The sequence below is a fragment of the Aristolochia californica genome, unplaced genomic scaffold (assembly GCF_029961685.1).
Source record: "Aristolochia californica isolate CCGP_79_NKW_82.1479 unplaced genomic scaffold, dmAriCali1.0.hap1 SCAF_10, whole genome shotgun sequence".
In the NCBI taxonomy this organism is placed as follows: domain Eukaryota; kingdom Viridiplantae; phylum Streptophyta; class Magnoliopsida; order Piperales; family Aristolochiaceae; genus Aristolochia; species Aristolochia californica.
This window is the reverse complement of record NW_027181771.1, coordinates 24,240,726-24,312,814: the sequence shown is the minus strand read 5'-3', so window position 1 is coordinate 24,312,814 and position 72,089 is coordinate 24,240,726. Positions and strand designations below refer to the sequence as shown.

Genomic DNA, 72,089 nt, shown 5'->3' with positions numbered 1-72,089 from the left:
AAAGTCAACATAGTTGAACTGGCACTGGAATGATCGAACAACCTCTACCAATGATCGATCATCTAGAAGTATGCAGGCCAGAAATATAAAGCATGATTAATCAACCATAGTAGATTGATCCATCATCCAGAACATGGCCATTCCATGCTATAATGCATGATCGATCATCCCATTTGGATTGATCAATCAATTCTACCTTGGCAAGCAAATTTTAGATGGAATAATCGAGCATCCCACCTAATTGATCTATCAAACAGAATCTTGCTAGTCAGGGACCTAAAGCATGATCGATCATGAGAAATGCACTGATTGATTGTACTTGTTTTGCACAGCCCGAGGGAATTCTAATTGATCGATCATCTTCTAGTCAATGATCGGTAAACTTAAATTTTTTACACCAACGATAACATATTCATCAATCAGTCCATCAATGAATAAGTCACTGTCTAAAAGAAAAATAGTTGTTATGATCGATTGATCGATCAATCAAAGTATCAATTTTTGTATATAGGCAAAAAATAACTAGTTTGAGTTGTAGAAGTTATAAATACCCCACCAAACCATGTATTGAGAAGTTAATGAACATTTAGTGGCAAATATATTAAGCCTTTACTCTCAATCTTGTAAAATCTCTAAAAAGTGTTTTAGAGTGAAAGAGTGAGCCATATTTTTTGAAATTTCACATCTCTTTCCATCCCATCTTCGCATTCATATATAGTCAAGCTCCTTCAATCACTTAACATAGTATTGCCAAGGAAGAGGAAGTTTGGATCTCTCAAGGAGAAGGATCTCACCTACTAAGGCTGTACATTTTTCTTTTTATTTTTTGTTAAATTTTTGAAATGTTCATCTAGAACCTATAGAATCTAGAAAGAAAGGGCCAGTTAGAGCTAGAATCTAACAGCAATCTCTTGAGGAGATCGGTGTTTTAAAAGCGTGTATTGAGCTTCACATGGCTTAAAGAGAGACAAAAATATCTTTACATAATTCTGGCTATTAGAGATTTTGAATAATGGAATATCCCAAGAAAGGGTTCTTGGGAGGTGAATACTGATAGGGGAACATAGATAACAAAAATTATTTTAGCTCCTATGGTGTGTGCATGTTTGATTTACATTGAATTGCTTTTATGCATGATTTTTTATTACACGCACAACTTAATTTTAATTCTCAATTCCCAATTCACCCCCTCTTGAGAAGCCACTTGGGCCAACACTAAGATGATTTTTAAAGCTAGAGAAGGCTTGTGCATTTATAGAATTGAAATTCTATTAAAAAAAGTAGTTGTTACTTGTTTACTGGCTTGTTTCTAGATTTTGCCAAAAACTTAGTAAATAAAATTTTAAAAATATGAAAAAACAATTAAAATAACACTTACAAATTTTTGAGGTCTACAACCAAAGATATTGCATGTTGATATGCTTGAAATTCCATTTATGGAACATGGGGTCGAGTCCTTTGTTTTGGGATCGAACCCGTTTGATCCAATGACCCTTTTCAGGTTTAGTCATGTTATGTTTTCCTACAAGAGGTTGACTCCTTGGAGTGGAGATAAAATCCTATACCTTGGTTCCTCCTATAGCGGTCAACTCTTTAATTAAATCAAAACCTTTTTTAAGTAAGATTTGACTGATTTTAGCTTATTATTGAGTGCATGGGTTTGACTCCCTAATTATGCAGTCAACTCCATATTTCTAAATTGATATTTTTTGGATTTTGATTTTTTTGAGTTTGTGTATGGCTGTTTGTGCATGTGCTCGACTCTTCTTTTCAACCATTGTTTATAACAACTTTTGAACTCCTTTCTTAACAATTGCGGATTATATTCAGCTCCAGAGACATGTGCTCGACTCCATCTATCATGTGCTCAAATCCATCAACTTTTAAATCATTGCTTGTAACGTATGTTTAAACTTTTTTGTTGACAGTAGTCAGCTCCATGGATATTATAACCTTCTACTCATTCATGTTCTTGACTCCTTTCTTGTGGAGTTGACTCTTTTTGAGAAATTCATACTTTGTTCACACTTAACATAAAAAAATCAATAGCCTATATTTTTTATCATCAAAACATGGATTTATGGAGAAGACTTTGAGCTTACTCTTCCTCAAACTTCTAAGTTGATGATTGGTTCAATATAAAATTACAACCTTATTAGGAACCTTTGTTTTCATCTAAGACAATCAAAATCTCTTATCAAGTGTATTAGAACTCAAATAGGTATGATGAAGAACAAATCTAAAGTGGGTGGGTTGGAGGGTTGGTTCAATTTCAAGTACTAAACCAATATTCAAGCAAAGTGATCAGGTACATTTGGAAGCAATACAAACAAAGTACACATGACTTTTAGAGGGTTCATAGTCCGTTGTAGAATGCTAGTCCACAATCCAAAATGATTTCCACCTTAAGGCTCTGCTAACCTTGGGTTGTCCTATGACATCTATAGCAAATCACCTCTAAGGCTAATTGAAATATACCACTCTCTCACTTAGATTTGCAACAATTAATTAGGTACACTGGCCTAGACCCACAAAAGGATTTTTCAGTAGCTAATTTAGGCTAAACAAGCCTAGATTTAAGGGATTTTCAGGACCACCTACTTACACAAGGTCTTATTCTCACACAACAGAAAATACAACTTCTTACCCTCTACTCAACCACAGTAGGTTCTCCAAAACACTTTGGGGTGAACAAGGTCTTGCTACATAAGGCTTGACCCAAATTGCTATGATTGCTTATAATATAGTTCATTGTGAATTACCTCTCAATAATTAGATTTTAATAATCAAAACACAAACAAACAGGTACTCTAATCCTATATACCTACTCAATGTAATCAACAATCAAAATAGTATTTGACTTGATTTGACAATATACTTAATAATGATGATTTAAAAATATAAGTTCAATATAAATTTGGGATTGGCTTTCTAAATGAACAACGAGTTACCTTGGGTTGTCCTGCATTTATCAAAATGTTAGAGGATCTCAACGAGTTGTAGAGACAAGCAGAGATGGTAAAGCATCAACTAGATCAGGTTAAGATTGGTTGGCGGAGTTACATTTTTGAAAGCTTTGATGAGCTTAACAGTTGTGAACCCCTTTTACTTTTTCCAGGTCACAGGTTCTTCCGCTGAGACGCTACAACCTGTATAATCACAGAAGCAGTCGCCCCACTTTCCTCTCCATTTCTGCATGGCTTTCGGCTCCAGTCTAGGTTAGTCACTCTTCACCAGGTTCTCCAGGTTAGTCTCATTCTCAACCATGTTGTACATTGTTCATGTTCAATAGTCTTCTCCTTCCTTTGGTTAATTATCATCCTATTGTCGGATTAAACCTCTTCTTATCATGCTAATGGTCATGGACATAAAGCTACTTCATGCCCTCATGGTGAGACCTTCAACAGCTATTAGGTATTAGTATTTATATCTAATTATGGGATTTTCAGTAGTTACCGATTAGTTTATTCAAGTCTTGATTAATGATTTACAAATGCAAGGGTTGTTTGTCTAAGTTAAAGCACAATTGAGCCTCTTGATAAACAAATATTATAATGAAACTCAAAACAAGATTACACTCAATCATAAGGTGAATCTACCAAAAATTTAGGAGCTCTAATGAATATCTATTAAACTAAAAGACATTAAAAATACAGCTGCAAAGCTGGTAATGCTAGGAAGTCTACTAATCAATCACTCAATACAAAGATGTTGAGCCTTCTATGATATGAAAATCAAATGAAAAAATTCCATAAATCAAGTAATGAAGTATTTGAATCATATTTTAAAATCCAAGCACTAAAATATTTAGCTTTAACTGAAAAACTTTATAAAATGTTAAAAGACACCCATGTGTGTAGGGGTGGCATGGCTAGTAAATAATTATGCAAGTTGGTGTATGTCCTCTTATGTCCTTTTCTTTTTGAAGCATGTAGCCCTAAGGGCATTTTAGTTATTATAAACACCCCCACAACTATAAATATAACATCAAGGTACGGAGTAGAGCATTCAAGCATCTTCCTCATGGCTCAAATTCGTTCATACACATCTATCTTTTTTCCTCTTTTTTCTCTTCCTTGGTTTCTTTTCTCCTCTCGTTTCTTCTCTCCTTTGTTCCTTGGTTTCTTCTCTCCTCTCCTTTCTTCTCTCCTCTCTTCCTTGGTTTCTTCTCTCCTCTCCTTTCTCTTCTCTTCCTTGGTTTCTTCTCTCCTCTCTTCCTTGGTTTCTTCTCTCCTCTCTTCTCTCCTTCCTTTGAGATCTCTTGTGTTAGTGTTTTGTCCTTTGAAATCAACATGGTATTAAAGTGGGCAAAGATTTGACATGGAAAAGGAGAAGAAGATGGACAATAAAAGGAGGAAGAAGAAGAAAAAGAAAAAGGAAAGGAAAAAAAGAGTAGTTTCTCATTTTTACCTTTAGTCTTCTTTCCCATTTTTTTTTCATTGGATTTCTCACTTCTTACGATGAATTTCATATAGAAAATTATATACTTTTGGAAATATCTTTGAGTCTAGATTCCAATTCAAAAATAATTATTGCAATTAGATTTTTATAGAAAGAGAAATCGACATTTGAAGCAGAAATGGTCAAGTAGCAACAAAAAGCCTCAACTTTATGAACGGTTTATACAAACATGACTGAAAATTTATGTTGAGAATTATATTTAAAACCGACATAGTGTTGAGACAAAGTTTTCATTGATCTTTCCATGGCAGCCCAACGACATTATTTTCAAAATAGTTTGGGTGGATGAATTCTCCTCCTTTCTCCAATCCAAGTAGTTCAATTATATCAACACCGGTAAGGGAGATGGTCCTATGGGGTAGGAAAGAGAAAATTGTGTAAAATGACAGCCACATGTGTAGGGGTGGCATGACTAGTAAATAAGGAGAACTTCCATAGAGATGAGAGAGAATTGTAAATATACAAGCTGGTGTATGACCTCTTATGTTTCTTTCTTTTTAAACATGTAGCCCTAAGGGGATTATAGTCATTGTACACTCACAACTATACATATAGCCTCAAGGTATAGGGTAGAGCATTCAAGTCACTTCCTCTTTGCTCAAATTCGCCATAACTCTCTCTCTTTTTGTCTTTTGTCTCCCTTAGTTTCTTCTCTCCTCTCTTCCTCGAGCAAGAGTCTCTTTTCTCCTCTCCTTGAAATCTCTCGTGTTAATGTATTAGCACTAGAAATCAACATGGTATCATAGCAGACAAAGATATGAGATGGAAAAGGAGAAGAAGATGGAGAGGAAAGGGAAGAGGAAGAAGAAAAAAAAGAAAAGGAAAATAAGGGGAATTTCTCACTTTTCCCTTTAGTCTTCTTTCCCAATTGTACTTTCTAATTGGTGGAATTGTAATTTCTATGGCGTGAGTGTCAGACATAAGAAAGTGGTATTGACAATCCCTTTGTCTATTCTTGTATAGCCTATTTAGTTGCTGGAAGATCCTTTTGTGGGTCTAGGCTAGTGTGCTTAATTAACTATTGTAAATCTTAGTGAGAGTGTGGTATGCGAGTTGGTTGGCGAGTCACTGTGGATAACATTATAATTGTTCTTAGAGATTATTTGTTGTAGATGTTGTAGGACTACCCAAGCTTAGAAGTGTTAAGTTATGGAGCCTAATCAGTGCCTTACGTTGAGTCGGTACACAGATCCATGATATATTGACTGTTGTTTCATTAAGGGCAGTTTGGGAATTTTACTCTTGTATCGTGGTTGCCTAATTTTCTCTTTATAATTGAGAGACGTTGTTGTTAGGGTTTTATCATCACCAAGAATGAGCTGGAGTTGTAGCCAGAGAGAGGTTAGAGAGAACACTTGTAAGTGTGTGTAATTTCTCTTGTAAACTACTTCATCTTGTTAGTGGATTACTGCAGTAGTGGAAGGCAGGACGTAGTCTCACCTTGAAGCGAACCTGTATAAATCTTGTTATTTTTCGTGTTTTCTTTTCCTTTGTTCTATATTTATTATTATTGCTCTCATTGGTTTGGAATTATGGTGTCTAATTCCTAACAAGAATAGCTTCAAGGTGTAAAAACATTTATGGGGTGGACAAGCGATCCACATAAGGATTGTGAAGCCTCTAAAAATCCATTGTGTACTCTTTATATAATTTCTTCCATGTGTACCTTCATTACTGTGCATGAATGTAAACTATACAATTGGCATTATAATATACATAATCACCCCCCCCCCCCCCCCCCCCACCATGCATGTATGTGACCATGCATACATGTGAAGGTTCTAATACACTGGTAGGAGAGATTTTAGTTCTCATGGATAAAGTCAAAGCTCCCTAATAAGGTTGTAATTTGAGATTGAACCAGTCATCAACCTAGATCCCTTCACAAGAGTCTTACACATGCCTGCATCATTTGGACAGTTCACAATCACCTTCATTATCTATCCTATATGCGAAATTTAATGGGATGTCTTTGTAATCGCTCCCCTCAAATACTTATAACATCATTTGGAATTTCATTCCTTTAGTTCTCTTACCAAGGGATACCATTGTCACTTATATCATGTGAGTAATATGTGTTGGAATTTAGGGGTGTTGATATTATCTTTGAGAGATGAAATATTCCCAATCGAATCCAACACATGGTGCACATTAGAAGTAACCATACGGGCATTACTTGTTATGGTGATTCTTGAGGTTGATACGTGCCACATTACTAACTCACCTTGTCAACTTTTAAGTGGTTCCTAATTGTAGAAAATTAAACTAAAAAACCACCTTTCCCATAATAAAGCTATCCTTTAACATTAATTAGAAGTGACAATTATTATCTTGTAGGTGTTTTTCCAATTTTATCAAAATTACACCTTAGGTAAAAAAATTTAGTCTAAAGGCAATAGAAGTGAAAATGATTCATAAAGCTGAATACAAGTATCTTATACAATGTTTCTACGTTATTTATTTCAATTTTTAATATTTTTTATATCTTGAATATTTTTGGATATTCTAAATCATAAGAGTTGCCAATGTAGAAATTCTTTATATTCCTTTACATTTCTTTTGGTTTCAAACTTGGGTAGTTTTGTGATCGTAAGAAAGTCACATAGAGATGTTTTCATCTTGAAAATCATCTCTTTTAAATTACAAAGGTGATATTAGAAATGCCAGCCCTTGCTTCTCCTGCCTTAAGTGTCACCAAATAGTGATTTTATCTTTTCAATGAAACTCATTTAAGGGACAAAAGATAGTGTCCGATTTAATCTCCTCAATCCCATTATATTTCATGTAGTAAACGGAAATTGAACATGCCTCTATAAAAAATTAGGCATAATTGAATAAGATATACCTTTTTTATATTTTCTTGGTTATTTCTAGCCTTTTTTTCATTCGATCTTTTAGAGTGGACGGAGTTTGTATGCCTCGATAAAAGAAATCAAGGAGGTTGATCTTAATCAGAATGGAAGCATAAGGCACTCCAAATTGATCGGTTATGATATTCGTTGGATGGAAAAATTTTGAATGTCAAATTGTTTGTTTTCTTGTCATTGATATCTTCTTTGAACTTGACTTGTTGAAAAATGGAGTTTCCTTCAATTTTCAAGGGTCTCGATGTCGGCCTAACATAACCTTTGAGATCATTTTGATGATCAATGTACACCAACATTACTAATGATATGCATTAAGTATCTTGTGCAGTTAAAAAAACATTGAAAAGAAATTTCTGGCAATATATCCATTCGACTGGCCATGGTCCACCCAATGGTCCTTACAAAAAGAAAAGTAAGTAGGTCATTCTAGAGAGTACATCATCTAGACAACTCAGCAATAATGTCTAACCAAACAAGAAAAAAGGAGATTTATTTTGCACAAACAGTGAAACCAAAAGAGACAAGAAGAGTAAAATAGGCAAGAAGAGTCGATCACATAGCAAGACATCAGCTACTTCTGCTAGAAAATTGAAGAAATTGAAGTGCCAAGAGTTGAAAGAGTCAAACTCATGCATTGAAGTCAAGCACATTAGTAAGAAATATAAAGCCCTCAACTGAAAGAGAAAAAACATGAATTAAGAATTTGGTTAAAATGAGCAAAAAGAGTTTACCCTTGTGGAAGGAGCCGACCCCATATCATGGCAAACATATAAAGAGAGTCGAGTGCAAAGAAATAGAGAATTTTGAAGGTGAAACAGAGTGAACCCCATCAAATGAATCAACCCCTCGGTAAAGGAGTTGACTCCATCAAGAGGGAGGAGGAAAAGGATTCAATTATGAAAAATAGAATGTTTTGAAAGAAAAAAGAGTTGACCTTCATTATCCAAAGTCAGCCCTTTAGCATAGGAGTTGACCCCTATAGAAGCAAAATGAAGGAAAAGATAGAAAAGAGTCAGGCACAAGGAGAGACACTCTAAAACAAAATAGATTCCAAACTAGAGATGCTCTACATGGAAAGACTCACTCTCAATTGAGGTCCACATGCTAGTGAGGAGCGATCTTGCTTGGTATTAATAGTCTTTGGTGCATCACCCTCAATAATGCAGTATTGTGTTTGTCATACTAGTAAGGTATTTAAACAATATTTTGAATAAAGTGATCAATTGTTCATTGTCACTCTAAATGGCAGGGCCACTTAGACTATAGCATTACCTTCACTATCTCAAATACCACTCCCACCAAAGACTCAATGGAGGTGACCTAGAATCAATCTATAGAAATTTTAGTTTAAATGCCCAATAAAATTTTGGCTCCATTTGGCAACACAAAGTTGATTCAAAGGCAGATTCATCGCCACAAGCCTCAATTCTAAAAAGTTAGATCTCATGTAAAGAATAGTAGTTGAACTAATAATGGAAGGATGAAATTTCAATAAGTCAACATCTCGAGAAACAAGGAAATAAGGTGATATGTGTTGTTTTAAATCTTTGTCGTTCCTCTATTTCCATATGGATCACATCTTTGTGTGAAGACACAAGATCACAAAAGTTACTCAAACATCTCTCTCCATGCAAAGAAGAACGCCTGAATTCATGCAAAATAATAATCAACCTCCTCTATCTCCCATGAAAGATAAAGTACAAGACATGCCACCTACAAGAACTCACTCAAGGGACCCATGTTCTCTCTCTTCCATGCAAGACAAATTACAAAACATGCCAGCTACAAGATCTCACTCAAACGACCCATGTCCAGCTGTATCAAAAATACATGTGGTTCAGAAAAATTCTTTCATGCACGTTCCTCGTATCAAGAAGAAGAGATATTCACCAACTAGGCACTTACCTAAAAATACTCAATCTAGATCACATAAACAAGGGTCAAGAATAATTAAAATTTAAATTCTTTCATAAATTCTCTAGACTCTGATGGAAAGAAACCTAGACCTTATCCAAAGATTTTGAAATGCTTCCTTATTTCATTGTAGAACATAGGAAATAAATTTGTGTGTATCTTGTATGTTTCTCTCATTAATAAATCATGTTTGATAGTTACAAGTTTAATTTGAGGTGTTTTAAATTTGAAAGGTTTTCACATGGTATCAAAGTCGACAGTCTTATCCAAGGAAAAGTCACTGAAAAAGAAGGAAACCTCACATCCATCTTGCATACATACGTCCTCTCCTTCTTCCTCTCATTCATCATCATACTCTTTGTTCACTATTTTCTCATCTCGAACACCATAAACAATTCCATCTTTTCTTCTAATTCATCTGGATCTCCCATTTCTGTAAATCCATTACAACACTCATTTTTGTTAAACTATCTTCCAAAAATTATTATTGTGGAGAAGTCAATGGATTCAAGTCTTATGGTCACAACCAGACACTTACCTAAAAACTCTCACTCGAGATCACACAATTTAGATTCTATAAGCAAGTGTCAAGAATAATTCAAATTCAATGTCTTACCTATCTTGCCTAGACTCAAGAGGAAAGACATCTAAACCTTATAAAAAACTTTTTAAAAGCTTCCTTATTTCACTATAGAACATTGGAAAGAGAGTTGTATATATCTTGTATGTTTATCTCAATCAATCAAGCTTGATAATTACATTTTTAATTTGAGAAGGTGTTTTCATTTTGAAAAAAAATTCATACTTCACCAAAAAAAGGCCGTATCAAAGATGCCACATTCAATTATTAGAAAAGGATTGACAAAACATTCAAAAGCTAGTTTTCAAAAAAACATAATACAAACCTACTATCCCTGACATTCAAAAATCTTGTCGCATGCTAACAAAGAAAAATCCAAGCAATTCAAGAGAGCTCAAATATGCTTTGTGGACTCTATAGCTTAATGTCATTACACACAAGCTTCTGATAACTTTAAGCTACATCCATTTGTGATATGGTACAAGAGGCAATTTATCCTTCAAAGTTACCCATAAAAGCTACTAAATCCCAGAGTAACATTTATTTTTTTAAGTCACTCACAAATAGTCCAAGGTGCCTTACAACTCTGTGCATGAGTAAATCATATTTTTTTATCAAATTAACAAAAAATGGCCTATCAATTCAAATCTACAAATTCATCTATCAGGGTTGGGATATTTAGTCATCTCCACATTCTAAATTATTTCAACAATATATGACACCCGAATGCAAATTTTATAAACCGTGTAGACAGATCAAGAAGAAAATTAATGTATTAAGTATATGGTGGTTGAGACTCATTTGGTAGGTGATAGCAAATAACAATACTATTTCAATTTTCAATCTTATGAAAGAATCCTAAAAGCAAGCAAATAACAATATTGGTTACTTTTCTATAGATGTTGTTGAAAGCTTTAGTGGAGCAAACATGCAAAGTTCATACCTAGAGGCATATACATGTTTCTCATAACAACTGGCAAGAGCTCTTCCGGCTGAATTAGTATGTACTCTCCATTCACAGTTGAAATCAAACAAATTGTGCCACCTCCACACATTTTCCCAAATGATCTAAATGAATGCCTAGCAGATCCTTTTACCAAAAATCTATTGTGACAAACCCTTCATCCTATTCATAACCTATTTTAATGGAAAATAAAAACATACTAAGCTACCTAAAATATTCCCCTTTAGATCTAATAAACTTGGTATATGCTAAAGCTAGTTGTGAACACATTCATATCTTAAGAACAACTAAGAAGAGGATTTAATGGCTTAAGTTTCCTGTTATCATTAAAAGGAAATAGAAAATAGATCATAACGTGATTATCAAAACAATAATTCACTTAAAATTAAAGTTTGTCATGATCATGTAGGCCAAATTCAAGCTAAACCCTTCTTAGCTTATAATTGGCTATGAACTTAAAGTTTCTTTCTTTTCTCAATGACAAGATTTATTCCAAATTTTATCGTCAAATTATGATATCAATCATGTTCCACCCATCTTGCCCCAAGTAAGGAGGTATAATGCTTATAATTTTGAACCAATTTAGCATTTTTATTTTTATTTTTGCATAATAAAATTTACAATTGCAGGAGCCTGTTAGTATAGATTTTTGCATAATAAAATTTACAATTGCAGGAGCCTGTTAGATCCTATACTAGATCTTATCTACCACAAATTGGTTTACTTCCTCTTGCCAATAGACTATGGTGGCCTTTTTATCTTTTAAAATTTTCTTTTATGACAACTTTATCTTCTCTCTCGTAAAATATTTGAGGCATGTTTATGGGATTGATTTGGTCCCTTTGCCTAGAGGTGGTACCTATTAAGAGAGACATATCATGTATCATGTCATACATGTCTGGTTTCAAGGGTGTTGCTCCAACCTTGAGAAATGATATATGTTGAATACAATTCCAAACATGGTCATCAAATGTAATGACATTGGATAGTATCATATATGATACTTGGAGACTGTACATGTCACAGTGATCTTACAAATTAAGTTAACTTTTTATTTTATTTCTACTTTTAGCATCAAAACTGTGCTAAAAGGCACTTTTTGCATAATGATGATGTTCATATATGGTATTACTCTTACGAAAGGTTTACTCATAAATTAGAAATGCCAAGCTACTTTAGATTATATACAAAATTTTAAATTTACAAAGGGGATATAAATGAAAACTAAGCAAAGAAGAGAAAAAATACCAATCTACATTTTTTATTTTAGAACCTCTAGCCTGAATATGATTCTATTGATGTAAGTAGAAAATGAACGTGTTTTTAAAATTCTTCTCTAAGGAAAATGATTATGACTAGCATAATGTTAAGACCAAATAAAAAATAGTAGTGTGTAGCAAAAACATAAAAAGGTTAGGAATAAAAATACTATAAAATGTCACTCAATGCAGTTTCAACAAATGAAAATCTTATTCATCATGTTTCTCTATTATTCCTTTGATATTTTCAATGTGGACATCATTTTTTATCAATAAATGGATAAACATGTGTAAAACCTCATAGATTTATGACACCAATGTGGACTTTGAAGATCGGTTTACTGTTGGATTAAGAACAACAAATGTGTGCAAGTTGTACACCAACTTTGTTATAGCTCTATTGAGAACAACGAATGTGTGTAAGTTTTACACCAGTTTCATTATAGCTCTATGTTCTCGAGAAAGGAGACAATATAGCTCCGTGTTGAGAACTCGACAATATATAGTTTCATGTTCCCCATATCTCCTACTGTCTACAAAATGTAGTGGAATCAACCCTAGTATTTTGCATAAGTATGATGGTACTAATAGGAAGTAAACAATCACTCTCAACAGTTGTGCCAATAAGAATTTTATTTTCAAGTGAATTTTTTTGTGAATGTTCTATGGCCAATTTTGAGTTATAAGTCTTTGTACCTTGTTTCAATATGAAGATTTTTCAAAATCTATTATTACATTAACACACAGAAGTTACAATTTTCCTCATCTTTTCAAACTTATGCCTTAGCTTGCATTATTTTGCATTGATTTGTCTGACTAATGATTTTTAAACTTATCCTTTTCTTTTTCTCACTAAGAGATGGTTTCACTTAAATATATGTTTTACAAAACTTTCCCTTATCCGTTGGCATGAGGAGCTTTTCTTGTAGACCATTTACTAGCTTTGAACTATTAAATATGTCATAATAGATTTCATTTTACAGGAATCCTTATTTCATATTGACCTCTTTCACATAATAGAATACTAAGTTGTAAGCTTCTTATTTATTTTAATGAACTAAAATGCCAAAATACTTTTATTAACAATCAGGATGAAGAAATTATATATGAAATTTTTCAAATTGTTTCTAATTTTTATATATTAAATGTTACAAGGAAAGGATCATTGAATACCATTTATTTATTTTTAAAGGGCCTTAAAGTTTCATTAAAGTGTCATTATTGCATAAATATGTTTATCTTACCTTTTAAAAATAAAATAAAAATACAACTAAAATCTAAATTTTTAATTTTAATGCCAATCTAAGATTTTAAGAACATGTTTCCTTCTCTCTTTATAAATATGAGGAATTCATGCAAACCAGATATAAAGGTGATGGCATATGTCACTCTTCTTGGCCACATGGATTTATCTTAGTTCATATCTATTAACTAGACATAAGTTTAAGGAACAATTCAACTATATTGATAGTTATAACCTCCCTTTTATCAAGTTGAAATCCAAGTATTGTCATAAACACCATAGATAGTTAAGAACATCTCTTAAGCATTCGAAAGAATGCTTTGGTTTCTATGCTTTTAGGCATGTGACAAAGATAACTTTAGACCTTCTCACATTGTAAGAGAAGTTACAAAGTTATTCGTGGCTTATGTATTACCTTGGTTCCACAAATAAATAATAATTCATCATGATGATTATGCTATTTATAAGACACAAATTTTCAGCCAAAGTTCTCCTTGAATATCTTTTAGCTAAATTTTGTGATACCTCTTCCCTACCACTTTTATAATTTTCAGAAAATGTAATCGTGATCATGATTTCCTCAAATCAACAACACCAATGGGCTTGCAAGATGATGGTTCCAGGTACAAATGACAAACTAAAAACAATAACCATCATTTCGTAATATACTGAGCCATTTTTTTATGTGAATGAGTTACCTAAGTTTGTTACTCTATCTTGCAGGCAAGAACATCCAAATGAAGAAGACCTTATGAGCCAACTTACCAAAGCTGCAACATTTCAACGAGAAAAGATAAAACTTATAGAAAAACACTTTCAAAGAATGAAGGAACAGCAAAGGAAGCAATGTGAAGAAGAATTGGAATCCGAGATTCAACATAATGAACATCTAGATGAACTCATGGCCAAGTTCAAGCGAAATGTTCTTTAATCAGTTGCACCTTCTAGTAGTTCTTAAAGGTGAGTCATACAACTTGCAACTTTTGCTATGGTTGTCATGAAATGCTTGCACCTTCTAGTAGTTCTAAAAGTTGACTCATGCTTTCAACTTTTGACAAGGTTATAAGAAAGTACCTACCCTAGGGTCATGTTATGTTAATAAGATTGTTGTTAAGATCATTTAACAATCTAAATAGAGTTTCAAGAATTTAGCATAAGCGAATGGTTTATTATATAAAGAGTTTTTTTCTCATTTTGAGTCCATTTAACCATGAAATTGCTATGAAATAAAAGAAAAACTCTTATAAAAGGATAAAATGTATGTAAAAATAATTTCCTATGAGTTTTATGGTCTACATAAGCAATTTTTATAAAGAATTCACCATACTACCTAATACTTTTACTTAAAAAATATGAAGTATTAAATTAACCTCTATTTCTTCATTATGGAGATCCAACAAATCATAAGTACTCTCTATATCATACACCTAAAAAGAATCTTAATATTGCTCACACATTTGTTGGTGGTTGATTTTGAACAAGAGTCTAATTCTTAAGCCTTTGTTTTCTCCCATGTCTTGGCAGGTGAGGTCTTATCTAATGTAGCATGTTAATAATGAGTGTACTAATGAATTTGTATTATCTTAAGTATAATTTTCATAATATCAAGGGAGTGGGTTGGCTAATGGCCTAGGCTCCTCAAGGCAAAGGAGTCTCTAGCAACTTAATTTAACATTGGTCGTGATGTTCAGGGATTGGGTAGAAGAGAATGTTACACCCTTGTTTTCTCTCCCCAACCTTGGACAATTTTACCTCCTTTAGGTGGTGTATTCATAGGCCTACTATAGAATTTGTGTTGCCTCAAGTACATGTTCTCATAAATCTCCTTTGTGGACTAGTCATGTATGTGTCATGTTGACTCGCTTTTCACCATTAAGGGAGTTGGCAAGCTTGTGGCCTTGACTCCTCAAGCCACGTATAGGCACTAAATGGTGGTCTTTGCTATCTTTGTGGTTGTATCCTAGAATGAGATTCAATATAGTCTATAGAATATAAATAAAGTTAAAAATCAAGAGAGATGACACTTAAAGGGCTACTAATATTAATCTATTGGTGTGATATGGAAGTCGAACAATACTTTATCTATATGTGTATCAATTTTGTCAATAGATGCCAGATGAAGAGCCCCACAATTTCAAATGGACAGGAATAGGGACAAAGGAGTTATTGTTGTATTTCGACTTTTTTATTGTATTTGTATTATATAATATCAAAATTATTTTCTAGGCTCTCTACATTTCATTAAATCATAAATTTACTTATTAGAGGTAAAGTATCCATATATATCATCAATCGATAATAATTAATTTATATTTTTACATTAGCGTGAGACAAGGGATGAGCATGGGTAGAGGAAATAAATCGTTGGGTTTCAGGTCGAGGATGGGGCAAGGATTAGAAAACTAGGTAGAGACAAGATGGGGATGGGTTGGAGATATGGTGATGGAGCGGAACAAGGAGAGAAATGGGGTTTCGAGACGGGGTTTGGTTAGGAGTCGAGGTTTCGGAGATGGGATTTTTTCAAGTTTTTTTTTTTTTTTTTGGGTCATGTTTTGGGTTCATGGTTTGGGTTTAAAAAAACTAGACCTTGACTCAACCCGTGCCCACCCCTACATGACGCCTAGAAAATAGTGAAGTTACCCCATTACTATTCTCAACCCTAAATGTTGTTGAAATAAAACCATATTAACATACCTTGTAATCTTCAACCACCATTTATACTCTACAATGGAGTGACGACAATCTATGCCAAAAGTTATGCTTTCTAACTCATCCTTAGACTTTTTTGGTCTTATCAACTTACAATCTTCTACCAAGTTATGATTGGTATGTGCAAATCTAGTACTAAATAGTAGATTATAAAGCGTTCTAAATTTATATTAATTTTATGCAAGTGGAAAGACTTCCATGGTAAAAAATTGAGCATACTATTATTGTTGCCATGCATATATAGCTTATAACAAGCATCCAAACCAAATTATTAACTCCTATTATTCCACAGTCAGATCCAGAGCCTTCCATTCCTACAGCTACAGTTCACACATAAGTAAGGACAATTTGTCCTCCACAGCGTTTCTCACCTACTTTGAATTATATTTTGTTGACATATGGTGGAGAACTACAGAGTTACGAAGAAATCTTGAAAGATGAATATTCTAGCAAGTGGGAGCTGGGCATGAAGGATGAGATGGATTCTCTGTTAGGGGATCAGACATGGGAGTTGACAAAACTTCCACAAGGGAAGAACCATATTGATATGTTGACAAAGGGTGTTACTCTTGAGAAACCGAAGTTGTGCGCAACTTCAGTTGGTCTTCTAGTATGATGACAAGGGCAGTGAGTTACAGAGGTGGAGGATATCATGTTTGAGGAAGAGGGCGATGCAGTTGGTGTACCAGTCTCCTAGTGGGAGAATTGTTGAGGATTGTGGAGCCTAGTCCACTGCACATGACTCAATTGCCGAAACAGAGACAATGTGCGAACAGAGTCCCTCGACAGGAAGACTTCGTCTATGTTGCCAAAACAGAGACATTGCGCGTGAAAAAGGTTGGTCGGTTAGGCATTTGGGTGGTCGACCGGGAATAAGGAGTGTGCTCTTCCGTGGTGACTTGTGAGTGGACGTGGAAATCGGAAACTGGAAAACAACTGGCACTCACTCTCTTACTTCAATGCTCCTATCACAGTTTTCCCAAATTTCTTCTCGATTTCGCATAGTTGCCATGGTGAGATCTAAACTCGAGATGAAGTTCATCGGTGATGAAAGGGCTCGCTGCAAGGTTTTCAAGAACCGAGTCGAAGGGGTGAAGAATAAGTGCCATCGATTGTCTCTGCTCTACGGCATTGACGTCTTCTTCTTGTGTTCTCCTCCCCAAAGCGAGAAAAAATTCTCTCCTCATTCCTGGCCTCCAAATAAGCTTGAAGTTCTTCGCATTCTCACAAAGTACAGTAATCGAAGCAATGAAAAAATACGTAAGCATCCAACCACTTTAAGCGCCAACTCGTCGAAAGAATCTCTGCGGAATTTGTCTTACAAAATTTCTGGCAAACAGGAAGAAGCGAAACAGAGATTGGAATTTCCCAAGGGAATGGGACTGGTGTGCGAAGGAGCATCAGACAGAAAAATTGAGACGCAACCCACAGTTGATCACTCGCATAATTTGTAGCTCGTCTGTGAGATGGAATCTCAGGGAAACAACATCGCTTATCTTCCAATTTCTTACATGAATCCATTTCAGCAGTCTCAGACGGAGCTTCGTCTTCCTTTTGATCAATTGTTTTGGGGTAAGACTCAAAGCTCCTCCAGCACAGATCTCGGATTCAAATTTTATCGAACAGTAACATGAATGGGTTCGGGTTCAATGGAAGTGGATGAGAGCAGGGGTTATCCCCAAATTTTTCACACATACGACAGGTTTTATAGAAATTTTGTGAAGTAAAGGTTTTATAGAAGAATTCTATGTTCTGTAAGTAAATCATATTGGTTCATGTTGTATTTTTTACTCTTCAAGTATTTTGTTTGTTCCGATTCGCTTCTCATTGTTTTCTCTATAAAAGGTGAGTCTGCCATTGGTAACTGTCGTGACTTTCTTGGAAATCTTCTTTCACGTAGCGTGCTAATCAGATGGAACCCAACACTGCTCTTTCCTCCAAAAACCCGAGACCCCCTCCTAAGCGTTTGTTTCTTCAGAAATCAAGTCCCTGATTCGACTCTTAACAATCCTTCCCTCAATATTGCAGTTTCCCTGCTCCCCACAAATTATAACTTCGAAATTCATAAATCAATATGGCGAATTGTAAGTGTCGCCCTTCAATTCCCCGAAGGTCTCCTCAATATGGTATTGATATCATTGTTCCACAGTCTAAACCTACAATTAGGGCATTTCGATATGATCCATATCTCAAAGTTTTCTACTTGGAAGAATATGATCTCAATGGGATGAAACAAGCTCAGGGGAAGTGCATCTCCTACAATTCTTATTAGTGTTGTAGTTGATGCTATTGAATTTGTTGCAGATTGTAGATTCCATCTAGAGGCATTTCGATATGATCCATATCTTAAAGTTTTTTTCTTGGAAGAATATGATCTCAATGGGATTCAACAAGCTTAGAAAAAAGAAATATTGAATGCAAGGAAAGCTAACTCCAGGGGTATAGTGCATGGGACGCTCGGGCAACAGTCCATATATACCTCATGCTTCCAAACCCTGTTGGGCAACTTGCTCCCTATATTGACCTGCTCAACCAAAAGATCGAGCATTTTGTTGTCTTTTTTGAAGATCCACATGCTATAATATCGAGCAATTGTGGTCTTCTTACAACCATTTATAATCTAAATCCGAGATGGTCCTCATCAAACCACAAAAAAATAAAATACCATGTGGTGGATATTTATAACACCTGAATCGCCTCTCCACATGGCAAAGTCATTCTACAGCACTTCAATAATTTTCAACAATATTCTAAAACATTTCAAAATTAACCAAACTATTTCCATTGTAGATACACTAAACACTGCAAGAACACACATATCAAGTCCAAATTCACCGAACATCCCTGGTAGAGCCCCGTATGATTTCGCAGTCACTACAAACTGTACCTCGTCAGTGATGGGGGTCGGGTTTCGTCAGCTAATGGACGCCTGTGTAGGTTACTCAGCATTGTTTGAACTGGACTCAACACCCAAAGCCCTAAACCCTATTAACCCTAAACCCTAATTCTTGAACATGAACCTAAACCCTAAACCCTAACCTTAAAACCCCTAAAAGCCCTAAAACCCAAAAACTGAAAAACTGAGAACCCTAAAAAAATAAAAAATAAAAACTAAACCCTAAAATACCAAGCATCAAACCCTAAATACACTAAGCCCTAACCCTAATCCCGAAATTAAACCATATGAAGACAAAATTGAATCATAAACCCCAACCCTAAATCCCACAATTAAGAAACAATTAATACACATTATGCACAAAAAATAAAATTAGATCAAATATAACACTAAAATAATAAAAAAGTCAGGGTTTAAGCATACCTTCTTAAATTTGGGGAAAATTGTAGTTGAAGGGTGAAATCGAAGTCGAATCGAAGTAGAATTGAAGAAATCGACGCCGAAATGTCAAAAATCAAAGAAAATCGAAATTGAAATGGGGGAAATCAAACGAAATCAGGAGGTATTTTGGGCGAAGAGAGAATAGCTATAGGGACAAGGGAGTGGGAGGCCGAGAAAACAATCGCAACGAGAGGGAGAAGGGAGAAGGGAGACAAAGGACGAAAGGAGTAAAAAAATTTCGGAAGAAGAAGAGACGAGAGAAGAATTAGACCGAGAGAGGGAAGAGTGTAGAAGAGAGACTGAAAAGAAAAAATTCGACAAGGGTTTGAGGCATCCCGCCCGCTTCATCTAGATGATTCTCAATATACTACAGAATCTGGATTCCTGAAATTAAACTATAGAGATGATTTTTGGGTTCTTTTGATTCATCAACATGAATCATGCACTGGTGCTCCACTAACGATGTCAGGAGATGAACCGAGTAATGCGGCTGAAGTTCATCTCCTGCGTGAGTTGACTAACCCCTCCTATTAGAACTGAAGTCAATTACTTTGTGTGTTATTTTCCTAGAGTGAGCACAAAGGTGATCTGAAATCTGTCAGCATTAGCATCATTAACTAAAATTGAAACTGAGCTGATGGGTTAGTTCATTGGAGAAAGAGAATAGAGCCTGATTCTTATTACATAACTGAAATTGCAAAAGTGTTTTAGCTTGCCTATCTTACTCAAAATTTTTTCTTTCTACCACATTTATCAAAATGCAAAATTTTATTGATCGTAGCCGTTTGTGTTACCCTCTCCATCCTACCAATCCCTTTCCTGGCTTCCTTCTTCCCTCGTGTTCTGTCGGTCTTTTCCACATTCTTTCCATAAAATAAAATAAAAAATTCAAATCTTAAGAAAAAATTGAGATATAAAAAAATAAGAAGGAGCGCTATGTCATTGGATTAAAGAAATAAAACATTCTTCGACCGTGTCAAAACTTAACCGCACTACATTAATAATGGAAAACAAAACAAAATCGTAGTTTTTCCCTCTTCACTTCTACCTGAACATTTCAAACCGTTAAAAAAGAAAACAAACTATATATACAAATACATTTTGCTGCCCCTACCAATGAGAGCACGGAACACCGGCGCACACAACACCAATCTCTACTCTATTCCCTCGTGCCGCTCTCGGCTGCTAACAGCCAGCCGTCTCGTCCATTTGGGACTCTACTCACATCCCCTCACCGCCGTCTCCTTCCTCAGGTGCCATTGTCGCCGGTGTGCGTCAGACGAGCGCAGCACGTCGGTGTACATAGGCTTCCATTACAACATCTCTCTCTCTCTCTCTCGGTGCTCTATGACTGCTCCTCTAGGCTGCACTTCGACGCATTGTCTAGTGTTCATTGCCACACACCGAAGCAACGTCTCTCGAATGAGAATCAGTTATGCGCAATGATAGTCTCTAGGCAACTGGAAGTGAGGAACAAGACCAACTGGGAGTCGGGAAGAAAATGAGCACAAAACATCGATGGTTCGAAGCCAGAGCACACAACGAGCCCCGTCATTCGACTCCCGTCGTCGACGATCCCCTCTGCAGACCCGAACGACGGCTGATGGCTGGTTGTAATCCTTTTCTTCCCATGGGCACATCCGTTCCCACTAACATGATGTCACCTTCAACACACTTAGCAACCTACTCTGGCGCACCAGTGCAGTCATCCTGTCTGGTCGGGGACGCTATTCGGAAGCATCACTACCTCTCTTGGACACTATCTTGTTGGGGAGCACCAGCGTGATTGAGATCCTCTAGGCACACAACGTATTGACAGTCGCATGTGCCACCACTGGCAATTGAAGAAACGCGGGGCTCATAAGGCCTCATCGTAAGTCTACATCCTCCTCTACTAAAAAATGACACATAATTTTTATTTTTATTTACGGCATAATAAAAATATAGACTCATTTTACAAAAAAAATAATGGAATTTTAATCAAGTCGAGAGATTCCAAATGAAAATCAGAAATTCTAAGGCAATATAATATTCATAAAAAGAAATCTGAAACCCAAGATTCATACCTTCAGTCATGGTAGACAAAATTCCAGGAATTTTGGAAAGTAACCTGTTGATGGAGAAAACTCAGGCTTATTTCTAGACCAAATCCCATTTAACGTATAATCCAAACTCAGGCTCACTATCCTTACATCTATGGGAAACTACCTAGTAATGGGTTTGTTGGAAGATGGGCTCAAGCCCATGAGCTCAAGACAAGAAGCCCACACGTCAAAGGAGTGGCATATGTGTAAAATATGGTACTTTCCATAAATACGGCATAGAAGTGTATATATGTGTTCCTTTTATGTATTTTGTTTTATCAAGTTGTAGCCCTAAGGGCGTTGTAAAACTATAAATAAAGGCATTGGCTAAGAGGTAGAGCATTGAAGCACTCTCCTCTCTTTCCACAAATTTGTCTAGCCCTCATTTTTGTTTTTGACGCAACCCTCCTCTCCCTTAATCCAAACTCTCTCCATCCTACCAATCCCTTTCCTGGCTTCCTTCTTCCCTCGTGTTCTGTCGGTCTTTTTCACATTCTTTCCATAAAATAAAATAAAAATTCAAATATTAAGAAAAAATCGAGATATAAAAAATTAAAAAGGAGCGCTATGTCATTGGATTAAAGAAATAAAACATTCTCCGACCGAGTCAAAACTTAACCGCACTACATTAATAATGGAAAACAAAACAAAATCGTAGTTTTTTCCCTCTTCACTTCTACCCGAACATTTCAAACCGTTAAAAAAGAAAATAAACTATATATACAAATACGTTTTGCTGCCCCTACCAATGAGAGCACGGAACACCGGCGCACACAATACCGGTCTCTACTCTGTTCCCTCGTGCCGCTCTCGACTGCTAACAGCTAGGTGTCTCGTCCGTCTGGGACTGTACTCACTTCCCCGCACTGCCGTCTCCTTCCTTGGGTGCCATTGTCGCCAGTGTGAGTCCGAAGAGTGCAGCACGTCGGTGTACACAGGCTTCCTTTACAACATCTCTCTCTCTCTCTCTCTCTCTCTCTCTCTCTCTCTCTCTCTCTCTCTCTCTCTCTCTCTCTCTCTCTCTCTCTCTCTCTCTCTCTCTCTCTCTCTCTCTCTCTCTCTCTCTCTCTCTCTCTCTCTCTCTCTCGGTGCTCTGTGACTGCTCCTCTCGGCTGCACTTCGATGCATTGTCTAGTGTTCATTGCCACCCACCGAAGCAACATCTCTCGAACGAGAATCAGTTATGTGCAACGACAGTCTCTAGGCAACTGGAAGTGAGGAACAAGACCAACCGGGAGTCAGGAAGAAAATGCACACTAAACATCGATGGTTCGAAGCCAGAGCACACAACGAGCCCCGTCGTCGATGACCCCCTCTGCAGACCCGAACGACGGCTGATGGCTGGCTGTAATCCTTTTCTTCCCACGGGCGCATCTGATCCCACTAACATGATGTCACCTCCAACACACTTAGCAACCTACTCTGGCACACCAATGCAGTCATCCTGTCTGGTCGGGGAGGCTATTCAGAAGCATCACTACCTCTCTTGGACACCGTCTTGCTGGGGAGCACTAGCAGGATTGAGATCCTCTAGGCACACAACGTATTGACAGTCGCACGTGCCACCACTGGCAATCGAAGAAACGCGGGGTTCATAAGGCCTCATCGTAAGTCTACCTCCTCCTCTACTAAAAAATGACACATAATTTTTATTTTTATTTACGGTATAATAAAAATATAGACAACATTTTACAAAAAAATTAATGGAATTGTAATCAAGACGAGAGATTCCAAATGAAAATCAGAAATTCTAAGGCAATATAATATTCATAAAAAGAAATCTGAAACCCAAGATGCATACCTTCAATCATGGTAGACAAAATTCCAGGAATTTTGGAGAGTAACCTGTTGATGGAGAAAACTCAGGCTTATTTCTAGACCAAATCCCATTTAACGTATAATCCAAACTCAGGCTCAGTATTCTTACATCTATGGGAAACTACCTAGTAATGGGTTTGTTGGAAGATGGGCTCAAGTCCACAAGCTCAAGACAAGAAGCCCACACATCAAAGGAGTAGCATATGTGTAAAATATGGTACTTTCCATAAATATGGCATAGAAGTGTATATATGTGTTCCTTTTATATATTTTGTTTTATCAAGTTGTAGCCCTAAGGGCGTTGTAAAACTATGAATAAAGGCATTGGCTAAGAGGTAGCGCATTGAAGCACTCTCCTCTCTTTCCACAAATTCGTCTAGCCCTCATTTTTGTTTTTGACGCAACCCTCTTCTCCCTTAATCCAAACTCTCTCCTTCCTCGTTAATCTTCTTCTTTGTTCCTTCTCTCTTCTTCTTCTTCTTCTTTCTTGTTGATCTAAAGTTCCTTTCAAGAGATCCTAAATTCTACATGGTATCAGAGTAAGGAGTTTTGGATCTCTCTTCATGGAGTTATTATGAAATTTGTTCAAGAAGTTGTGAAAGGAGTTCAATCATGAAGAGATAAGTTCATGCTCTTCTTGTTTACGTTTTTTTTTGGTTTCCTTTTCTTATTTACATACTCCTTTTTACTGTTTTTCTATACTTCTTGAATTTGAGTCACATCAAGTCAAGATAAATCTTTATATGTTGTAAAGATTTATTTCTATAACTAAATTGATGTTATAATTTTGACTCCTTGTAAATCAATTACAAGAATGATCAAGATCATTTGCTGTTTGCATCTTATTAAGATTGATGGGTGAAATTCAATTACCTTTATGTAATTTGGATCCATCTCATTTGAGGTAGAATTCCAGCACATGTTGTTGTATCTTCTCCTACTTAAGGTTACTCATGGGTTTGTGTTATGTTGTTGGATGCCCATTATATGTTTGATGAAATTCCAGCAGTCATTTACCCTTTGTAGTTCCTTTTTTTTTTAACTTCAACAATTGAAATTTTTTTTACGTTGAAGTTTCCCATGAGCTGAAGAAAAATCTCTTCCAAGTGTCTTGGTTTGCTGTTAAATCTTCTCTAAATTTTTGTCTATTGTTCATTTGTGTTGGAGTTTGGATTAAAGCCTAATCGGTTGCATCTACATTCTTCTCTTTGTTCTTATGAATACAAGAGAAGTTGAGTGATGGCTGGATGTTATTATCACTTTCTAAAGGTATAAATTTGTTGATAATTTGGTGCTTGCCCTCGTGAAAGAAATTGGTTCTTGTTCTCTTTTGTTGGTGACTGATTTGGTCTACAGGTTCTTCAAATTACATTGAGTCGTTGTTCTTTGAAGAAGACTTTTTCCCTTGACCTCCATATTTTACGTACCTCATCATGGAAATTGGATACAATAGTAATAAGAGTGATATACTCCGTCTTACTACAATTCCACTTAGATGTCTTTCCAATTACATGAGCTGGTCACAATCGGTTCGGATGGTTCTTATTACTAGTGACCTCTTGAGCCACGTTGCTCACTTTCCTCCTCCGATTGATGAAGAAGATGCGTCCTACCACAAGTGGGTTAAGGACGATAACATGGTGATAAGTTGGCTCATTAATAGGATGGAAGAGCAGGTGGCCAACAATGTGGTCCACTTGGAAACCGCCAAGAACATATGGGACACTTGTGCCAAGCTTTACTCAAGCACTACTTCATTACAAAAAATATATGATGTCTTACAAAACATGCTGCATACGAAACATGGAGATAATATTCATGAATTTTTGGTACAGTTTTGAGGTCTTCTTCAAGAATGGAAACTAGCTCAGCCATATTCCACTGATATTGTCATTCAAGAATGACAAAGAGAAGCTTTGGCAGCAGCCATTTGCTTATTGAATATTAAACCATACCTTGAGGTGGCCAAAACTCAGCTTCTAAGTTCTTCTGCTCTTCCATCCTTCGATGATATTAGTGCCACATTACTTCAGATACCGGATCCATCCCCTCCTTCTCCTATTGATGCTCCATCGGCGATGCTCTCTAGCAATCGGGGAACATCTTCCCCATCCTGAGGACGGGGCAGAACTATGAGAGGGGCTGAAAATAGAGGTGGTAGAACGGATCAGAATTCTTTCCGTACTAAGCCTCAACTTTGCACTTATTGTGGCTGTCAAAACCACCTAGTGGCATCATGCTGGAAACGTCATGGCAAGCCTAATTGGACCACAACTAACCCAGTCTCGGTTAACGTTGAGAAAAATGAAGATAAGGCTGAATCATCATCCGGAAAAGGGGGGCTTGTACTACTTCACTCTTCCACCATTATTTGCATTATCGTCCACTACATCTGAGGCCCAAATTTGGCACAATCGACTTGGTCATCCATCTATCCCTTCACTTCATTCTTTGGTTCCATCTTTAAAAGGACTTTCTAATTTCAGTTTTGAGGTTTGTCAATTAAGTGAACATGTCAGGAGTACATATTCTCCTCGTCTTACAACTACAAGTACTGCTCCATTTGAGCTAATACATTCTGATGTATGGGGCCCTTTATGTGTCTCAAATATTACCCAAGTTAAATATTTTGTCATTTTTTTTGATGATTTTACTCGAGTGACTTGGTTATATTTATTTAAAGAGCGTTCCGAAATTTTTCCTTTGTTTAAAAATTTTCATGCTATGGTCTTAACACAATTTGGGAAGAAAATTCAAACCCTTAGAACTGATAATGCTAAGGAATACATGTCTCATGACTTCAAATCATTTTGTGAGAGTAATGGGCTTATTCATCAAACATCATGTGCCTATACTCCTCAAAAAAATGGTGTTGCTGAAAGGAAGAATCGTTATCTTCTTGAAGTTGCTCGGGGCCTCCTCTACTCCATGAAGGTACCCTATTTCTATTGGCCTCATGCTATACTTACAACATGCTTTCTCATTAATAGGTTACCTTCATCAGTCCTTCATCATAAAACTTCTTACTCTGTGTTATTTAATGGTGAAGATCCTCTTTCTCTTCCTTTGAAAGTGTTTGGATGTACGTGTTTTGTTCATGTTGCATCCCCACATAAAAATAAACTCGATCCTCGGTCTATGAGGTGCATTTTTTTGGGGTACTCTCGCACCCAAAAAGGTTATGTCTGTTACAATCCTACCCTTAGGAGGATGTTTATCTCTAGGGATGTGACTTTCTTTGAGGACACCCCCTTCTACTCCTCCCATGATGCTCCTCTAGGATGGACTTGTCCTTCTACTACTCCTTGTCCGCTTATGTCGTTCAATCTTGAAGTGGATCCATTCTCTGATGCATTGGCCGTATCTTCACCTATGGAGTTGTCGGATCCACCCGAGGTAAGTCCTTCTCCTCCTATGTATGGGCCTGAAGGTACAGCTCGGCCTATTGCTTTAAGAAAAAAATGTCACTCCTATACTACTTCGCATCCTATCTCAAATTTTATGTCTCACCATCACTTGTCTTCCGAGTGTTTTCAGTTTCTTTTGTCCCTTTCTTCTACTTCCATTCCACAGTCGTATCAGGAGGCTCTGAGACATCCAGTATGGAAGGCGGCTATGGATAAAGAAATGCACGCCTTATACGAAAACCAAACCTGGTACTTAACATCACTCCCGAAAGGTAAAAGATAGGTTGGTTGTCGATGGGTTTTTTTGGTGAAACATAATCCAGATGAATCGGTTGCTTGTTTTAAAGCTTGACTGGTGGCTAAGGGCTATACGCAGTACTATGGGATAGATTATGAGGAGACCTTCTCTCATGTTGCAAAATTGAATTCGGTACGCATCATCTTATCTATTGCTGCTAACTCCTCATGGCCCGTCTATTAGTTGGATGTTAAAATGCTTTTTTAAATGGTGATATCAGTGAGGAAATTTATATGGTTCAACCACCGGGTTATGTGGTTGAGGGGGAGTCAGTATGCCAGTTTAAAAAGTCTTTATATGGGCTTAAGTAGTCCCCTCGGGCTTGGTTTGATAAATTTAGTCAAACACTCCTTCGGTTTGGTTTTCATCGGTGCTCAGTTGATCATTCTGTATATTATAAAGATATGGTCAAAGGAAAAATATTATTGGCCGTATACGTGGATGATATTATCTTAACCGATGACGATGCTTTGAGCATGCAAGAGGTGAAGCAGATGATATGTCAGGAATTCAAGACTAAAGACCTTGGTAAGCTTAAATATTTTTTGGGTATAGAAGTTCTTCAATCCAGACATGGGATAATATTGTCTCAAAGGAAATATGTCTTGGATCTCCTTGAAGAAATAAGAATGAAGGGTTGTAGACCAGTTGACACACCTATGGATACAAATTTAAAATTATGTGCCACAAACGAAGAAGATATTGATATTGGCAAATATCAAAGACTCAAGGGAAAACTGATTTATCTCATGGTAACTAGGCTAGACATATCATATGATGTAAGTGTGGTGAGTCAATTCATGCACAAACCACAAATTACCCATTGACAGGCTTTAGAGAGAATATTACGTTATCTAAAAGGAGCTCCAGGAAGAGGATTGCTGTATAAAAAACATGGGCACTTCAACATAGAAGGCTTCTCAGATGCAGATTGGGCCAGATCTCCTGATGATAGAAAATCAACATCAGGATATTGTACTCTGGTTGGGGGAAACTTGGTTACATGGAAAAGTAAGAAGCAAAATGTGGTTGCAAGATCTAGCGCCGAAGCAGAATACAAAGCTATGGCCCATACCATTAGTGAAATTTTATGGGTCAGGATTCTTCTTACGGAACTAGATTTTTATAAAATGGGGTCCTTGAATCTGCATTTTGATAATCAAGCAGCCATTTATATCACTTCAAATCCAGTTTTTCATGAAATAAATAAACATATTGAGGTGGATTGTCATTTTATATGGGAGAGGTTTCAAGCAGGAATAATCTCTCTCAAACATGTGTCATCTCAAGAGCAAGTAGCTAATATTCTCACTAAACCATTACATCTAAAATCCAATCATTTATATGTGGCAAGTTGGGTATTTATGATGTCTTTTCTCCTCCAGCTTGAGGAAGAGTGTTGGAAGATGGGCTCAAGCCCACGAGCTCAAGACAAGAAGCCCACACGTCAAAGGAGTGGCATATGTGTAAAATATGGTACTTTCCATAAAGATGGCATAGAAGTGTAAATATGTGTTCCTTTTATGTCTTTTGTTTTATCAAGTTGTAGCCCTAAGGGCATTGTAAAACTATAAATAAAGACATTGGCTAAGAGGTAGGGCATTGAAGCACTCTCCTCTCTTTCCAAAAATTTGTCCCGCCCTCATTTTTCTTTTTGACGCAACCCTCTTCTCCCTTAATCCAAACTCTCTCCTTCCTCGTTCTTCTTCTTCTCTTCTCCTTCTCTCTTCTTCTTCTTCTTCTTCTTTCTTGTTGATCTAAAGTTCCGTTCATGATATCCTAAATTTTACAGGGTTAAACCTAAAAAAGGGAAACAACTATCAAAGGGGTCATGGGCCATTCTGAAAGGAGGGAGTGGAGGAAGAGTCATGAGATGCTTGGTAATGGGATTATAGAGATAGTAACTAAGTTTGAGATTAGTATGGATTTTCTTGCACTAGAAGATGACCCCATTGCATGAACCCATATTCTTAATGTTGTAATGTGAAGGGAAGACGAGGGACTCATGGAGCGTGAGTGCCCCTTTGTCGTCAAATCGACAAAACATACATTCACGTATGAAGCCATAGTCGTTGTATTTGAGATAGGCAAAACCGAAGTCAATTGATTTGGCAGTGAAAGAAACTAACTTTCTTGATCATATTTTGTCATTTCTTTAAAATAGCCTCACACTTGAGTTGTCATTTCTTGGGCTGACATGAAAGAATTTCAAGTGAGATGTCTTTGTTGAGGACTGTGGAGCCTGGTCCTCTGCACATGACTTTGTTGCTGAAATAGAGATGGTTTGCAAATAGAGTCCCTCGTTAGGAAGACTTTGTCTCTATTGCCAAAATAGGGACGCTGCGTGTTGAGAGTCTTGCATTTCATTGTTTGTTCACAATTGAGAATAATCATAATTTGTTGCATTTTTTTGTGATCTCTCGTTTGCTTAGACAAAGAGGGGGTGAGGGTACATAGAATACATTTTGAAAATATTTTTGGCAGGAAAAAGGTAGGTCTATTACGCACTATGGGCAGTCGACCGGGAATGGCAGGTCACCTCATTGTTGGCAAACCGCGTGTGCTCTTTCTTGAATTGCGTGGCAACTTGAGAGTGGGGGTGGAAGCCGGAAAATGGCAAAAAAGATTTGACTGGCACTCTGTTGGATCGACAACGTTGCCATCGTCACAGTCAGAGCCGCTGTACGATGCCACTGCCGTCGCCGTTGTCGGTGCTGTAGGGCGGGACTTCGACTCTGTTTCTGAAACAGAAACAGAGTGTGAAATAGTCTCCTGGCAAAAAGAGAGACTCGAGAAGAACGACGACGTTGTCATCGCCGTTGCCGGAGTTACTGTTCGTTGCCATTGCTGTTGCCGTTACCCGTGCTACTATTCGACACTTTTGTGGGAAGAGCAGAGTCTAGGACTTACCGGAACATAGATGTTTACGGCGCTCCCTAGGGATTTCGTATTGGTACCTATGTGTCCACCAGCAAGATGAAGCATGGAGAAGTTTCGGTCTCGTCGAAACTCATTGGGACGAAATAGAGAGAAGTCTCTTTTGGGTTGTATTTCTGGTGTGAGAAACAGACTGTATTGTGATTCTTCAACTGATCAATAAAATTCTCTACAGCTCCCATGGACGTAGGCAATTTGCCAAACCATGTAAAATATTGTATCGTGCATGATTACTTGTTGCTTGTCTTATTGTCATCGACGATTTTTCCGTAACAATTGGTATCAGAGCCGAAAGATTATAAGAAGATTGTGTACAAGGATAGGTTCAGTATAGTTCCTGAAGCAGCTCCTATGGAGTGCGACTTTATTAGACAGGATGACCTACCAGAGGCCATAGTGTAGTGCAGAGATACGAGTGACAGGGAGAGTGGGTCCAGTGCACCACCTCCTATTATTCCACAGTCAGATCTAGAGACGTCCACTCCTACAGCTGCAGTTCGCATGTCAGTAAGGACTATTCATCCTCCACAGCGTTTCTCACCTACTTTGATTTATATTTTTTTGACAGATGGTAGAGAACCGCAAAGTTACGAAGAAACCTCTAAAGATGACTATTCTATCAACTGGGAGCTAGCCATGAAGGATGAGATGGATACCCTATTAGGGAATCAGACATGGGAGTTAACAAAACTTCCACAAGGGAAGAACCCTATTAATATGTTGACAAAGGGTGTTATTCTTGAGAAACTGAAGTTGTACGTAGCTTCAGTGGGTCTTCTAGTAAGAAGACAGGGGTAGTGAGTTGCAAAAATGGAGGATATCATGTTTGAGGAAGAGGGCGATGCAGTTGGTGTACCAGTCTCCAAGTGGGAGAAATGTTGAGGACTGTGGAGTCTTGTCCACTGCACACGACTCTGTTGCCGAAACAAAGATGGTGTGCAAACAGAGTCCCTCAGCATGAAGCCTTCGTCTATGTTGCCGAAACAGAGACGTTGCGTGTAGAGAGTCTCTCAAGAGGAAACTGCGACTCTGTTTGTGAAATAAAATGTTACGGTCCCGGATCTGACACGTGGATTCTTTGGGAGGATCTGGGGTCTGCCACGGGTTACGGGTCTTCCAAGCATTACCATATGGGTAGTAGGAAGACATGGGGAAGACGTAAACGAAGATCAAGCCAAAGGGAAGCTTGATACCCTAGAGCTCGTTGAGGAGAACTCTAAGCCTCTTTACGTTAGATTAAACCTAATTCTTAATACTTCAATGCTTTTCTTTTCTCATTACTCTTACCCCTTAAATAGGGTTCACCCGGTTAGGGTTTAAGATAAAATATTACAAAAATACCCCTATAAATAAAATATTCCAAAAATACCCCTATGGCCTAAAACTGAAATAAATAAAGTAAATAAAAGAAAACACTAAAATAATAATGTTATTGCGTGCATAACATTACACCCCCTCTAGAAGACGAGCTTGTCCTCAAGATTGGAAGTAGTGTCTGCGCTCGTGTCAACCGCGGTATCGGATTGCCTCAAGCCAGCGAAAGATTTTTTTTTTTTTTTCCCGAGTTGACCCGGTCCGAGTTGGCCTGGGTTGACTCGGTATTGGACCCCTGGTCCCGCGCGCGACTCAGTTTCCTGCACTCATCAAATTTTCCTAACTTAGGAAAAATTGAATCGGGAGTCATCTTCCTCCTTCGACGGAAATTTCACTGACGGCTCTTCTGGGGAAATCGGAAATCTTCCTCCTCATGTCGATCCTGAAATGAGCGGCCGTCGGACATTGCGGGAACCTCGGCTCCTCCCCTCATGGCACCGACTAAGGCGGGCGACGGTCATATGCCGTCCTCACGGCACCGCATAGTGCGGAAATTTCGCCGACGGAGTCTCCTGCTGCTCCGGCGGTGAATCGCAGCCCGTTGGCCCCCCCGGAACAGAGACCCCTTGCAGAATTGTCACCTATTTCGCCGACGGGATCTCCTACTTCTCCGGTGACGAAGAGAAGTCCTCTGAGGCGTCGGAGCTTGGAATTTTTCCAAGACAGAGTGCTCTCCGAAACACATCCCGATCGGAAGAAGCACCGGAAATATTACCTTCTCCTGTTCGGCAAGGTGTTTTGCTTGTCGTGAGCCTTGTTGGTGTGAATTCGGATTTGAGGTCTCACCCAATTTGTCCAACGCCGACGAGGTATTAGCAGAAAACCCCTCCGATTTTGGGTTTCTTGAGTCCCGACCGTCAGATTTTGGAAATTTGGAGTCCAATTTTTGATTTGTGTCCCCAATTTCGGATTTCGCCGCCGCTGGAGAGACAGGGGGCGCTCTGATTTCTTGCGTCTCCTGCCCTTCCGATACATCTTGAGCGACTTCTGCAGTGAGTTTCTCTCTCGCAGCAAACTCTCCCCCTGCGTTTTGTGCCGGCGTTGTGGTCCTTCCCCTCGTTAAACTTGTTACGTTGTTAATCCGCCCATTCAACCTCTCTATATCGAGATTAAATTTAGAGAACCTCTCTAGGGCAATATCAAATTTTCTTTCAAGCAATTCAAAGTATTCATTGGTGCTTCTCTCTGTCGGGTTACCCTGCTCTGATACCAAGTTGTTACGGTCCCTGATCTGGCACAAGGATTCTTTGGGTGGATCTGCAATTTGCCACAGATTACCGTACGGATAGTAAGGATTGAAGGAAGACATGGAGAACTAAAACGAAAGATCAAGCCAAAGGGAAGCTTGATACCCTAGAGCTCGTTGAGGAGAACTCTAAGCCTCTTTACGTTAGATTAAACCTAATTCTTAATACTTCAATGCTTCCTTTTCTCATTACTCTTACCCCTTAAATAGGGTTCACCCTGTTAGGGTTTAATAAAATATTACAGACATATCCCTATGAATAAAATATTCCAAAAATATCCCTATTAATAAATAATTCCAAAAATACCCCTATGACCTAAAACTAAAATAAAATAAAGTAAATTAAAGAAAACACTAAAATAATAATGTTATTGCGTGCATAACATTACACCCCCCTTGGAAAACGAGCTTGTCCTCAAGCTCGGAAGTAGTGTTTGTATGCCGACGTCTTCACCCGTGCTGAAGTAGCATCCGCGAAAGCTATGACGCCCCCTCTCTTTGCCCGCTTCCTTTTTTTTTTTGGGCCCGTCCGAGTTAACCTGGGTTGACCCGGTTTGGCTTGCGACTCAGCGGACCGGGCCGATTAAATTTTCCTAACTTAGGAAAATTTAATCGGGAGTCGTCTTCTTCCTTCGGCCGCTCCTGAACTCTACGGCCGGCAGTTCCATTCCTCACAGCACCGACGAAGTCCGGCGACCGGCGTCTCCTTCTTCTCTCCCGGCATCGACGGAATAGCATGATTTTCTGGTGGCGAATCACAGCCCGTCGGGGCTTCGCTGCCTGGATAGTTTCCGAGATAGAGGGGTCTCGAAAACTTGTGAATCGTCGTTCCTCAGCCTCCCGGAACCAAGATCCCTTGCGGAAAAGTTTCTTACGGCGCCGACGAACTATCCTGCTTCGCCGGTGGCGACGAGAAGCCCATTGGGGCTTCGCCGCTGGGAGCATTGCCGAGACAGAGAACCTCTGTTTCTCAGCCCCCCGGAACAGAGCCCAGTGGAAATTCCGTCGGAAATTTTGCCTATGGCGCCGACGGAATTTTCTATTCCCCTCCGATTTCAGATTTTCGGTCATCCCAAAATCCTCCGGTGCCGACGATTTCAGGATTTCCTCTGTTAGGAAATCCCCACCCCGCTGCAGCTTCGGTGTGGAGATACGCACGGCATCCATTGGGAAAGGGTGATCCTTTGCCATTTTTGAAATTCCGGTGTATCTGTCGTCGGATTTTGGATTTTTGGAGAGCTTTCTCGAGACAGTCTTCTGTCCGTCCGAGATAGCTTCTGTGTCTTCTGTGCGGCTGTCATGCTCAGCAAATTCAGGTCATGTGACCTATTTTGCGGCAGCGCGTGGCTCTCTTGTCCAGCATTCCATGAAAATTTCATATAATGCTCGTGCTTCTCCAAATTCTTTGCAAAGTTTGTCCGCGGAATTGTATACCTTCTCCATGCGAGCTTGTGTTCCATAATTCATTGTGTTCCCGCTCTGATACCAGTTGTTACGGTCCCGGATCTGACACGTGGATTCTTTGGGAGGATTTGGGGTCTACCACGGGTTACGGGTCTTCCAAGCATTACCATATGGGTAGTAGGAAGACATGGGGAAGACGTAAACGAAGATCAAGCCAAAGGGAAGCTTGATACCCTAGAGCTCGTTGAGGAGAACTCTAAGCCTCTTTATGTTAGATTAAACCTAATTCTTAATACTTCAATGCTTTTCTTTTCTCATTACTCTTACCCCTTAAATAGGGTTCACCCGGTTAGGGTTTAAGATAAAATATTACAAAAATACCCATATAAATAAAATATTCCAAAAATACCCCTATGGCCTAAAACTGAAATAAATAAAGTAAATAAAAGAAAACACTAAAATAATAATGTTATTGCGTGCATAACATAAAAACCCTTAGGTTTCCAAACAGGGTCAGGGCAAAAAGCAGAGAGCGACAGAGGAGCTCTCAAAAAATAGTAGAGGTTTTTTGAGAGACCTTCAGGCGATGCCGTGGTTAGGAGAAATAGTGCTTCGAGGCTCGACGCCGTTGCCGAAGCTGCAGTACGACGTCACTACCATCGCCGTTGCCGATGGTGTACGGCAGGACTTCGACTCTATTTCTGAAACAAAAATAGAGTACGAAATAGAGTCTCTCGGCAAAAAGAGAGACTCGAGAAGAACGATGACGTTGTCGTTGTTGTTTTTGGAGTTACAGTTCGTTGCCGTTGCCATCGCTATTACTGGTGCTGCTGTTTGACACTGCTGTCGGAATAACAATGTCTAGGACTTACTGAAACAAAGAGGTTTATAGAACTCCCTCGAGATTTCATATTAGTGCCTGTGTGTGCACCAGGAAGACGAAGCAGGGAGAAGTTTTGGTCTCGCCGAAAGTTGTTGACACGAAATAGAGAGAAGACTCTTGCGAGTTGTATATCTTGTGTGAGAAACAGACTGTATTGTGATTCTTCAATTTTTCTATAAAATCATCTACATCTCCCATGGCCGTAGGCAATTTGAAAAACCACGTAAAATATTGTGTCGTGTATGATTACTTGTTACTTGTCTTGTTGTCATCGAAGATTTTTCCCTAACAGTCTTCGGGCAAGCTGACCTCCATTAAAACAATATAAGAGTAGTAGGTCGATCCCCAAGATGCAAGAATAGAGCAAGATCTGACAACAAAGATGGAAAACGTGGACTAAAGGAAGATGGTATGATCCGACAATGCTACTAGGCAAAAGAGAGCAAGTCCTATCTCAGTTATATATAAATCGAAGAGGCTACCTTTTCTAGTCTGATTAGGAATCCTTGTTTCCCTAGAGTTTCCTTTTATGTAATACTTGCTAAACATGGAGCTCTACTTTCCTTGATATTTCGCTGACTGGAGATTTCACAGTTGATAGTTTTTATGTCATGATGTAGGACTAGCGCCAATATTTTGAATTTTTGTCATCTATAGATGCACCTTGTTGTGCTACGTAGAAAAAGTTAAAGGATCGATTGAAAAAAGTTTAGAATTATGCAATTGAACCATAATTCTCAATAAATAAAATTATATTTTAATCTACAACATTCAAAAGAAGAAATTCATTAAATATTACTTTGAATTGTTGTAGCTTTAAATTTTTTATGTAATTATTAGATAGATTAATTAAATATTACTTTATAGGTAGGGTACCATTGCACAAAAGTAAAATTTTCTCACAAAAATTAAAGAAAATGAATTGATCAAAATTTGAAATTTTAGTGGTTTTAAGAAATTCTCACTCAATATGCCCTACATGAAGGTTGTTGTTGTCCAATCTAATTACACCCAATTAGCAACTCATGTAATAAGAAGGATTTTGTGGAAATTTATTATTATTTTTATTATATTTCAAGGAATTGTACTCGAATATTGGATTTAAAATTTTAATTTACCTGAATAATGACTTTATAAACTTTTTCCCAAATTATCTGATTTCAACCTTTGGAATCCTCATACGATCCGTCAACTTCCCACGTAGTAAAGCTTGTCCATATAGCACCATGCCAGCCCATCCTTTAAAACCTAAAATTCCTCCTTTCCCCATTCTCTTTCCTCTTTCCTCTTTCCTTAATAGACATGCTGATGTGGCGCCATTTGGACAAGCTCTATTGACATGGGCAAATATAAAAAGCCTAAAGAAGAAAAGATTAAAGGAAAAATAAAAAAATAATAAAATTTAAAATACAAAAGGGAAAATAAGGAATTATAAAAAAAGTAAAAAATGAAATAATAATAAAAAGTGAACATAGAAAAAAAATAATGGTAAGAAAAGTAATTAGTCATTAAAATAAAAAATAACTAATAAAACTAAAAAAATTATTTGAATCAATTAATAATGAAATAATTATTTAATTATATAAAAAGAAAAGGTTATATTAATTAGTTAATTAAGTAAGTCCTGCATGTGATTAAATAGTTGATTAGTTATATAATTAATTATATCAATTGGCTAGTTAATTACCACATATCATCATGTAATTGATTATTTTCTTACCAAATCAGTAATTATTAATCAGTAAATATATTAAATATAAATTAATCAACTAGTATTAGTTGCAGTCAAATAGTAAATTATTCTAGTTCTTCATACCAACTCCATTGGAATGTGTTCCATTAATTAAATAATTATGTAATTACTTCCTATTCAATTAAATAATTGATTATTTATTACATTAAATAGCTCAATTGGCCAATTTACTACCACAAATCATGGGTTTTTAATTATTTTCTTACCTAATCAATACTTATTTAATTAGTAAATATATTATTCTAATTAGCTAGTATTAGCAATTATCAAATAGTATGTCATTGTGGTTCTTACAGACTCCATTAATCCTACAAAACAAATTAATTAGTTAATTATATAATAAGAATGTGTTCACTTAATTAAATAATTAAGTAATTACTACCTATTTGATTAAATAATTGATTAGTTATTACATTAAATAAGAAATCTTTCATAAGAAATCTTTTGATTCTATCAGTTCTCTGTAATAGTGATTTACTTTGTTTCGTATTAGGAGTTCTATTCAAGTTTTAAGTGGATAGGTTTAATTTTATTTTGATTTTGTGAGTTTTCTCTATTATAAATAGAGAAACAATGTACTCATTATACAATCAATTAATTTTTTTCTCTCTTAATATTTTAAGAATCAATTCCTATGCCGAATATTTTTAATGACTCAAATAAAACAAATAGCAAATAAAACATAGTATAAAACTAAGATATCCAATGATAACTTCATAACATGAACTAAAAGCATGGTTCTCCTCATTTGTGCTAATGTAACTCATGACATTACCAGAGGATTTCATGAAGAACAACAAATACAATAACCAGAAACGTGTCAGTACTTTATCATCTTGAGTCTAATAAGTTAATCTTATAAAAAAGAAATATAACATGAGATGAAAAGCAGATATGAAAGAGTCATATATGACCAACCAAGAGAAAATGTTATGACTTTGCTAATGAAAGAGTCATATATGTCAGTGCTATGTCATAGAAGAAGATGACCAACAAAGAGTTGATAAGGAGAGTGACAATGGGTAGAACCAAGTGAGATTGCCAAGTAGTTTATGAATAGGCTTGTTGAAAATCAATAAAAATTGGGATCAGGCGATTTTTGTAGATGTAGGCAATATACTACTATCTTACTTTGAAGCAAAGTAGTCACTACAAAAAAAAAACATAATTTGTTGCTGTTTTTGTGATCTCTTTGACAATGAGGGGGTGAGGGACATTATACATGCATAGAGAATCCATTTTTAAAAGATTTTTGGCGTGAAAAAATGTAGGTCGGTTAGGCATTTGGGTGAGAAATAAACCCCCAAAAGGGTCGCCCTTCAATTCCCCGAAGGTCTCCTCATGTACTCACTTGTTCTTTCCGAAATTTTTGAAACCTTTGCTTCTGTTGATGAGTGCTTTATTCTGGTTGACATCACATATGGGGCATGCTGCTGTGTGGATGATTTTTCTGGATCTTTTGATCCATTACAGGCATAGCTGTTTAGTCCCAATAGATTACACCAAAATCCTTGCTTTATATGTTTTCGTTGAAATAAAAATTGGTGTAGACCATATCATTAATACAATTAAAAGCATTTTTTTGTGACAAAAAGATTGCAGTGGCAGGGACCATCCAATTCTCAACAGTTGTGAGAGCTGTTAAATTTGCTTTAGCTGACTCTGGTATTGATATCATTGTTCCACAATCTAAACCTTTGTCTTCAAGGGAAGTGCATCTCCTACAATTCCTAATAGTGTTGCAGTTGATGTTGTTGTATTTGTTGCAGATGGTAGATTCCATCTAGAGGCATTTATGATAGCAAATCCCCATATTAGGGCATTTCGTTATGATCCATATCTCAAAGTTTTCTTCTTGGAAGAATATGATCTCAATGGGATGAAAGAAGCTCAGAAAAAAGCTATATTGAATGCAAGGAAAGCTAAGTCCTGGGGTATTGTAGTTGGCACGTTCAGGTGACAGTCCATATATACCACATGCTTCCAAACCCTGTTGGACAACTTGTTCCCTATATTGACCTGCTCGACCAAGAGATTGAACATTTTGTTGTCTTCTTCGAAGATCCAAATGTCATAATATCGAGCAATTTGTGGTATTCTTACAGCCATTTATAATCTAAATCTGAAATGGTCCTCATCAAACCAAAAAAAATAAAATACCAAGTGGTGGATATTTATAACACCTGAATCTCCTCTCCACATGGTAAAATCATTCTATAGCACTTCAATAATTTTCAACAACACTCGAAGACATTTCCAAATTAACCAAACTATTTTCATTGTAGATCCACTAAACATTGCAAAAACACACATATCAAGTCCCAGTTTACCGAACATCCCTAGTAGAGCACCATATGATTTCACAGTCACAACAAACTGTACCTCGTCAGTGATGGGGGTCGGGTTTCGTTGGCTAATGGACGCCTTTGTAGGCGACTCAACATTGTTTGAACTGGACTCAACACCCTAAACCCTATTAACCCTAAACCCTAATTCTAGAACCAGAACCTAAACCCTAAACCCTAACCTTAAAACCCCTAAAAGCACTAAAACCCAAACACTGAGAACCCTAAAAAAATTTAAAAAAAAGAAGAGTAAACCCTAAAAATACAATAAACCCTAAACCCTAAAATACCAAGCACCAAACCCTAAATACACTAAACCCTAACCCTAATCCAGAAATTAAACCCTATGAAGACAAAATTGAACCATAAACCCCAACCCTAAATCCCACAATGAAGCAACAATTAATACACATTACGCACAAAAATTAAAATTAATACCCTAAACCCTAATACCCTAAACCCTAAACCCTAAATCAAATACAACATTAAAATAATAAAAAAAGTCAGGGTATAGGCATACCTTCTTAAATTTTTGGAAAACCGTAGTTGAAGGGTGAAATCGAAGTCGAATCGAAGTAGAATTGAAGAAATCAACGGCGAAATATAAAAAATTAAAGAAAATTGAAATTGAAATGGGGGAAATCAAACGAAATCAGGGGGTATTTTGGGCGAAGAGAAAATAGCTACAAGGAGAAGGGAGTGGGAGGCCAGGAGGACGTTCACAACGAGAGGGAGAAGGGAGAAGGGAGATGGAGGATGAGAGAGAGGAAAACAATTTCGGAGGAAGAAGAGACTAGAGAAGAATTAGACCGAGAGAGGGAAGAATGCAGAAGAGAGACTGAAATGAAAAAATTTGACGAGGGTTCAAGGCATCCCACCTGCTTCATCCGGATGATTCTCAATATTCTACAGAATCCGAATTCCAGAAATTAAACCTTAGAGATGATTTTTGGGTTCTTCTGATTCATCAACATGAATCATGCGCTAGTGTTCCACTAACAATGTCAGGAAATGAACTGAGTAATGTGGTTGAAGTTCATCTCCTACGTGAGTTGACTAACCCCTCCTATTAAAACTTAAGTCAATTAATTTGTGTGTTGTTTTCCTAGAGTGAGCACAAAGGTGATCTGAAATTTGTCTGCATTAGCATCATTTATGCTGAAAATTCAATCTTCTTCATATCTAAAAACTATTTTCTGAGCTGATGGGTTAGTTCATTGGAGAAAGAGAATAGAAACTGATTTTTATTACATTAACTGAAATTGCAAAAATGTTTTAGCTTGCATATCTTACTCAAAAGTTTTTATTTCAACCACATTTATCAAAATGCCATATTTTATTGATCGCACCCGTTTGTGTTACCCTCTCCATCCTACCAATCCCTTGGCTTCCCTCTTCCCCTGTGTTCTATCGGTCTTTTCCACATTCTTTCCATAAAATAAAATAAGAAATTAAAATCTTAAGAGAAAATGAAGATATTAAAAATTAAAAAAAGGCTATGTCATTGGATTAAAGAAATAAAACGTTCTCTGGCCATGTAAAAACTTAACCGAACTACATTAACAATGGAAAACAAAAAAAAAATCGTAGTTTTTTCCCTCTTCTCTTCTACCAGAACATTTCAAATCATTAAAAAAGAAAACAAAATATATATACAAATACGTTTTGTTGCCCCTAACCTCAATATTATGAGGGAGAAATTAACTGGTGGCAAAGGAAAAAAGGGTAAAAAGGGGTGCAACAAGAGGACTTCTTAGGAGGTCACCCATCCAAGTACAACAATCGCCAAAACACGTTTAACTTCGGAGTTTTGATGGGATTTAGTGTTGGTATGATCGCACCCGTTTGTGTTTCCCTCTCCATCCTACCAATCCCTTCCCCAGCTTCTCTCTCCCCCCGTATTTTGTTGGTCTTTTCCATATTCCCTCCATAAAATAAAATTAAAAATTAAAATCTTCAACAAAAATCAGGATATAAAAAATTATAAGTGTTTTGTCGTTGGCTTAAAGAATAAAGCATTCATCGACCGTGTTGAAACTGAACAAAACTACATTAATAACGAAAAATAAAATAAAATTGTACTTTTTTTAATTTTTTCCCATCTTCTCTTCTACCCAAACGTTTCGAATTGTTAAAAAAGAAAACAAACTATATATACAAATATGTTTTGCCGCCTCTAACGGTAGCATTGCGAGGGAGAAATTAGTTGGTGGCAAAGGAAAAATGTGGAAAAAGGGGTGCTACATGACGACTTCCTAAGAGGTCAACCATCCTAGTACTAGTCTCATCCAAGCGCGCTTAACTTCTGAGGTCTGATGGGATCTGGTGCATGGGTGCTAGTATGATCGCACTCGTCGTTGTTACCCTCTCCATCCTGCCAATCCCTTCCTCGGCTTCACTATCCCCCCGTGTTTTTTTGGTCTTTTCCAAATTCCCTACATAAAATAAAATATAAATTATAATCTTATGAAAAAATCGAGATGTAAAAAATAAAAAAGGAGCGCTATGTTGTTGGATTAAAGAATAAAACATTCACCGTCCATGTCGAAAGTGTAGCGAACTGCATTAATAAAGGAAAACTAAACAAAATCATTCTTTTTTTTTGTTTTTTCCCCCCTTCTCTTCTACCAGAATGTTTCAAACCGTCAAAAAAATATATATATAAACAAATATGTTTTGTCACCCGTAACCGCAGCATTGCGAGGGAGAAATTAGCTGGTGGTAGTGGAAAGTAGGGCAAAAAGGGGTGCAACACGAGGACTTCTCAGGAAGTCACCCATCCTAATTATATAACTAGAATGTGTTTAATTAATTAGATAAGTAAGTTATTACTACTTTTCTATTAAATAATTGATTAGCTATTACATTAAATATGTCACTTGGCCGATTAATTAGTAGAAATCATTGGGTATTAATTATTTCTTACTTAATCAGTAATTATATGATTAGTAAATACATAATGTCATTAATTAATTAGTATTAGATATGATCAAGATAGTTATGTATTACATTAAATGTGTTATTTAATTAATCACAACCCAACCCTTGCCCCCCACCTAGGCGTGGGTGAGGATGTAGGTGAGGTGCGTGGCTGAGCCACATAGGCAAGGCACGTGTGTAGGTGAGTGGCACGCATGCATTCAAGCTGTAGAGGCTTGCTATCAATTTCTTTGTCTCATTTAAAATTTAAAATTTTAACTCGGATCGATTCAAATGCTCCTGAATTATATTTTATGAGCTTATTTAGGCATTTGTGATAATGCCAAGTTTGAATTTAAATAAAGGGGTAAACCTCGTACTTAGGTGGGAAGATCATACTGATCCATGTAAGATGAAGGGATAAGGATTCTTATCCCTAGTTTGCATATAAGTAGGCTTTTTACCCACGAGTGTAAACCATCTTCATTTTATGCAAAGAAGATTCCCTTATTTTCGAAGGTCTTTTTTTTTGTTCTTTTCAAACTTCTTGTATTTTTTTAATTTCATATTTTTTTATCACTTTAGAGCACTGGCTATACTTCCACTACCAACATAGAACAAGAGTGCACCCAACAGTCAAAGTGAGTTAAGTTTTTTTATTCACCAAAGTAGTATATTTTTGTGAGCTACCATTAAAATAGTTAATACACTTTCTTTTTTTCATGCACAAAAATTGGGTTTGTCTGCCTTTGAAATTGAAAGGAGTCTTTTTTCAAACATAGACCATATTGAAAGGAATATGAAGTTTTATCGTTTGGCTAGAGTGATGCTTCCTTCTCTCATATTTGCTATGTACAATTGGGGCCTCTTTAAAAGGAAAGGGTCACTTAATGGAGAGAAGTAGAAGGAGAAGTTCAAAAGAAGAGGTGTTGAGAAGTAGTGGTGGTAAATTTGTTTTTTAGAAATAAAGAACATCTAAGTATGGAGGAGGATAGGAGATGAAAATTTCTTTTCATGCAAAAGTTAGCAACTCCAATTTGAGGGGAGTGTTGCAGACGCAAAATGGAAGAGTCTAATATGATTTTCATGGTAAAGGAATCTCATGATGGAAGAATTAGTAGGACAAAGTCTTATTTGAGTCTCATGGGATAGAATCTTACAGAAGAAATCTATTGATTTTATCAGTATTTTGTAATATTGATTTACTTTCTTTCGTATTAGGAGTTCTATTCAAGTTGTAAGTGGAACATGGGTAGGTTTAATTTTATTTTGATTCTGTGAGTTTTCTCTATTATAAATAGAGAAACAATGTACTTGTTATACAATCAATTAATTGTTTCCTCTCTTAACATTTTACGAATCAATTCCTATGCCTAATATTTTTAATTACTCAAATAAAACAAATAGAAAATAAAACATAGCATAAAAATAAGATATCCAATTATAACTTCATAACATGAACTAAAAGCATGGTTCTCCTCATTTGTGCTAAAGTAACTCATGACATTACCAGAGGATTTCATAAAGAACAACAAATTGAATAACCTAAAATGTGTCAATACTTTATCAACTTGAGTCTAATAAGTTAATCTTAAAAAAAAGAAATAGAACATGAGATGAAGAGCTGATATGAAAGAGTCATATATGACCAACCAAGGGAAAATGTGATGACTTTCCTAATGAAAGAGTCATATACGTCAGTGCTATTTAATAGAAGAAATGACCTACAAAGAGCTTAATTATTACCATTCATAGGAATAATATTGGAGGAATCAAAATTCGGAACAGATAAAGTTTGAAGAATTACAAAATAAACAACAATGCTTACTAAAACATGCAATGGAACCAAAAATTGAATATTTACCTACGTAAATAAATTTAAACAAATAAATAAACATGTGAGTAGGCTTAGATTGTAACACATAAATGATTTATATCACTTTATAATGGCATCATAAATTTATCTCTAAAGGAATTTTCTATTGTTGTAGACGACTAAAAAGTTTTTTTAAATGTTTCTATCCAATCCAAATTAACCACTTAAATATAACAATTACCACGTGAGGTTAAATTATTCAATTTCCATGGATATTCACAAATTTGTATGTCATTAACTCTAAGTGACTAAACTTAATGTCACTAGACATTTTTCATAATTAAGAATGTTGTGGTTATTACGTAATTATTCAAATGTAAACCAAAATATGACATCAAAATAATTGTCTAAAATTTATGCCAATTATTAAATTCTTATATTTAGGTCAATCATAATATGCATAGAAGATTAAGTATGCATAAATCCAAAATAAATTTTTATACAGATAAAAATTAACTAACACTTGCATATTAAACATTCATATATGCATATCCAATTTTTTAATCCATATGCACTAAAATGAAAAAGAATGAATACTAAAATATTCTATTTTTCCTGTTATTTATATATGAATTAAATGTATCCAACGATAACATTGGGCTTGGATGGGCCGTGAGCATGTTTGGTGCTCTTGCGCGTACAGTGGTGCGGGACAACCGAAGAGCACGATGTCGTGCTCCTGGCCTTGGCTGCACTCCAATGAGAGCATGGAACACCGGCGCACACAACACGGGTCTCTGCTCTGTTCGCTTGCACCGCTCTTAGCTGCTCACAGCCAGATGTCTCGTCCGTTTGGGACTCTACTCACCATCCCCACACCGCCGTCTCCTTCCTCTGGTGCCATTGTCGCCGGTGTGCGTCCGACGAGCACAACACGTCGGAGTACATAGGCTTCCTTTACAGCGTCTCTCTCTCGGTGCTCTGTGACTACTCCTCTCGGCTGCGCTTCGATGTAACGTCTGGTGTTCATTGCCATCCATTGAAGCAACGTCTCTCGACCAAGAATCAGTTGTGCGCAATGCCGGTCTCCAGGCGACTGGAAGTGAGGAACGGGACCAATCGGGAGTCAGGAAGAAAATGCACACAAAATTTTGATGATTCGACACCAATGCACACAACGAGCCCTGTCGTTCATCTCCCCACATTGATGATCCCCTCTGTAGACCCGAAAGACAGTTGATGGCTGGCTATGGGCATTTTCTTCCCATAGGCGCATCTGTTCCCACTAACATGCTGGCACCTCCAGCGCACTAAGCGAAACCTACTCTGGCGCACAGTGCAGTCATCTTGTCTGGCCGGGGACGCTGTTCAGAAACATCACTGCCTCTCCTGGACGCTGTCTAGCCGGGGAGCGCCAGCGTGATTGAGATTCGCTAGGCACACAAATTATTGTCAGTCGCACGTGCCACCACTGGCTATCGAAGAAGCTCTGGGCTCATAAGGCCTCATCTTAAGTCTACATCCTCCTGTACTCGAAAATGACACGTAAATTTTTATTTTTTTATGGCATAAAAAAAACATAGACAACATTTAACAAAAAAAATAATGGAATTTTAATCAAGACGAGAGATTCCAAATGTAAATCAGAATTTCTAGAACAATATAAAATTCATAAAAAGAAAATCGAAAACCCAAGATGCATAGCTTCAATCATGGTAGACAAAATTCCAGAAATTTGCAGAGGAACATCTTCTTTATCCAAACTCCCGTTGATGGATAAAACTTAGGCTTATTTCTTGTCCAAATCCCATTTAACGTACAATCCAAACTCAGGCTCACTATCCTTTTATCTATGAGAAACTACCTAATAATGGGTTAAACTTAAAAAAGGGAAACAACTATCAAAGGAGTCATGAGCCATTCTGAAAGGAGGAAGAGGAGGAAGAGTCATGAGATGCTTGGTAATGGGATTGTAGAGATAGTAACTGAGCTTAAGATTAGTGTGGATTTTCTTGCATTAGAAGATGACCCCATTGCATGAACCCATATTCTTGACGTTGTGATGTGAAGGGAAGAAGAGGGAGTCTTGGAGCGTGAGTGCTCCTTTGTCGTCCAAGCGACAAAACATACATTCACATATGAAGCCATAGTCGTAGTATTTTTGATAGACAAAACCGATGTCAATTGATTTGGCAGTGAAAGAAGCTAACTTTCTTGATCATATTCTACCATTTCTCTAAAATAGCTTCACACTTGAGCTGTCATTTCTTGGGCAGATGTGAAAGAATTTCAAGTGAGATGTCTTTGTTGAGGACTGTGGATCCTGGTCCATTGCACACGACTCTGTTGTCGAAACAGAGACGGTGTGTGAACAGAGTCCCTCGCAGGAAGACTTCGTCTCTATTACCAAAACAAGGACATTGTGCGTAGAGAGTCTTGCATTTCATTGTTTGTTCACTGTTGAGAACAATCATAATTTGTTGTATTTTTTGTGATCTCTCATTTTCTTAGACAAATAGGGGGCGAGGGCACATATTATACATTGTGAAAATATTTTTGACGGGAAAAAGGTACGTCTATTACTCATATTGGGCGGTTGACAGGGAATGGCAGGTCTCCTCACTGTTGGCAAACCGTGTGTGCTCTTTCGTGAATTGCGTGGAGACTTGCGAGTGGGGGTGGAAACTGGAAAGTTGAAAAAAGTATAGAAAAGGCAAGATTTAACTGGCACTCTATTGGCTCGACACCGTTGTCGTTGCCACTGTTGGAGCTGTTGTACGATGCTGCTGCCGTCGTCGTTGCTGGTGTTGTAGGGCAGGACTTCGACTCTGTTTCCGAAATAGAAATAGAGTGTGAAACAGAATCTCTTGGCAGAAGAGAGACTCAAGAAGAATGATGATGTTGTCGTCATCGTTGCTGGAGTTACTATTCATTGCAGTCGCCGTTACTGGTGCTGTTGTTCGATGTTGCTATCGGAAGAACAAAGTCTGGGACTTCGCAGAACAAAGAGGTTTATGGCACTCCCTCGAGATTTTGTATCAGTACCTATGTGTGCACTAGGAAGACGAAGCGGGGAGAGGTTTCGGTCTCGCCGAAACTCGTTGAGAAGACAAAGAGAGAAGACTCTCTCGGGTTGTATTTCTGGTGTGAGAAACAATCTGTATTGTGATTCTTCAACCTATCTATAAAATCCTCTAAAGCTCCTGTGGACGTAGGCAATTTTTTGAACCACGTAAAATATTGTGTTGTGCATGATTACTTGTTACTTGTCTTGTTGTCATCAACGATTTTTTACCTAACAATTGGTATCAGAGCCGGAAGATTATAAGAAGTAAGAATGTGATCTTCAATGAGAAGATTGTGTACAAGGACAAGTCCAGTACAGTTGCTGAAGCAACTCCTCAGGAGTCTGACTTTGTCAGACTGGATGGCCTACCAGAGGCCACAGTGTAGTGCAGAGATGCGAGTGACGAGGAGAGTGGGTCCAGTGCTCCCACTCCTATTATTCTGTAGTCAAATTCAGAGTTGTCCACTCCTTTAGCTGCAGTTCGCAAATCAGTAAGGACTAATTGTCCTCCACAACGTTTCTCACCTACTTTGAATTATATTTTGTTGACAGATGGTGGTGAACCACAGAGTTACGAAGAAACCTTGCAAGATGAATATTCTAGCAAGTGGCAGCTGGCCATGAAGGATCAGATGGATTCCTTGTTAGGGAATCAGACATGGGAGTTGACAAAACCTGCACTAGGGAAGAACCCTATTGATATGTTGACAAAGGGTGTTACTCCTGAGAAATTGAAGTTGTGCGCAGCTTCAGTTGGTCTCCTAATATGAAGATAGGGGCAATGAGTTGCAGAGGTGGAGGATATCCTGTTTGAGGAAGAGGGCGATCCAATTGGTGTACAAGTCTCCAAGTGGGAGAATTGTTGTGGACTATGGAGCCTGGTCCACTGCACACGACTCTATTTCCGAATCAGAGACGGTGTACGAATAGAGTCCCTTGGCATGAAGACTTCATCTATGTTGCCGAAACAGAGACGTTACGCATAGAGAGTCTCGGGAGGAAAATACGACTCTATTTGGGAAATAAAAACCCTCAGGGTTTTTGAACAGGGTCAGGGTGAAAAACCAAGAGCGATAGAGGAGGTCACGTAAAAATAGATAGGGGTTTTTGGGAGACCTTTAGGCGACGTCGTGGTCAGGAGAAAGAGTGGTTAGAGGCTTGACGTTGTTGCCGTCACCATTGTCGGAGCTACAGTACGACGCCGCTGCCATCGCCGTTGCTGGTGCTGTACGACAGGACTTCGATTCTGTTTATGAAACAGAAACAAAGTACGAAAGAGAGTCTCTCGACAGAAAGAGAGACTCGAGAAGAACGACGATGTTGTAGTCGTTGTAGCAGAAGTAACTGTTCGTTGCCATTGCCATCGCCGATACCGGTGCAGCTGTTCGACAATGCTGTCAGAAGAACAGAGTCTGGGACTTACCGGAACAAAGAGGTTTATGGAACTCCTTTGGGATTTCGTATCAGTGCCTCTGTGTGTGCCAGGAAGACGAAGCGGGGAGAAGTTTCGGTCTCACCGAAAGTCGTTGAGACGAAATAGAGAGAAGACTCTCTCGGGTTGTATTTCTAGTGTGAGAAACAGACTGTATTGTGATTCTTCAACTTCTCTATAAAATCTTCTACATCTCCCATGGATGTAGGCCATTTGCATAACCACATAAAATATTGTGTCGTGCATCATTACTTGTTACTTGTCTATCATCGATGATTTTTCCCTACCAGTTTTTGGGCAAGCTGACCTCCATTAAAACAATATAAGAGTAGTAGGTCGATCCCCAAGAAGCAAGAATAGAGCAAGATCCGACAACAAAGATGGAAAACGTGGACTAAAGGAGGATGGTATGATCCGACAATTCTAAGAGGCAGAAGAGAGCTAGTTCTACCTCAATTATATATAAACCAAAGAGGCTACCTGTTCTAGTCTGATTTGGAATCCTTGTTTCCCTAGAGTTTCCTTTTACGTAATACTTGCAAAACATGGAGCTCTACTTTCCTTCCTTGATATTTCGCTTGCTGGAGATTTCATAGTTGATAGTTTTTAAGTCATGATGTAGTACTAGCGCCAGTATTTTGAATTTTTGTCATCTATTGATGCACCTTGTTGTGCTAAGGAGAAAAAGTTAAAGGATCGATTGAAAAAAGTTTAGAATTATGCAATTGAAACATAAATCTCAATAACTAAAATTATATTTTAATCTTCAACATTCAAAAGAAGAAATTCATTAAATATTACTTTGAATTGTTGTAGCTTTAAAATTTTTATGTAATTATTAGATAGATTAATTAAATATTACTTTATAGGTGGGGTACCATTGCACAAAAGTAAACTTTTCTCACAAAAATTACGGAAATTGAATTGATCACAATTTGAAATTTTAGTGGTTTTAAGAAATTCTCACTCAATATGCCCTACATGAAGGTTGTTGTTGTCCAATCTAATTACACCCAATTAGCAACTCATGTAATAAGAAGGATTTTGTGGAAAATTATTATTATTTTTATTATATTTTAAGGAATTTTACTTGAATATTGGATTTCAAATTTTTATTTACCTGAATAATGACTTTTTAAACTTATTTCCCAAATTATCTGATTTCAACCTTTAGAATCCTCATGCGATTCGTCAACTTCCCACGTTAGTAAAACTTGTCCATATAGCACCATGCCAGCCCATCCTTTAAAACCTAAAATTCTTCCTTTCCCCATTAAAACCCCAAATTCCTCCTTTCCCCATTAAAACCAAATTTTGCACACATAGGACAGGTTTTATAGAACTTTTGTGAAGTAAAGGTGTTATAGAAGAATTCTAAGTTCTGTAAGTAAAGCATATCGGTTCATGCTGTATTTTTTACTCTTCAAGTATTTTGTTTGTTCCAATTCGCTTCTCATTGTTTTCTCTGGAAAAGGTGAGTCTACCAATGATAACTGTCGTGACTTTCTTGGAAATATTCTTTCACGTAGCTTGCTAATCAGATGGAACCCGACACTGTTCTTTCCTCCAAAAACCCGAGACCCCCACCTAAGCGTTTGTTTCTTCAGAAATCAAGTCCCTGATTTGATTCTTAACAATCCTTCCCTTGATACTGCAGTTTCCCTGCTCCCCTCAAATTATAACTTTGAAATTCATAAATCAATATGGCGAATTGTATCTTCCGGCACCAAAAGGGTCGCCCTTCAATTCGTCGATGGTCTTCTCTTGTACTCACTTGTTCTTTCCAACATTTTTGAAACCTTTGCTTCTGTTGATGAGTGCATTATTCTAGTTGGCGTCATATATGGGGTATGCTGCTGTGTGGATAATTTTTCTGGATCTTTTGATCCATTACGGGCATAGCTGTTTAGTCCCAACAGATTACACCAAAATCCCTGCTTTATATGTTTTCATTGAAATAAAAATTGAGGTAGACCATATCATTAATACAATTAAAGCGTTTTTTTGTGACAAAAAGATTGTAGTGGCATGCACCATCCAATTCTCAGCAGTTGTGAGAGCTGTTAAATCTGTTTTAGCTGACTCTAGTATTGATATCATTGTCCACAGTCAAAACATTTGTCTTAAGCGGAAGTGCATCTACTACATGTCCTAATAGTGTTGCAGTTGATGTTTTTGTATTTGTTGCAGATGGTAGATTCCATCTAGGGGCATTTATGATAGCAAACCCCCATATTAGGGCATTTCGATATGATCCATATCTCAAAGTTTTCTTCTTGGAAGCATATGATCTCAATGGGATGAAAGAAGCTCAGAAAAAAGAAATATTGAATGCAAGGAAAGCTAAGTCCTGGGGTATTGTGGTTGGGACGTTCGGGCTACAGTCCATGTATACCTCATGCTTCCAAACCCTGTTGGGCAACCTATTCCCTATATTCACCTGTTCGACCAAGAGATCGAGCATTTTGTTTTTTTCTTCGAAGATCCAAATGTTATAATATCAAGCAATTTGTGGTCTTCTTACAACCATTTATAATCAAAATCCGAGATGGTCCTCATCAAACCACAAAAAATAAAATACCATGTGGTGGATATTTAAACACCTAAATCTCCTCTTCACATGGCAAAATCATTCTACATCACTTCAAATATTTTCAACAACATTCAAAAACATTTCAAGATTAACCAAACTATTTCCATTGTAGATAAACTAAATAGTGCAAAAACACACATATCAAGTCCAAATTCACCGAACATCCTTGGTAGAGCCCGATATGATTTCACAATCATTACAAATTGTACCTCTCAGTGATGGGGGGTCGGGTTTCGTTGGCTTATGGACGCCTGTGTAGGTGACTCAGCATTGTTTGAACTGGACTTAACACCCCAAACCCTAAACCCTGTTGACCCTAAACCCTAATTCTAGAACCATAACCTAAACCCTAAAACCTAACCTTAAAAACCCTAAAGGCCCTAAAACCCAAAAACTGAGAACCCTAAAATTTTTTTAAAAAAACCTAAACCCTAAAAATACAATAAACCCTATGTTATGGACTCTATAGCATCACGAGTTACCAACAGGCGTAGGAATTAATGAATGTGTTTTTTAATTTCCATGTAATTGTTTCTTGGTTTGGTTTTGTCTTTGGTTTGGGTTGGTTTAGCATTTATTGGTTTGAACCATTGACCCAAGAGGTCTTTAGGGTTTTGGACGTCCTCAACCCTATTTAAGGGGACGACTAGGGTAATGAGAATTATGAATTGAGTCTACTTTAGCTAGAGTAATTTAGATAAACAGGTCAAGAGCGCCTTCAAGCTCTCTTTCGTTTTTCCCACAATTCTCCTTTCCGAAATTCAATTCCCATCAATCCCTCATTCCATCTCAATGTCAAGAAAGGTAATGGAAGGAAGAGAAGAGAGGAGGGTGACAAGATCCATGGCTCGTGAGGATCCTAACAACGTGGTATCAGACAGGTCCACCCTCGGTGATTCCTCTTCTCCAGAGGACATACGTCAAGTACTTTTAGAACTTCAACAACAATCCACTCTTCAAGGTACTGAAATTTCTCACATCGATAATACCTTACAAACACTGGAATCATCTCTACAAACCATCCTCCGACAACTTGCTGCACTTCAAACACCAACGCCACCACCAGCAACCAATTTTCAACCACAACCAGTTCCCCACCAACAATTCACGCCACCACCAAATCCACCCCTGCGCCAACCAATGGGTTCAATGGCCACTCACGCACAAGGACAATCAACAGTTCCCAGGTACTTTAAACTTAACTTTCCTACATATGATGGCTCTAAAGATCCTTTACTGTGGTTCATGAAATGTGAACAATTCTTCTATCATGAACAAACGGTGGAAATGGACAAGGTTACTTTGGCCGCCTACCACATGCTCGATGAAGCGCTCATGTGGTTCCATCACTACCGAAATGTCCATTCCATTCAGGATTGGTTGCACTTTAAACATGCTTGCCAGTTGAGCTTCGGACCTCCAGCTAGCAGCAACCCAGTGGGGGAATTGATCAACTATAAACAGACCAGCACCTTAGAAGTTTACCAAAAAACGTTCCAAGAAAGGTTGGCCCGAGCTAGTGAATTTGTTCCTCCTCACCTACATGTTCAGATTTTTAATGCTGGATTGACAGAGGCAATTAGATTGGAAGTGGAATTACTTGGTCCGACAGATTTGGACTCAGCAATGAATTATGCCAGAGCTGTGGAACACAAACAGAGAGTTCTAAAAGAGTCTTTACTGCGAAAACCATTTTGGAACAACAGAATACAGGGTACTGCATTTGGGCCAGGTTTTGGGTCCTCTACCCCTAACTTGAGCAGATCAGGCTACCAATGTGCCTCCACAGACTATGCCACGTAAATTTTTGACTAAACAGGACATGGATGCTCGAAAGGCAAAGGGCCTATGTTTTAATTGTGACGAACAATTCCTGCCAGGCCATACTTGTAAATGCTTATTCAGTATTGAACTGTTGGAAGAAGATTCAGAAGAGCTTATTGAAAATGAAATTGTTGAAGAGGTACAGCAAGAACCAGAGCTCTCCCTCCATGCCATGCATGGCCTGCGTACTTCTAATACCATGCAGGTAAAGGCCAGGTTACATCATCTCATGCTACTTGCTTTAGTTGATTCGGGCAGCACACATAATTTTATCAGTGAACCAGCCGCGCAACAATTGGGATTGGCCATTCAACAACAAAGGGGACTCTCAGTTTATGTGGCCAATGGGGCCAAAATTGCTAGTGTGGGGTTATGTGCTAACACCCCTTTGACCATTGAAGGGCATTCATTTCAGGCGGATTTACTAGTCATTCCATTGGGTGGATTTGATTTGGTGCTCGGGGTCAAATGGCTCCAGTTATTAGGACCGATATTATGGGACTTTCAGGCTCGGACTATGACATTTTCAGCACCACAGGGTCAGATCACATTACAAGGCATTGTGGCACAGGTACCTAACGCACTTCACACTTTGCAGCTTCAATACACTGGTGATGATCAGTTAGCTCCTTTACTTACAACATTTACGGATTTGTTTAATGACCCTACGGGTCTACCACCAGTGCGTCATTGCGATCATCGCATTTGTTTAAAGTTGGGAACTGATTCAGTAGTGGTGCGGCCTTATCGTTACCCGCATATCCAGAAAGATGAAATAGAATGACAGTGCATGCATATGCTCGCTCAGGGTGTGATCCAGCCCAGTCGATCTCCTTTCTCCTCACCAGTGTTACTTGTACATAAAAAAGATAAATCTTGGATATTTTGTGTCGACTATAGGAAACTCAACTTGCACACAGTTAAAGACAAGTTTCCCATTCCAGTCGTGGACGAGTTGCTGGATGAGTTACATGGTGCTACAATTTTTACAAAATTAGATTTGAAATCGGGCTATCATCAAATACGAGTTCACCCGGCGGATGTGGAGAAGACTGCCTTCCGCACACTTCACGGTCATTTCGAGTTCCTCGTCATGCCCTTCGGTCTCTCCAATGCACCCTCCACCTTTCAGGCCCTCATGAATGAGGTCTTTTCATCACTTCTACGCAACTATGTGTTAGTCTTTTTTTATGACATTCTGGTCTACAGCAAAAATTGGGAAGAACATATCCACCACCTCCATCAGGTATTTACCATTCTACGCTCTCATCATTTGATTTTGAATAAATCAAAATGTTCTATGGGTACATCTGAGGTGGCATATTTGGGCCACGTCATATCAGCTGTGGGCGTGAAAGTTGACCAGAGCAAGATACAAGCAGTTACAGATTGGCCGATTCCCACCTCCCTCACAGCATTAAAGGGATTTTTGGGCTTAGCGGGATATTATAGAAAATTTATCCAATCTTATGGCCAGATAGCAGCACCACTCAACAACCTGCTAAAAAAGGATGCCTTCCACTTGTCTTCTTCAGCAGAACAGGCCTTTAACCTGTTAAAGGAGGCCTTAGCCTCAGCGCCAGTCCTACAATTACCAGATTTTGAGGGAGACTTTGTGGTGGAATGTGATGCCTCCGGGGGAGGTATAGGGGCAGTGTTACAACAATTGGGACACCCCATTGCTTATTTCAGCCATCAGTTGGGACAACACCACCGTAAGTTAGCTGCATATGAGAGGGAATTGATTGGGTTAGCCAAGGCTGTCCAACATTGGCAACCTTATCTTTGGGGACGACCATTTCTCATTCGTACAGATCATTGCAGCCTCAAGTATCTTCTTGAACAGGTGCCTCACCACATCCCCACAGCAGCATTGGTTAACTAAACTCATGGGCTTCGATTTTACGATTCATTATAAGCCAGGTAGTTCGAATTTGGGGGATGATGCCTTATCACGTCGGGATATTTCTGCCACAAAAATTTATGCTATCAGTCACGCACGTGCACTAGTATTAGATTCTATTCATTAGGAAGTACATCAATATCCGAATCTCATGTCATTATATCAGGATATTCAACAGGGACAGCTGCTCCTCATTGGACGATTCAGGATCGTCTCATTCTCTACAAAAATAGGATCTTTTTGCATAATACATCCCCACTTCTTCACACCATCCTGTCCTCTATCCATGATAGCACACATGAGGGTCGACAGAAAACATATTTCCGAATCAGTCGGGACTTTTACTGGAAGGGCATGAAGAGCACAATTGCTGATTATGTAGCTGCTTGTCAGATTTGTCAAAGAAACAAGGCCGAATCTTTAAGTCCGGCCGGCCTACTGCAACCTCTACAACTACCATCTCAAATCTGGTCTGATATTTCCATTGACTTCATTGCACTTCCCATTTCATCAGGTAAATTGGTGATATTCGTCGTCGTTGATCGGTTTTCAAAGTATGGGCACTTCATTGCTTTGGCACATCCATATACTGCTGCTCAGGTCGCTCAATTATTTATGGACAACATTGTCCGATTACATGGAATTCCCTCATCCATTATCAGTGACAGGGATGCCATTTTTACCAGTATCTTTTGGAAGAAATTATTCAAATTACAGGGCACCAAATGGCATTTTCGTCTGCCTATCATCCACAAACGGACGGCCAAACAGAGGTTGTCAATCGCACGATTGAAATCTATCTGCGTTGTTTTGTGGGGGACGCAGCTAGAAGATGGGTGAAATGGCTTTCATGGGCAGAATTTTGCTATAACACATCTTACCACACAAAACTGGGCACTACTCCTTTCAGGGTAGTTTATGGCAGAGATCCACCTCGTTTGTTACCATATGAACCTGGGGCATCCAAAGTCGTCACTTTGGACCAAGCATTAGCTGAAAGAGACACTATGGTCACTGAGGTACGTACACATCTACAGGAGGCCCATCACTCTATGAAACACTTTTATGATAAGAAGCACCAGGAGGCATCTTATTTCCCTGGAGACTATGTGTGGTTAAAGCTTCAACACTATCGCCAGCTGTCCCTGACTACATCAAAGCGCCATAAGCTGTCTCCAAAATATTATGGTCCATTTCAGATATTGGACAAGATTGGACCCATGGCATACCGCTTGCAGCTACCACCGGAATCAAAGATCCACAATGTCTTTCACGTCTCCCAATTGAAGCCCTTCCAGGGTGACTCGCCCCTACTGCACACTCCACTGCCGCCACTACATGAGGGCAGAGTCCTTTCTATTCCGGCTCAGGTAATACACGCACGCCACATTCAAGGTGATTGGGAAATTCTTGTCAAGTGGGCAGATGCCGATCCCAGTGACACCACATGGGAGCCGTTATCAGCATTTCGACTTTTATATCCTTCCTTCAAGCTTGAGGACAAGCACTTTCTCCAGGAGGGGGGTGATGTTATGGACTCTATAGCATCACGAGTTACCAACAGGCATAGGAATTAATGAATCTATTTTTCAATTTCCATGTAATTGTTTCTTGGTTTGGTTTTGTCTTTGGTTTGGGTTGGTTTAGCATTTATTGGTTTGAACCATTGACCCAAGAGGTCTTTAGGGTTTTGGACATCCTCAACCCTATTTAAGGGGATAGCTAGGGTAATGAGAATTATGAATTGAGTCTACTTTAGCTAGATTAATTTAGATAAATAGGTCAAGAGCTCGTTCAAGCTCTCTTCCGTTTTTCCCCCAATTCTCCTTTCTGAAATTCAATTCCCATCAATCCCTCATTCCATCTCAACGTCAAGCAAGGTAATGGAAGGAAGAGAAGAGATGAGGGTGACAAGATCGATGGCTCGTGAGGATCCTAACACCCTAACCCTAATCCCGAAATTAAACCCTACGAAGACAAAATTGAACCATAAACCTCAACCCTAAATCCCACAATTAAGCAACAATTAATACACATTACGCACAAAATTTAAAATTAAATCAAATACAATACTAAAATAATAAACAAAGTTAGGGTATAGGCATACCTTCTTAAATTTGAGGAAAACCATAGTCGAAGGGTGAAATCGAAGCCGAATTGAAGTAGAATTGAAGAAATTGACGTTGAAATGTCAAAAATCAAAGAAAATCGAAATTGAAATGGGGGAAATCAAACGAAATCGGGAGGTATTTTGGGCGAAGAGAGAATAGCTACAGGGAGAAGGGAGTAGGAGGCCGAGAGGACGTTCACAACGAGAGGGAGAAGGGAGAAGGGAGGAGGAGGACAAGAGGGAAGAAAAAAATTTCAGAGGAAGAAGAGACGAGAGAAGAATTAGACCGAGAGAGGGAAGAGTGCAGAAGAGAGACTGAAAAGAAAAAATTCAACGAGGGTTCGAGGCATCTTGCCAGCTTCATCCAAATGATTCTCAATATACTGCAGAATCCGGATTCTCAAAATTAAACTGTAGAGATGATTTTTAGGTTCTTTTGATTCATTAACAAGAATCATGCGCTGGTGCTCCACTAACAATGTCAGGTGATGAACTGAGTAATGCGGCTGGCTGAAGTTCATCACCTACGTGAGTTGACTAACCTCTCCTATTAGAACTAAAGTCAATTACTTTGTGTGTTGTTTTCCTAGAGTGAGCACAAAGGTGATCTGAAATTACTCAGCATTAACATCATATATGCTGAAAATTCAATCTTCTTCATGTCTGAAAACTATTTATGAGTTGATGGGTTAGTTCATTGGAAAAAGAGAAAAGAAACTGATTCTTATTACATTAACTGAAATTGCAAAAAAAATTTAGCTTGCTTATCTTACTCAAATTTTTTTCTTTCTACCACATTTATCAAAATGCCAAATCTTATGGATCGCACCCGTTTGTGTTACCCTCTCCATCCTACCAATCCCTTCCTTGGCTTCCCTCTTCCCCTGTGTTCTGTCGGTCTTTTCCACATTCTTTCCATAAAATAAAATAAAAAATTAAAATCTTAAGAAAAAATGGAGATATAAAAAATTGAAAGGGAGCACTATGTGATTGGATTAAAGAAATAAAACGTTCTTCAGCCGTGTCAAAACTTAACCGAACTACATTAATAATGGAAAACAAAACAAAATCGTAGTTTTTTTCCCTCATCTCTTCTACCCAAACATTTTGAACCGTTAAAAAAGAAAACAAACTATATATAAAAATACGTTTTGTTGCCCCTAACCGCAGCATTACGAGGGAGAAATTAGCAGGTGGCAAAGGAAAAAAGGGCAAAAATGGGTGTAACAAGAGGACTTCTTAGGAGGTCACCCATCCAAGTACTGCAATCACAAAAACACGTTTAACTTCGAAGTTTTGATGGGATTCAGTGCATTAGTGTTGGTATGATCGCACCCGTTTGTGTTTCCCTCTCCATCCTACCAATCCCTTCCCTAGCTTCCCCCTCCCCCCGTATTTTTTCGGTCTTTTCCACATTCCCTACATAAAATATAATAAAAAATTAAAATCTTTAGCAAAAACCAGGACATAAAAAATTAAAAGCGTTATGTCGTTTAAACATTCATCATCCGTGTTGAAACTGAACTAAACTACATTAATAACGGAAACCAAAACACAATAGTACTTTTTTTCTTTTCTCCCCCTCTTCTCTTCTACCCAAACGTTTTGAATCGTTAAAAAAGAAAACAAACTATATATACAAATATGTTTTGCCGCCCCTAACCCTAGCATTACGAGGGAGAAATTAGCTAGTGGCAAAGGAAAAATGGGAAAAAACGGGTGCTACACGTGGACTGCCTAGGAGGTCAACCATCCTAGGTCTAGTCTCATCCAAGCGCACTTAACTTCTGAGGTTTGATGGGATCTGGTGCATTGGTGCTAGTATATTCTCACTCTTTTGTGTTACCCTCTCCATGCTACCAATCCCTTCTCCGGCTTCACTATACCCCCTCGTGTTCTGTCGGTCTTTTCCACATTCCCTACATAAAATAAAATAAAAATTATAATCTTACGCAAAAATCGAGATATAAAAAATAAAAAAGGAGCGCCATTTTGTTGGGTTAAAGAATAAAACATTGATCGTCCGTGTCAAAAGTGTAGCAAACTGTATTAATAAAGAAAAACTAAACAAAATCATACTTTTTTTCTTTTTTTCCCCTCTTCTCTTCTACCCAAAAGTTTCAAACCGTTAAAAAAGAAAATAAACTATAGATACAAATGTGTTTTGTCACCCCCCTAAATGCAACAATGCGATGGAGAAATTAGCTGGTGGCAGTGGAAAATAGGGCAAAAATGGGTGCGACACGAAGACTTCTCAAGAAGTCACCCATCCTAATTATATAACTAGAATGTGTTTAATTAATTAGATAAGTTATTACTACTTTTTCTATTAAATAATTGATTATTTATTACATTAAATAGGTCACTTGGCCGATTAATTAGCATAAATCATCGGGTATTTAATTATTTCTTACTTAATTAGTAATTATATGATTAGTAAATACATAATGTCATTAATTAATTAGTATTAGCTCTGATCAAGATAGCTATGTATTACATTAAATGTGTTATTTAATTAATCCCGACCCAAGCCTTGCCCCCCACCTAGGCGTGGATGAGGATGTAGGTGAGGTGCGTGGGTGAGCCACATAGGCAAGGCACGTGTGTAGGTGAGTGGCACACATGCATTCAAACTATAGAGGCTGGCTATCAATTTCTTTGTCTCGTTTAAAATTTAAATTTTAACTCAGATCGATTCAAATGCTCTTGAATTATATTTTATGAGCTTATTTAGGCATTTGTGACAATGCCAAGTTTGAATTTAAATAAAGGGGTAAACCTCGTACTTAGGTGGGAAGATCATACTGATCCAAGTAAGATGAAGGGATAAGGATTCTTATCCCTAGTTTGCATATAAGTAGGCTTTGTAACCACAAGTGTAAACCATCTTCATTTTGTGCAAATAAGTTTCCCTTATTTTCAAAGCTCTTTTTTTTGTTCTTTAAAGTTATTTCTTCTTCATTTGGGAGGCAAACTAGCCTTCTTTCATCATAGTAAGTTAGGCCATATGTTGGGATTCTAAGAGTGTCCATGAGGAAAGATTGTTTTGCTCGAAGGCCATATGAATATGATACTGCAATTAACTCCAACTAATTTTCTAGTTAAACTCCATGGTGCATTCCCCCTTTCTCCAAGGTATATCTCCATTGTATTTAATTTATTATTAAAATTCTAGTAATTTTTTTGGGTCAATTGTTTAGTCAAACTCTTGTGATCAACATTTTTAGTCAATTTTGTGCTCCATTTGTTAGTTACTATTCTGGTTAATTTTTTGTTATCATTCTACTTCTTTTGTCACCTTCTTGGTATAAAACAATGGTCACTTTTGTTAGTCCTCTAGAAATTCTAGAATTTTGAAATAGGTAATGAAATTTCTTGTATTTTTTTTATCACTTCAGAGCACTGGCTACATTTCCTACATAGAACAAGAGTGCACCCAACAGTCAGAGTGAGTTAAGTTTTTTTATTCACCAAAGTAGTATATTTTGTGAGCTACCATTAAAATTGTGAATACTCTTTCTTTTTTTCATGCACTAAAATTGGGCATGTCTGCCTTCGAAATTGAAAGGAGTCTTTTTTCAAACATATACCATTTTGAAAGGAATATGGAGTTTTATTGTTTGGCTAGAGTGATGCTTTCTTCTCTCATATTTTCTATGTACAATTTGGGCCTCTTTAAAAGGAAAGGGTCACTTAATGGAGAGAAGTAGAAGGAGAAGTTCAAAAGAAGAGGTGTTGAGAAGTAGTGGAGGTAATTTTTTTTTTAGAAATAAAGAACATCTAAGTAAGGAGGAGGATAGAGATGAAAATTTCTTTTCATGCGAAGCTTAGGAACTCCAATTTGAGAGGAGTATTGAAGAAGCAAATATGGAAGAGTCTAATATGATTTTCATGGTAAAGGAGTCTCATGGTGGAAGAATTAGTATGGAAAAGTCTTATTTGAGTCTCATGGGAAAGAATCTTACATAAGAAATCTTTCGATTCTATCAACTTTTTGTAATAGTGATTTACTTTGTTTCGTATTTGGAGTTTTATTCAAGTTGTAAGTGGAACATGGGTAGGTTTAATTTTATTTTGATTCTGTGAGTTTTCTCTATTATAAATAGAGAAACAATGTACTCATTATACAATCAATTAATTGTTTTCTCTCTTAATATTTTAAGAATCAATTCCTATGCCTAATATTTTTAATGACTCAAAGAAAACATAGTATAAAAATAAGACATCCAATTATAACTTCATAACATGAACTAATTTAACTCATGACATTACCAGAGGATTTCGTAAAGAACAACAAATTGAATAACCAAAAATGTATCAGTACTTTATCAACTAGTGTCTAATACATTAATCTTATAAAAAAGAAATAGAACATGAGATGAGGAGCTGATATGAAAGAGTCATATATGACCAACCAAGAGAAAATGTGAGGACTTTGCTAATGAAAGAGTCATATATGTCAGTGCTATTTAATAGAAGAAATGACGAACAAAGAGCTTAATTATTACCATTCATAGGAATAATATTGGAGGAATCAAAATTCGGAACATATAAAGTTTGAAGAATAACAAAATAAACAATAATGCATACTAAAACATGCAATGGAACAGTAAATTGAATATTTACCCACGTAAATAAATTCAAACAAATAAATAAACATGTGATTAGGCTTAGATTATAACACATAAACAATTTATATCACTTTATAATGGCATCATAAATTTATCTCTAAAGGAATTCTCTATTGTTGTGGGCGACTAACCAATTGTTTTAAATGTTTCTATCCAATCCAAATTAATCACTTAAATATAACAATTACTACGTGAGGTTAAATTATAAGCTTTCCATGGTTATTCTCAAGTTTGTTTGTCATTAACTTTATGTGACTAATCTTAATGTCACTAGACATTTTTCATAATTAAGAATGTTGTGGTTATTACTTAATTATTCAAATGTAAACCAAAATATTACATCAAAATAATTGACTAAAATTTATGCCAAATATTAATTTCTTATATTTAGGTCAATCATAATATGCATAGAAGATTAAGTATGCATAAAAACAAAATAAATTTTTATACAGATAAAAATTAACTAACACATGCATATTAAACATTCATATATGCATTTCCAATTATTTAATCCATACGTACTATAATGAAAAAGAATGAAAACTAAAATATTCTATTTTTCCTGTTATTTATATATGAATTAAATGTATCCAATGATAACATTGGGCTTGGATGGGCCATGAGCACGTTTGGTGCTCTTGCGCGTATAGTGGTGCAGGACAACTGGCGAGCACGATGTCATGCTCCAGGCCTTGGCTGTGCTCCAATGAGAGCATGGAACACCGGCACACAAAGCACAGGTCTCTGCTATGTTCGTTCGTGCTGCTCTCGGCTGCTCATAGCCAGGCGTCTCATCTGTTCGGGACTCTACTCACCATCCCCACACCGCCGTCTCCTTCCTCTGGTGCTATTGTCACCGGTGTGCATCCGATGAGTGCAACACGTCGATGTACACAGGCTTCCATTACAACGTCTCTCTCTCTTTGTGCTTTGTGACTGCTCCTCTTGGCTGCGCTTTGACGCAAATTTTGGTGTTCATTGCCACCCACCGAAGCAACGTTTCTCGATCGAGAATCAATTGTGTGCAACGCCGGTCTCTAGGTGACTGGAAGTGAGGAACGGGACCAACCGGGAGTCGGGAAGAAAATGCACACAAAATGTTGATGGTTCGACACCAGTGCACACAATGAGCCTCGTCGTTCAACTCCCCTCGTCGACAATCCCCTCTGCAGACCCGAACGACAGCTAACGGCTTGCTGTGGGCATTTTCTTCCCTCGGGAGCATCTGTTCCCACTAACATGCCGGCACCTCCAGCGCACTAAGTGCAACCTACTCTGACGCACCAGTGCAGTCATCCTATCTAGCCGGGAACACTGTTCGGAAACATCATTGCCTCTCTTGGACGCTGTCTAGCCAGGGAGCACCAACGTGATTGAGATCCAATAGGCACACAATGTATTGACAGTCGCACTTGCCACCACTAGCGATCGAAGAAGCGCGGGGCTCATAAGGCCTCATCGTAAGGCTACATCCTCCTCTACTCTAAAACGACACGTAAATTTTTATTTTTTTTTACGACAGAATAAAAACATAGACAACATTTTAAAAAAATAAATAAATAATGGAATTGTAATCAAGATGAGAGATTCCAAATCAAAATCAGAATTTCTAAAGCAATATAAAATTCGTAAAAAGAAAATCAAAAACCCAAGATGCATACCTTCAGTCATGGAAGACAAAATACCAGAAATTTGCAAAGAAACCCGTTGATGGAGAAAACTCAGGCTTATTTCTAGACCAAATCCCATTTAACGTATAATCCAAACTTAGGCTCACTATCCTTACATCTATGGGAAACTACCTAATAATGGGTTAAACCTAAAAAAGGGAAACAACTATCAAAGGGGTCATGGGCCATTCTGAAAGGAGGGAGTGGAGGAAGAGTCATGAGATACTTGGTAATGTGATTGTAGAGATAGTAACTGAGCTTGAGATTAGTCTAGATATTCTTGATGTTCTGATGTGAAGGGAAGATGAGGGAGTCTTGGAGCGTGAGTGCTCCTTTGTCGTCCAAGCGACAAAACATACATTCACGTATGAAGCCATAGTCGTAGTATTTGAGATAGACTAAACCGAAGTCAATTGATTTGGCAGTGAAAGAAGCTAACTTCCTTGATCATATTATGTCATTTCTTTAAAATAGCTTCACACTTGAGCCGTCATTTCTTGGGTAGACGTGAAAAAATTTCAAGTGAGATGTCTTTGTTGAGGACTATGGGTCTAGTCCACTGCACACAACTCTGTTGCTGAAACAAAGATGGTGTACGAACAGAGTCCCTCAACCGGAAGACTTAGTCTCTATTGCCGAAATAGGGACGTTATGCGTAGAAAGTCTCGTATTTCATTGTTTGTTCACTATTGAGAATAATCATAATTTGTTTTATTTTTTGTGATTTCTCGTTTGCTTAGACAAAGAGGGGGCAAGGGCACATAGAATACATTTTGAAAAGATTTTTGGCGGGAACAAGGTAGGTCTGTTACGCACTTTGGCCAGTCGACCGGGAATGGCAAGTCACCTCATTGTTGGCAAACTGCATGTGCTCTTTCATGAATTGCGTGGCGACTTGCGAGTTGGGGTGGAAACTGGAAAGTGGCAAAAAAGTATAAAAAGGCAAGATTTAACAGGTACTTTGTTGGCTGGACGCCGATGTCGGAGCTGTTGTGCGATGTTGCTGGCGTCGCCATTGCCGGTGCTGTAGGGCTGGACTTCAACTCTATTTATGAAATAGAAACAGAGTATGAAATAGAGTCTCTCGGCATAAAGAGAGACTCGAGAAGAATGACGATGTTGCCTTCACTGTTGCAGGAGTTACCGTTCGTTGCCGTTGCTGTCGCCGTTACCGGTGCTGCTATTCGACGCTGTAGTTGGAAGAACAGAGTCTAGGACTTACTGGAACTGAGAGGTTTACAGAACTCCCTCGGGATTTCATATCAGTGCCTGTGTGTGCACCAGGAAGATGAATCGGGGAGAAGCTTCGGTCTCACCGAAACTCATTGAGACGAAATAGAGAGAAGACTCTCTCGGGTTGTATTTCTGGTGTGAGAAACATATTGTATTGTGATTCATCAACTGATCTATAAAATCCTATACAGCTCCAATGGACGTAGGCAATTTGCCGAACCATGTAAAATATTGTGTCGTGCATGATTACTTGTAACTTGTCTTGTTATCATCGACGATTTTTTCCTAAAAACTGGTATAAGAGCAGAAAGATTATAAGATGCAAGAATATGATCTTCAATGAGAAGATTGTATACAAGGACAAGTCCAATATAGTTGTCAAAGTAGCTCCTTAGGAGTCTGACTTTGTCAGATTGGATGACCTACCAGAGGCCACAGTGCAATTTAGAGCTGCTAGTGATGGGGAGAGTGGGTCTAGTGCACCCGAAGAGAGTTTAAACACCTTATACTTGGTGTGAGTCCTTCTTTCCCATTACTAGCACTGAGTTTGTAGCTTCTTCCAGCATACCAATTTTCTTGTATGTATCTATCAATATATCAAACACAAGAGGGTTGGATTCTTTACAGTCTTTATAGCTATATAAGATTGAGTTCGCAATAGCATCCACATGTGAATTTCTCAAGTGGGTGGCAATCATTTGCTCTAAGATACCATTTACAGGACCAAACAAACAGGCGTTACATAGATTTACAACAAGTGTTGAAAAAGAAGTTAATGTTTGCAGGAGACCCATTTGAGACTAGGACCAGTGGAAGAAACTCAAGAGGAGTTTTGGGTCATTTACCTATTTTTGGCAAAGGACACATTGTATCATTTCCGGGTTTAACTTTCTTGGAATGTCTGAGGAGGTCATGAGAAGCTACCAATTGTTGTGTTGGAGGAGACTGATGATTCTCTGTGCAAAATGTCCGTCATTGCGGAGTGCATCCTTAGCACCTTGTAATGTGGAAAAGCGTAAAGGCTTGAATGAACGTGGACATCTTGAGGTAGCGATGCAGGCAGGGTTAGTCGGGAACAACAAGTGCCCTGAAGGTCTCATCATTTTCCACAACCTGCAGCAGAGAAAAAATGAGCTCTCAGGTGGAGTAAATTTTCCTAGAGGGATAAAAAATTTTCGGGTTTACACCGGCAGCAAGTCCCCCACTTACCCCATCACTCGACTTATAGCCACTTATGAAACTTAATTATACAGTGCCCTTACGCAACCATATAAATCACTATTGATTGGTCCATCGTTTAACTCTAATCTGCTGAAACAATCCAGGAAACTATAAAAAGAATTTTTGATAAGAGTTTTTTGAAAAACAAAGAGGTCAGAAACAGTACAAACAAGGTGAAAAGAAAGCTGTCTTGCAATAATTCAAACATTGGCAATCGTAGAAACCAAACCTAGAACTACCGAAGTAGATAACGGTTTCAAATTTTATGCTTTGCTCAACGATCAGAATAATTGACTGGTAATTTCAAGTATTGCTTAAATGCCAATCACACAAGACACTTTCTCGGCCCAGACGTCGAACTTTTCTCCTTGAAATTTGTTCGGCAACAACAAGCTTCTCTCATAGCGTTTAACATTCGAAGTGTGTTTGGACCTTTGTCGACGTCGATGATTTTTTGGAAGCCTCAAAGGTATGTCGTATACTTAGTTCCTATGAGAATTAGCTTGTCACAAGAAAGGAGTTTTTAGACCGTTCGTCTTTGAAAGATGAATTTTTTTAGGGATTTCACATCAATTTGTAAGGATTGAACCAGACCTAATCTTACTCGGTCCAATTACGATAGGACCGATGGGTCAGGTCCGATTCTGACACCACTGATCCACATGGCTGTGTCTGCCTAATGGCACTTTCTGTTTCCATCCAGAAACGGTTGTTGACACAACAACATCTGTCGCGCCCCATCGTCAGGTTTGTGACAACCAATTTCTTAATGTCTTACAAGTTACAGCTAATTTTCAGGTTTGTTACAACCAATTTTAGGAGCCCATTCAAAGAATACATTATTTGTTATAGTCATAAATGTGTAAACAAGAGTTATATAAAGTAGGAGAGACTTAAGAACAATGAGAGTAGGGGAAAAAGAATCAAGAGTGTTTTGTCTTTCCTTTAATCTTCTTCTTCTTTTGCATTTTTGTAGAGAATTGCAATAAAGAAGAGGGACATCATAGCTGTTCAAAGTTGTGATCCCTTTTTTTGGCTAAGAGACTGGATTCCAGTACTACAATCGATCCATTTGTAAGCCTTTTCTCATTTATTCATCTATTTAAAATGTGCAATTCTGATGCTCTCGCCATCTATATTTGAAGCCTCTTTGTTTTTTTTTTCTTTAATGGCGCTTTTTAAATCATTTGAACTCCATTTAAGTTCATCTGCTTGCTTGTCACAGATAAACACTAAGGAGTCCTGAAAAGAATTTTACTGAGGCTCCGCTATTACTTGAGATATTGACAAGTTGAACTATCCAATTTTTCAAATTGATATGCTCAACCCAACCAGTCTAGAGGCTGAACTGGTTGGGTTGAGCATTCAATTTGACAAACGTGATGGTTCAAGGTAGCACCTGACTGGATTGAGCATTCAATTTGAAAAACTTGAGTTCAAGTGATCTACATCCGAAAAACTTGAGTTCAAGTGGTTTACATCCCTGGATAGATCGAAGAAGAAGTCGAGATCACGAATGAGCATCTCGGTAGCTTCATTCAAGGAGGGATGTCTTTGAAAATTGGATTGTCAGACACTCGACCCTTCTACTCATGACTCTTCAGGTTCGGCTTACTTATCTCCATCTTTTCAGGCGAAGATAATCAATGTTTACTACTTTCATTTTTTAGAGATTTGAGTCCCTTGAAATCATAATGACACTCCTTCATGCATCAGGTTAAGTTCAGGGAATTTATTCATCCCCCACCTGATATCATCATCATCTGTTGAGTCGGAGTGCCTTACTCTTCCACTCAAATCAAACACAAAATCCCCAATTCCTTCTTTAACAAATTCAATCCATTCAGTGAGATCGGATGAGTATCTGTCATCGAGACAAAAGTCTTAATCTTGTCAAGAGTATGGAGCTATAGAAGTTGGTATGCAACTTGTACATAATGTGCCTTCTTTAAATTTGTTGTGAACTCCTTGTCAAGTCTATAATAGTGTTGTAAATTCATAGGGATTTCCACTTGTTTATCCATTGTCTAGGCAGAATTGATGTCATCACTATACACTTCAATGGAAGAAAAGAGAGTATGTGGTGAATAATATTTTCTGGTAACTTGGTCATACTGTTGTTAGTCTTCTCAAGTTTCTCTTATGCTGAAAGTCCATTGACTAAAGTTTTGCTTATTACTCACTGCTATGTGTGATATGAAATAACTAAAACAGTATTATGTTAGTCAATCTATTTTTTGGGCAAAAACTTGAGTTCCAGTGGACTAATCCTTGAATAGTTCGAAGTAGAAGTCGAGGTCAAGGGTGTGCGTCTTGGTAGCTTCATCCAGTGAGGGGATGTCGCTGAAAATGGGTTTTTCACAAAGTTGACCCTTGTACCCAAGACGCTTCAGGTTCGGCTTAATTATCTCCATCTCTTCAACCGCAGATGATCAATCTTCACTGCTTTCATTTTTTAGGGATTTAAGACCCTTGAAACCTTAATGAGGCTCCTTTATGTATCAGGTAAAGTTGAGCGAAGATATTGATGGACAAGAGAACAAACAATCCGGTTTTCTAAATTTCTTCATCCATAGAATATCATCAAGTTCAAGCTACTAAACTCCTATGGCAGACAAATCAATCAATCTCATGAGATCAAATGAGTAGGTCTCACAAAGATCAAAGAACAAATGAATATTCTATTGGTGTTTGTTTTTATATGAAATCAATATTCTGTAACTCTTCTAATTCTCAATAAAATTGAAAAGATGTTTTCAGTGTATAGTAATGAATCTTCTATGGGGTTAATATTTATTCCATAATTTGTCCCCTCAACAGGATTGTTTGCTGCATTGAAGAGATGATATTTATTCCTATTTTACTAACCGATAATCCAATATATAAATGATCTACAGATTTAGGTATATCTAGTCTGATAAAATAGTTGGATTTTTTCACCTTTATTCTTAATTTTAATTGCTTTTACTTAGTTCATATTGTTTTTAATTAATTCAAAATCTAAGGTCAATTTTATAGATTATGTTCACGATGAACAATAGCATTCGTATAAGCTATTACATACAAAGTACATATAGGATTTTTAGGGTGGTTTGTAGTCCTTCTAGCCGATTGCTAGTCCACCCCCTAAGATTTTTTATAATCTTAAGGAACCACTAATGTTGGCTTTGCCCAAAAATATATAAAGCAAATCACCTCTAAGGCCAATTACAATGTTGTCCATACATGGACTTACGTAATTCAATTGACCATAACAACCAACTCACAATGGCAATCCCTTAGATTTAACACCTAATGAGGCATACATGCCTAGATCCACAAAAGAAATTTTCCATCAATTCTCTAGGCTATGCAAGCTTAGACGAACATAGAGATTTTCATCCACTTACTAGGCACACCAATCTAGACCCACAAAGAGATTTTAAGCATCGCCTACCTACACAACGTCTTATGACTCAAACAATATCAAACTCACCTTCCCACCTTCAACTCCTCAGCCACAATAATTTATCTTAAATAAATTTGGGGTGAGAATGGTCTTATCTATGGAAGGTTTGACCCAATTGTAAGCATTACTTGCTTCCCATATAACCAAATATTAATTATCTACCAATAGGCAAATTTTATCAATCTAGGTACAAACAAATAGGTACATCTATCCTAGGTATCTATCCAATGTAATTAGTAGTTTAAAATAGTTAGTAACTTGATTTTAAAATGAAAATAACTCATAATAGTCATTTATTATTTTATTTGAAAATATAGGCAGCTCAAGATGTGTTGATTTGAAAATATCAGCTCAATTTAAATATGAGATTGTCTTTGCAACTTGGGGAACATATTCAATTCAACTCAAAAGTAATAAATTTCAAACAATAGCCCATAAGTAGCACTATAAATTATAGTGAATGACTTTTCAAAGTGTACTTAGCACTAGTTCACAATAAACTTGGATTTGAAATGCTATCCCAAAGTTTAAATACTTAGTAAAAGCCATTTCAAATGCCCCAATAAAATGGCATACAAGCATGCATTAATATGATTTAAAAATAGAAGAGGTTGTAAACGTAATTTCAAATGGTTGTCAATAACACAACTACTCACAATGCAATGGTTGAATCAAATATGGTCATAAAATCACTTAGCACATGTTCAATTAACTAATATCTAAGTATTCAATTAAACAACACATAAATACTTAACTTAATAAAAAAACTATCAAAATTGACTTCCTTTTAAGTTTTATAGGAGCCAAAAACTTCTTAAATCATGTGCAAGAGCTTAGGAGGCTTGGTTTTCTCTGTGAGAAGAGAGAATTTCATTGGAGGCATGTTTGGGTTAAAGAGCAAATTTTCCAACATTTAGAAAAAAGAGGGTGAAAACAAAGGTCTAAAAATTATGAAAAAATAATAATTAGTTCCTATTTGGCTACCGAACATATTATAGGTTACTTACATGATTTGGAAGCATACGATTTTTGGATTTGGACCTGATATTCAAGAAATTGAATTTCTACATCATGGGCTCCAGTCCTTTTTCTTCTAATAGCTTGATTATGTAGTCAAATCCTACCGAGAGTTTGAATTCTCTCCGCTCCAGGGTTTGACTCCTCTTGCTTTTGCACCTTATAAGGGTTGATTTATTGTTTTATTTCAAAACCTTTTGTTGCATAGAGTCAAATCCTTTTTTGCTTTCTTTTTTCTTTTTACTCAGATGGGGTGGATTCCTTCCATGTTGTTGACTCTTACTATATGTACTTTAGTACAATGATCGACTCCCATTGCGGTTTTGCTCTCTCCATAATGACATCCGGTCGACTCCTTCCATATGGGTCAACTCTTCTTGCTCTGTTTTCACCACATGCTTGACTCCTTAATTTTGTCATTTTACTTTAGGGTTTCATCTTTTTCACTGGTTTTGCTTGACTTTTATAGATGGGTTTGACTCCTTTGATTGTTGGCACTTCAATTTTTAATTATCTAACTAAAGTAGCTGATTTCTTCCTATGTAGTAATCTCCTTTTGAGTGATTTATTCTTCTTGCCTTTTTTGAACTAATATTAGTTTTGTTTGCAAAAAAATGATTCTTCATTTGTCTTTTTAATTAGATGGTGCTATTGGATGTTGATGGTGTGCTTTCTAGTATGTGCAATTTTTTTCCCTTTTAATGGATTGTTGGAATGGGCCATGGTCAATCAAATGAATATGCTACTAGATTCTTTTTATATGGCCTTTTCACTATACCGCATACTTAACATGCGTCATTAGTAATTCAATTGTTTGTCATCATCAAAATTATCTTAATGGGAATTTTGGGGCCAACACTATATAAAATCATTTACTCTGTTATGATTATATGCTTTTTACTCATGTAGCCTGAACATGATTGTGTCCCATTCAAGTAAACAAGACTTCATGCAAAAGCTACACGTCTATACATAATTCAACTTACATTCAAATTAAACAGTCTAAATAGGAGTGTGCTTGTCAGAAGTAGTTCATTGCCATCTTCAATTGAGTTGCTCTATCCTCTTATGCTACAAAAAAATTGATGTTTCTCAAAGTTTTTTCTTTTCTGTGAAAATAAATTTTTCGTGGTAAGTATATTTTTTTGATGAAATTTGAATGTTGTCGAGAAAAAGATTCCCACTAATTGGCGAGGACCAATTATTCTGGATGAAATTCAAAAATCACTAAGATATTCTAGTCAAAACTATTTCATCAAGAAAAAGTTAGAAAAAAAAAATAACTAAAAATAATCCACTTATTCTTGAAGAAATTCAATGATTAACAAAAATATATATTATTTTTGGAAAAAATATTTCGCAAAGAATAAGTGGGAGATAAAAATATAAAAAATTCATTTATTTTAAAATTAATTAAAAAATACCAAAAATATGTACTATTCTAAAAAAAATCATCGAGAATAAGTTAGAACAAACAAAAAAACCCAAAAAATATACTCTTATTATTGGAAAATTTTTAAAATCCCCTAGAAATATATGTTATTCTCGGTGAAATAATTTCATAAAAAAAAGTAGGGGAAATTAAAAATTAAAAAAATATCTTATTACTGGTGAAATTAACAATCTCTAAGAAATATATGCTTTTCTCAGAGAAGTAAATTTCTTTGAGAATTAGTTGGAAAAAAATATCCACTATTCTTAATGAAATGAAAAAATCATTGAGAAATATATTCTTTTCTCAATGAAATAGTTTTGCCCAGAATAAGTAGGAAACATTAACAACAAAAATTAATAAAGAAATATCTACTTATCCTTGATGAAATTAAAAAAGTTACCCATAAATATATGCTATACTCGATAAAATTATTTCATTGAGAATAAGTAAAAAAATAATTATAGAGAAATATTCACTAATTCTTAGTGAATTTATAAAATCATCAATAAATAGATATTATTCTCGATGAAATAATTTTATTGAGAATAAGTAGGAAAAAATTTAATTATAGATAAGTAATCACCTATTTTCACATATAATTATATTTAACTTTTCCTCTTACTTCCAACATAGTGCTATGTAAGTCTTTAACCAAGTATAATAGTGCTATTATGTGAAACAAGATAAGATTTTGATCAATAGAATAATTAAAAAAAATTCACATTAGAATTTTAAATTTTAATTAAATAATATTATAATTTTATTTAGTATTTTATGAAAATATTTAAGTAAAATATTTTTAGTTAAATTAAATTAAAATAATTAAATGATCAATCAGGTTAATAAAGTTAAAATAAGTGATTTATTTGATATTATTAATTTTGGTC

General features: G+C 37.3%; 1 protein-coding gene and 4 pseudogenes across 1 annotated transcript; 3 read left to right on the top strand and 2 right to left on the bottom strand.

Annotated features, from left to right (window-relative positions):
- Window positions 1-17,007: 17,007 nt before the first annotated feature.
- LOC137942969 (uncharacterized) lies at window positions 17,008-17,451 on the top strand. Its single transcript, XM_068788683.1, has one exon. It carries the CDS (start codon window positions 17,008-17,010, stop codon window positions 17,449-17,451), a length of 444 nt encoding a protein of 147 aa, XP_068644784.1.
- Window positions 17,452-17,463: 12 nt separating this feature from the next.
- On the top strand, window positions 17,464-38,498 carry LOC137942968 (uncharacterized; annotated as a pseudogene).
- Window positions 38,499-41,117: 2,619 nt separating this feature from the next.
- Window positions 41,118-41,236, bottom strand: LOC137943336 (5S ribosomal RNA; annotated as a pseudogene).
- Window positions 41,237-49,658: 8,422 nt separating this feature from the next.
- On the top strand, window positions 49,659-50,929 carry LOC137942967 (uncharacterized; annotated as a pseudogene).
- Window positions 50,930-57,765: 6,836 nt separating this feature from the next.
- On the bottom strand, window positions 57,766-57,884 carry LOC137943330 (5S ribosomal RNA; annotated as a pseudogene).
- Window positions 57,885-72,089: the final 14,205 nt, after the last annotated feature.

Bases quoted from the DNA above. Each gene is read 5' to 3' on its own strand.
- LOC137942969 (XM_068788683.1), top strand. From the start codon at position 17,008: ATGGTGAGATCTAAACTCGAGATGAAGTTCATCGGTGATGAAAGGGCT.